Here is a 72089-nt window from a genome sequence, read left to right as displayed (position 1 = left end):
CGATTCTTTAATTTTATTATAACCTATTTTGATTGTAATGAGATCACTGGTGGAAACGGTTTAGAACCGAACCTCGTGTACATGTTTTCCGCTGCGTTCAGTTTGTTTGACAAATTGACTAAAATTATTTTCTAAAAGTTACACGAAATTTCCAACAGTGGTATCAGAGCCACCTTACAAATCAAAGTAGGTTTATTTTTGATAAAATAGTTTATAGGATTGCATGCTTAAAATCGAGTAGATTTGGCATAGGAACTTGTCGCGTACAATAGTTATAGGCAAGTTTGTATTAAGGCCAAAACTAACACTTGTCAAAGTCTTCTTTGAAATAATTTTTGGCCTTAACCTATTTCGTTTAGCTTAATGATCGTACTATGCAAATCCGGGTTTAGAAATTTTTTTATGACACGCGTACTAAATTAGTTTTTTAGCTACGCGGTTAAATAAATTAAAAAGTTGGAAATATTGAAATAATGATTTAAATATAAAAGCAATATATTTTTTTTTATAAAAAATCAGAACTCATTAAATTTTTCCTTATCGGAAATTTTAAACAAACAAAAAAAAGGAAGTTTTTTTTTTAGGATTGGATCCAAGATTAAGTGGGAGCACAAAAGGGTTTGTGCTACGCTTAATGGGCTCGGTTCACGTTCTTGGGCTCGAACGAACCGAACATATTATGAACCCGGAATTGCATATTTATTTATTTATTTTGCGTTTTGCCATGAGATGTTTATTACGCCATAAAATTAATAACTAATACACGATCATTAAAACGACAATTTTAATAAAAGGTTTATTAAGTATTGGATAGGTAATTAAAATAAACAGTTTATTTTAAAATACAAAAATCAAAATTGGTTTTTCAAAAAATTAAAAGTTAATTTGAAAACCGTAATTAATAAACGTTATTAATTAAAATAAATTTGCGACACGACCAACTGAGATTAAATAGGGTATTTAAAATTAATCGGTCGAGTGATTGAAAGGTGTTTCAAGTCGTCACAAATTAAAACGTAAAATTGATTTTTACAAAGGAATTGTATAGCCTATGTTCATGCCATAGGCCGTACAAGTATTTTAAAACGACCCGAACTGGTAATTTTAAAATATAACCCAAATTAAAATCGATATTCTACGCCACCCTAAATTAAGAACACCCGAACTGATCTATCCGAACCCCTGGTGCTAGTGTTTACCCTGCATCCAGGCCTACGGTTTTGGTTAGGGGTAGTTCCGCGATTTCCATGCTTACATGGGCCGGGCTACAGTTCTGATTTGAGGACAAATATCACTTTTGCGACACGAGAGTGAATGTTAGTGTTTACCCTGCATTCGTCTTCTACGGTTGTGAAAGTGGGCGTAGTTGGGGTTAACGTACCAATGCTTGACAACACTCGTCATGCGACCCCAAACCGAGAATTGTGTAGCTGACACAATTGGTGATCGTCACCTACCCTTCAATCTATGTCAGTGAAGAGTGCTAAGTCCATTCACTGAGTTATGGGGAGATGGGATCTCATCCTAATTCCTAAAATTTTGTAAATCTTGGGTCAAAATTGAATTAGGTTAATGCATGAAAATTACTAATAAAATTTTCTTCTAAATTCTACAGATGTCTACAAATAATTCTGATAACACCAAATTCTCGCTTAAGTCCATCCTTGAAAATGCTAAACTTGATAATTCTAACTTCATGGATTGGTACCGCAACCTGAAAATTGTTCTCAGGGCGGAGAAAAAGGCTTATGTCCTTGAAGGACCAATTCCCGAAGCACCTGCTGCTAATGCGGGTGCAGCCCGTAGGACATGGGAAAAACATGTTGATGATTCCCAATATGTGACATGTCTTATGCTTGCTATGATGATTCCAGAACTTCAGAAGAATCTGGAAAACTTGGGAGCATATGAGATGAGTGAGCAGCTGAAAAACATGTTTCAGCAGCAAGTTCGTCATGAGCGTTTTGAGGTGATGAGATCTCTCATTACATGTCGCATGCAGGAAGGTACTTCGGTCAGTGCTCATGTACTGAAAATGAAGTCTTTCGTTGATCAACTGGAGCGTCTGAACGCACCCCTTAGTAATGAGTTAGCTACGGATGTGATCCTTAACTCGCTACCCAATTCATATCATCAGTTCGTAATGAACTATAACATGAATGGGTGGGAAAGAACGATCCCAGAGTTGCATCAGATGCTAAAAACTGCTGAGACAAACATCCCAACTAAGGGCAATCCAGTGCTGGCGATCAGGGAAGGAAGAATTACCAAGAAGAAGCAATCCAAGGGAAAAGGCAAGGCGAGTAAGCAAGACAAGGGCAAAGGCAAAAAGGTTGCCACTCCGAAGGCAAAGCCTCATAAAGATGCCAAGTGTTTTCACCGTGATGAGATCGGTCATTGGAAGAGGAATTGTCCCAAGTACCTGGCTGAGTTGAAGCTTAAGAAGCTGCAGATTGGAGAATCCTCAGGTATACATGTTATTGATCTATTTTCCTTTTCGAGCAAATCTTGGGTGTTTGACACTGGATGTGGTTTTCACATTTGTAATGATTTGCAGGGACTAAAAAGGATTAGGAAGCTGAAGCAGGGTGACTTAGAGCTGCATGTTGGGAACGGGCAGAATGTTGCTGTGAAGGCAGTTGGAGAATTTATTCTTGAATTACCTTCTGGATTGTTTATTACTTTAGACAATGTTTTTTATGTTCCTAGTTTGACTAAGAATATTATTTCTGTTTCTGCTTTAAGAGAATAAGGTTTTAATTATGCTTTTGATATTGTTAATGGTAGCATTTCTGCATTTTTAAATGGTGTGTTCTATTTTGAGGCTAAGCCTCACAATGGTGTCTATGAAATAGATACTTCTAACAGTAGATCAAATAATATAGTATGCTCTCTTTCCTTTAAACGTGTTAAAACTAGCTTTAATCAAACATATCGTTGGCATTGTCGTCTTGGCCATATTAACATCAATCGCATGAGGAAGCTCCAGACCGCAGGGATTCTAGAATCCACGGGTCAAGAGACTTATGATTTATGCGAATGTTGTCTAAGTGGCAAGATGACTAAGGCCCCTTTTACCGGAACTAGTGAAAGGGCCAAAGACCTGTTAGGACTCATACATACTGATGTATGTGGTCCATTCAGGACTATGTCAAGGAACGGGGAAAGATACTTCGTTACATTTACTGATGATTATAGTAGATATGGATATGTTTATCTTATGAAGTTTAAACATGAAACCTTTGAAAAGTTCAAAGAATTCCAAAATGAAGTACGGAATCAACTAGGGAAAACGATTAAGGCACTTCGATCTGATCGAGGTGGTGAATACATTAATCAAGAGTTTGATAAACATCTCAAGAAGTGTGGGATTATATCCCAACTAACTCCACCCGGAACACCACAACTCAATGGTGTGTCTGAGAGGAGAAATCGAACCTTATTAGATATGGTTCGATCAATGATGTGTCGTACAAACTTACCGCACTCCTTTTGGAGTTATGCTCTTGAAACTGCTACACGTCTTGTAAATATTGCTCCTACTAAAAAGGTAGAAAAGACACTATATGAGATATGGCATGGTAAACGACCTAAAGTCTCTTACCTTCGCATATGGGGATGTAACGCTTATGTTACCAGTGAGTCTTCGGACAAACTTGATCCTCGGGGTGAAAAAGTTGTTTTCATTGGATATGCATACCTGGTTGGTTATTATTTCTATAATCCTACTGAAAATAGAGTTTTCACTAAGCGTCGAGGAACATTCCTAGAGGATGAGCTTATGGCGCGAGGAATTGGAGATAATCTTGTGGATCTTGAGAAAATTCGAGAACTACAAATTGATCAACCAATAGTCGAATCTGCCTCTCAACAAAATATTGTTGAACCTGAACCTAAGAGGATTCAGGAATCTGATGTAACACTAGGCATCCGCAGAAGTACGAGGGATTGTCATGAACCTAATCGTTATTCACCTGATAGGTACGTCTTGATAATAGATCAAGAAGAGCCCTCAACCTACAAAGCTGCGATTTCAGGTAACGAATCTGAAAAATGGCTCGAAGCCATGGGCGTCGAGATGCAATCCATGTATGACAACCAAGTCTGGGATTTGGTTGAACTTCCTCCCGAATGTCGGATTGTAGGAAGTAAATGGGTTTTCAAGTTGAAAACAGACATGGATGGAAATGTGCAAACCTATAAGGCTCGGTTGGTTGCTAAAGGATTTACTCAGACTCAAGGAGTTGATTATGAGGAAACCTTCTCGCCAGTAGCCATGCTTAAGTCTATTAGGATTCTACTTGCCATAGCCGCGTATTATGACTACGAGATATGGCAAATGGATGTCAAAACCGCGTTCCTAAATGGACACCTAACAGAAGATGTCTATATGGAGCAGCCTGAAGGTTTTGTAGATCCTAAGAATCCTCATAAAGTTTGCAAGTTGAATAAATCCATTTATGGATTGAAACAAGCATCTTGAAGCTGGAATCTTCGTTTTGATCAGAAAATCAAATAGTTTGGTTTCATAAAAAACGAAGATGAGCCGTGTGTTTACAAGAAGGCAAGTGGGAGTTCTATTACTTTTCTAATCCTGTATGTAGATGACATACTTCTCATTGGAAACGATATCCCAATGCTGCAGGATGTTAAATCCTGGCTTAGTAAATGTTTCTCAATGAAGGATCTTGGAGAAGCTGCTTATATTCTAGGAATAAAGATTTATAGAGATAGATCTAAGCGGCTACTTGGACTTAGTCAAAGTACATATATTGATAAGGTCATTCGACGTTTTTCAATGCAAGATTCCAAGAAGGATCTCTTGCCAATGGCAACTGGAACCGTACTGAATAGTCATCAGTGTCCCAAATTGGACAAAGATAAAGAGGATATGAAAAAGGTTCCATATGCCTCTGCTATCGGTTCCATCATGTATGCCATGTTATGTACTAGACCGGACGTATCGTTTGCTCTGAGCTTGACTAGCAGATATCAACAGAATCCTGGTAAAAGTCACTGGATTGCTGTGAAAAATATCCTAACGTACTTAAAAAGAACTAAGGATATGTTTATGATATTTGGCGGTTTGGAAGAAGAGATGAGAGTAAAGTGGTACACTGATGCAAGCTTCCAAACGGATCGTGATGATTCACGATCTCAGACAGGCTATGTTTTTACTTTAAATGGTGGTGCTATAACTTGGAAGAGTTCTAAGCAAAGCGTGGTGGCCCAGTCGACCACTGAATCAGAATATATAGCGGCTTCAGAAGCTGCTAAGGAGGCTGTTTGGATGAAAAAGTTCATTGCTGATCTCGAAGTTATACCAAGCATACAGAAGCCTATCGAGATATTTTGCGACAATACAGGTGCAATTGCTCAGGCAAAGGAACCAAGGTCGCATCACAGCACGAAGCATATTCTCAGAAAATTCCATTACATACGGGAAGTTTTGGAAAGAGGAGACATCGTAGTAGAGAAAATTGATACTGATCAGAATCTAGCGGACCCGTTTACTAAGCCTATACCTCAAGTGAGACACGAGAAGCATGTTGATTGTATAGGTCTTAGATATGCTAGACAGTGGGTCTGATTTTGTAATTTAGTAATTTGGTGCATATTGAACTGTAAACAGTATTTTATGTTTATTTGAATTTAATGGTTGAATGTCTTTTAAACTATTATATCTGTGTTCAAATATTAGTACGTTAAGTATCTATGAATATTGTATTCTAAAATGTCCGTAGTCTATCAGATTCGTGAGAACCAATCTGGTAAATGACTATTGTGAATTAGATGGTTGATCCATATAATGGATACTCAAAGTGTTGAGAACCATATTCACTGATATGATTAGTTGAATCATATTGGGCGTAACTCGTTTCAAAATGATCATCATGGATCTTAGTCATAAGACATTTTGAATAGGTACGATCATTGTATCCTTAGACCTGCGGTACATACTAGAACTAACTTAAATGAATGGTTGCTCTTTGATTCTATCTAACGCTGTACGTAACTGGCAGTAATAAGGATAGTTTTGGGAATGATCTGAAGTTTAGTGGGAGTTGTTTGTAGCCAAAGGGATCTGTACTTCTATACTTAGAAGAAGAACACTCTGGCGCCTTTCGTTGATTTGAACTGGTGTTGAACGCATGGCCACGCTCGAACTAGTAATAGTTTGATAAACCACTTCAAATCAAGAACGAAATTAGAAATGGTTGAATAATATATGAGAATGAATTGGATCCATGTCTCATGTTCAACAAGTGTTCAATACAGAGGGATAAATGAGTCGATAACCAGGGCTATAGTATTTGCATAACCAAAGGTTTGATTAGTGCAAAGAATTAGTTGACATAAATATGTCATACCTTGCCGGGGGCAATATGATGCAGCTAGGCACCCACTATTGTCTACATTGAAACTGAATCGGCCAATCGACCAAGTGGGAGATTGTTGGATATAATGTTCAATTGTCGATTAAGATTCAACGTTACCGTCAAGGTACGACCCAAAGAGTTACACTTTGGGCAACGAACATTTAACGATGTTTTAATCGTTAATCACCGGATCACGAAATAATAAGCGTAATAAAAGAAACGGGTAATTATTTAGAATAATTACTGAGAGCCGGATTAATATTATAATTAATTTGTTAATTATAATTAATGTTAGATAATTAAAAGTAAAGAGATCATTGTTATAATTATGAGATAATTATATGGAGTTGTGATTAGATTATAATTCTTATCTAAGTTTAAAACTTAAAGATATATGTATATCTTTAATTATAAGAATTTAGCACTAATTTTCATATAGTTATAAACCATATCTTATAATTTGAGATATACCCCAAAAATAGCCTTCTGGACGTTGGTAAAAAGAAAAAAAGGAATCCTAAACAAAAGAGGTTTTCTATTAGTTAATATATATGAATTGAAGCTATACAAGAAAGATGTGATTACGATTGTCGTTCAAGAAAAAAGGGGTTTCTTCATTCTTTGGCGTCGCAAACAGAATAGCAAAGAGGACCAGATTCCTTTTGTTTTTTTTGGCTAGTAACAAACTCTTTTGTTTCTTCGATTGCGCATAAGGTAAGGTTTTGAACTTTATTTTCTTTAGATTTAGTTTTCGTTTGAAATCGTTTCAAACGAACAAATATGATATCGTGGTCAACGATCATCTAGCGAGATCGTTCGTTGAACCAAGGTGTCTTTCTTGGATGTCACGATTCTTTAATTTTATTATAACCTATTTTGATTGTAATGAGATCACTGGTGGAAACGGTTTAGAACCGAACCTCGTGTACATGTTTTCCGCTGCGTTCAGTTTGTTTGACAAATTGACTAAAATTATTTTCTAAAAGTTACACGAAATTTCCAACATAGATGGCCGACTAGCGATTCATCAACGACTAGTCGTCGATTAATCGTGATTTTTACAACACTGTCTTTTTTCATCACCTATCATGAATACTTGTAGCTAAAGCAGAATACAAGTGGTATCTTCATTTTTAGATAGGTTGAGATGTGCAACGCCCACATAAATATTTGTTTCATACGTTACGAACGACGATTTGATATTTTAATTTTGTTGAAAACTTCAATATATGTGAATCTATTTCGCTTATGTTGAATTTTATCACGTAACTATCATTGAAGGTACGTACTTTTGCTGGTGATACACGATCAAAAGTCTCATACCGTCATACGCATTTACTCGTTTACTTACGACTTTATTTTAGGCCCACATTGACTAGAAAAAGTTACACGTGGGGAGATGGATACTTTCGTTTAATAAAATTACCTATTACCTTTACCTATATATTCAAAATACAATTGAATGAATAGTAATTTCATTAAGAGATTAGCAAATGAGATTGGGTACTGGTATCGGTATCAAATTTACCAAGCCGAGTGTGTTTTCGATACCCGTTCGACACCGGTATTTACCGTTTTTTACCCTCAAATACCGGTGTCGTACCAGTACCGACCGGTACCGAACCGTAACGTACCAGGTATATTCGGTACCGTTACCCACTTTTGGGGATTTCGGTAACGGTTGGTACCGAGCTCATCAAATCCTGTAGCAACGTAGAAATGCAATTAATTGCACCGTTCAGTTTACTTTACATACACACAGTAAGTAAACTATATTTCGTTTGAATGAGATTTTATATACACAACAACTTATTTTGCTTTCTTTTTTGTCTTTTTCTGTAAAATTAACTTAGATATTTATATTATTGATGAGCAAATCGTATCAAATCTTGTAATCAAACCGATATCGTATCGGTGCCAAATTTACTATACCAAATCATTTTCGATACCAATTTGGTACCCACCTTTTGGCGTTTTCAGAATTGTTATTTTCGGTTTGACACCGGTCTGGCACCATACCTGTATTTATTGATTTTTACCTTCAAATACCATACCGTATTGTACCGAGCATTTTCGGTGCCGGTACCTAATTTCGATGATTTTCCGGATCGGTACTTTCAGTGCCGTTACCGGTACCGAGCTCATCCATATTTTAACGTGTTAGCACCGTAATAACTAAAGTGAAAACAACCGAATTTCCAACGTGTAGGACGTGTGGGTCCTATTATTATATATAAGGTTATTTAAAATCGTTTTTTTAGGACGAAGTGATTATCTTTGCCACGTCATTTTTATTTATGTTTTGATATTCGTATCTGCTTGCAGTTCGCGTTTTGCAGTCATTGGAAAATCAACTAGTTATTTTTTAATTTATCAAGCATTGATTTACTCCTTTCACCTAAGGAGGGGCCAAAACACTTTATTATTTTGTTAGATATTTTCTTTTTATACAACCAACGAATCATTCAAATAGTCTAGTGACAAAATTTACCATATCCGGATACACTCGTCTTCAAACATGGGGAAACCCTCACCTAGTGTCGAAGCCCGTGAACACTCACTCAAAGGCACGACAGTGCGGTGAGGTAAAACCTGCCCAGTTCAAGGATCGAAGTAGCGTTCGCCGCCTACTCGCCCGGTCTCACATCATCACCAGGTGCCGCCAAAACTAAATAGTGGGGTTAGGAAACCAGGAATCGAACCTGTGTCATTTGGAACACTAGGTCTCTCATTCACCATTCCACCATCAGGTGCTGCCAAAACTAAATAGTGGGTGTAGGAAACCAGGAATCTAACCTGTGTCATTTGGAACACCAGATCTCTCCTTTACCGTTCCACCACCACCTCATTACCTATCCTGTTAGATATTCCATAAAAAAAGTAGGTAAGATAAAATCAATCTTAACATTTTTTTAACTTTAGCTATTGAACTTATCAACCAACTAGATCACATACTCACATGTTTATCTGTGTAATTCCCTCAATTGAACTTCAAGATGCAAGTTTATATTGTGAAACCAAACATAACAACAAACCATACATATAATACATTGATTGAAATAAATAGATAACTACACAAATCACACAATTGCACTAATACATGGAATCTAGAGATAACCAAAATGCAATTCAAAAACACTTCATGCTAAACAAAAAACACAAAGAATAGATTCATAACTTAACTACAAGCCATATTGGCATCATAGAACCGTTGCGCATGTATCGCCGCGGCCTCATCAGACACTAACCCTTGAATCACGGCGGTCTTCACCTCCCAAGCGCTGTACGGATACCCAGTCCTAGTGTAGGAGTTGATCAGCGCCGCGGTAGATTCCTTCACCAGCCGAGCAAACACGTTTTCTCCATCGTCGTTCCTTGAGGTCGCCTCCAACAATGTTAGATCGTATCGGTAGCGTTCGTAAGCCCTAGATCCGAACACCTTCGACACTGTTGATCCCTGTGGTATCATCCTCGGCCACGCCTCTCGCCTACTGCTCCAATACCTACAAATTCATCGTCAACACTTAATGTTCGTATCGGTTATTTCAATTGTCAAAAAGGGTTAGTGGCCAGCTTCTTTGTTGCCCGTTTTCCTTCTATTTCGATGCATTAGACTTATTTTAGTGATGAAAAAAATGCTTTTTGTATTAAATTTTAGGTTAGATTTCGTTTTGATAGTGAGTTGACTTGGACATACATACGATTTAACTCAGTATCCGAACTTTTTTTATTTAAACTGATACTGAGTTAACTCGGACAAACACGAATGATTTAACTCATTTTCTAGGATAGTGTTCACAAATAGCAACAGATTCGTTGATTTGACTAGAAACAAGATCATGTTCAACCTGTTGTAAAAATCGGGATTAATCGATAATCACTAATCAGTAGTTTACTGATTAAATTTCACCTAGACAGACCGTTAATTAGTAATTGGTCAAAAGTTATTCAAAATTTTTAAAGTATTTGAAAAATTATACTTATTAATCCAATCCGATTAATAAGTTTGAAAATTTGCATATAAAATTCCAATCCGGTTAATCCTCGTAAATCTCGATTAATCGCTAGTAGATATCACATTGCTCAACAAACACCTAGCAACTTTTACAACCATGTCTGAACGACAATGAGATTCAAGTTACAAGTAACATCAATATATCAAAGATTAAAATTTCATCAGTTTTTTTTTTTTTTTGGTAATCGGTACACATTTTAGCTTATCAACAACTCAACATCAATAATTGTAAATTTGAACTTACTGGGGAGTGCATCTTCCTCTGTTTCGAGTGTAAACGAAGCCGGGCCGGGTGGCCGATAGAGTTTGAATGGGTATTAGAAGCAATAGAACAAGGGTTACCGGAAACATAAGGGAAAGTGAAGGGTGATTGTAGTTCATTTTGTTTGAAAAAAGTGGTGGTGCTAACAAAAGGTTAACAAGGGTAAGTGAGATTTGGGATCTGAGTTTGGGTACATGTTTGGGCAATAACAGTAGTAGCAGGTAACGTGGGTTTTGCTTGCTCCTCGTGACTTGTGTGTATTCTTTTGTGTTTTTGAATTTAGCTGGTATTGGTGGGTTGCTTTTCTTGATACGCTCGTCCTTTAGCTTCAAAAGGAATCTTAGCACCTTTTTAGACAATGTTACCCTCGTGTATGTGGATATTTACTTACTACCCTTTTGTTGGTTTGTACAAGGGTGGGTCTATTCGCACACGCCTTTTGTCTTTTTGCACATCCAAAGTGCCGCGCTATGGCCAAAGCGGGGCGCTTTGGTCTTAGTCAACAGACAAGGACTGACTTCTGTCAGCCCTTGTCTGTTGACCAAGACCAAAGCGCCCCGCTTTGGCCATAACGCGGCGCTTTGGATGTTTTTTTAAACAGATAGGATGTGGGTTGATGTGGGTTAGTTTGGTAGGGATTTTTGGTTAGATTAGTTTGGTAGGGATTGTTGGAGGAAAAATTTTTATTTGAGTTTTATTACATATAATTCATAGTTGTTTTATAATTACGTCATTACGTCATTATTTTTATAGAATGTATATAATATAAGTTCTTAACGTTGTTTATTTTGTTAAATTAAACGAACACGTTAAATAAAATGTACAGAAAGCCATAAGAATTAAACGTAAACAATCCAAAACCAACGTGATGTAAATAGAAGATTAACTGCAATATGTATATCAGTTTGTACATACAATACAAAACAAAAAGGTACAACTGAGTACATAATACATAACAAAACACTAAACAAACAAAGTAAGGTACTAATCCTCGTGCGGTGGGGACGGCGGGAGGGGAAGTGGAGACAACCCAGCGAGCTCTCGTAGATCAACGAGCGTCTCGACGATCCAGTCAATGCGTGCGCCCTGACGTTTGAGGCGCCGGTCGAAGTCCCGAGCCACCTCACGCGCTGCCGGAGGCAGGTCAGCGTAAACGTGTTGCGGGTACAATGGCGGCTCAGGAGCTGGCTGAACTCGTGGTACCGGGATCTCCTCGACCTGCTCCTCCTGAGCCGGATCCTCGAATACAGGCTGAGCCTGAGGCTGAGCCTGAGGCTCGTCGTGAGGCTGGTCGAGGCCCAGAGCCTATAGCTGAGCCTGCCGAGCGGCCTCCTGAACATGAGGAGGGGCTAACACTCCAGGCCTCACCTCAATAACAACCGGGATGACCTCCGGCAACACCTCCGGCTGCCAAATCAGCCCGTCACGACCCTTGAACCTCAGACCAACATCAAAGGTACGGGTGATCTGCATGCTAGATACTGACGCGCGGCCCAACCTGGATGACGGGATCGGATCAGACAGCAGCGGATCATGCTCGGGCACAATCCCTAGCGAGCGTGCAATGGCGGTGATGTATGAGCCAGTGTGCAGCTGCCCGCGGAGCTGCCGGTGGTATGCTGTGGCAAAGTAATCTGCCAGGCAGGCTGCTAGATCGCAGGGCTGGCGGCGAAATAGGCAGTATAGAAAGAAAAGGTCACTGAGGTTGACCTTCTCCTTGCTGGAACCCCGCGGCACGATAGTTGACGCAATAACATGGTGCAGGTATCGGTACAAGGGGTCTCTAATGGTGGTAGCCTTTTGCCAGGATTTCCCAAAGGGAACCCTGGAAATGGCCCTCCAGAAACTGATAAGCGTCTGCCTGTCCATAATCCTAATCGCCTACGTATATAAATCAGTATCAAGCTCAGGCTCTGTGTACAAACCTGTAAGGACAGCAAACTCCCGCACACTCATCTGAAACTCCTGACCGGCGAGACGGAATGTAACCTCGTGGACTGGAAAATCCGGGTCCTCCACGTAATCTGCCGGATGCGGCGCGTATGTAAACGTAGAAAGAAACTCGACCGTAAGCTCAGGGTACGAGTCCTCCATCGCTAACTCAAATAGGCGCGACCAAGGAGTATCTAGTCCAATTATATCACGCGCCCGCGCGACCTCTCCCACGGTATCCAGCAGCTCCCAGTCTATCCCTACATGCTCCCCAATCTCTATGGTGCGCAACCTAGCGCATCTCCCCCTCGCCCGTGACCCATGCGGAAACTGCAGGTACGGACATGCCGGCTCTCCCTCGTCCCCCACCTCTCCCTCAGCCTCCATATGCTCAATCTCGTCATCAGAGGAATCCATCCCTGCACGTTGAAAATATAATAAATAAATAATATTATTTAAACAATTTAAATTATAAACAAATAATATTAAATATAAAACAATAAACAAATAATATTATTAAACAATTTAAATAATAAACAAATAATAATATTAAACAAATAATATTAAACAAACAAATAATAATATTAAATAAACAAATAATATTAAACAAATAATATTAAACAATTAATAATATTAAATAAACAAATAATAATATTAAATAAACAAATAATAATGTTAAACGAATAATAATAAACAAATAATATTAAATAAACAAATAATATTAAACAAATAATAATATTAAACAAATAATAATAATTAAACAACTAATAAATAAAAAAAATAAAATAAACATGAACCAAAGCGCCCCGCTTTGGCCTCGGCGCGGCGCTTTGGTTCTTCATTTTGAAGAACATAACCCAGATCGATCAAAACCCGCCCCAATCAACACAAATTTCAACATGTACATTTAACCAAAACGATTAAGGGTGGTCGATCTTACCTTTTAGCGGTTTGAAAGCTTGAAAACGAAGATCGGCTCAAGTGTGTGAAATCGCACCGTTGTGTGTGTTTTTTGTGTTTGTGGTTGAAATGGGGGAGAAGTTGCCCCGCTTTACCTTAAACGATGGACCGAAGCGCCCCGCTATGGCCATAGCGCGGCGCTTTGTTGTCCAAAGCGCCTCGTTTAGCTCAAAGCGCAGCGCTTAGGCCCTTTTTTTTATTTTTTGAAAATTGTTTTTAATTCACAAACGCGTCGATAATAGTCTAAAATTTACGCTTTTTACATTAAACATCATTTTTTAATATATATGGACTATACGGCAAGTTCCGGATCAAATCGGTTACGTGTGATGTCATATTCCATTATATCGTATCATTTTGGTTTGAAAGCACAAGGACTCCTATGAGTAGTTTTATGTGTATCAGCCGCCTACCGTACATGAACATGACGTATTTTTTTCATTAATTGTAGTATTATGATGTATATTGTCATTTTGGGTCGTACAAGTGCGTATTGAATCTGATTGGGTCGTGTCGGTGACATTCGGTTTTTAACGTGATGTAACGCATATATTGAACAAACACAAACGTGATTATTATTAAACACATTTAAGATACATCGTGAACATATGGGGTTACATTAAGGTCAGGGGGACGACACGTAAGCATTTCGTATGCGTTGATCTGATCCCTGTATAATGTATGCCAGGCTGCTGCGCGCTCTGTTCTGTTCGCTCTCCAGAGTAGGTTTGGGGGAGGCATTGGATAACAACCTCCAAGCTCTACATGTATGAAATGCCCATCGTCGAAGAACACAACCGCAACCACCAGGGGGAGGTTACTCAGCTTCGTTTGGCCCGCCCAGCAGAGGGAACATTGTATCGCTCCCACGAATGTCGATGGTGTGAACAATCACACCGTATCGTTGGGCAATAAGAAACCCCGTCTCAGGCATCGTCATGTAATTTTCGATACCTGCTCGTCCCACCCCCTTGAAATCGATCCGTGTAACCAGCGCATCATAATGTCCTATGTTTTCCGGATCGAAAACCTGCCTCCAAAGCGATTCGTTCATACGTAACTCCTTTAGAAGTTGTTTCCGGATCATCAAATATGAATTTTGTTTCACTCCTAACCCAACAGCCACCGATCGAAACCCACAATGACCATCTGGTTTCACGTCCTTTATTCTAACGATGTATGGATGGATCACTTTGGGAATCTGAGATGCGTAGTTGCGGATCGCTATATCCGTCTTAGGACCGAGCTTGATCATCGGGAAATCAGGGTGTAGGTTGAGCGGTTTGGTATTCTTTTCTCTTCTAGAATCTTCGGGTGATATGTACGAGCTGTGACGGGGAAGATCGTCTGAGGCCTCGACCCAAGTTTCTTCTGACGGAATGTAAGAGCTTTTTCTAGCGGTTTCAACCTTTCTTTCTTCCTGCGTTTTCAATGTTGGGCGACCACGAGTTTTCTTCAGAACAGCAGGAGGTTTTTTGTTATTGTTCCCTGGATTGAGGATTTGCTGAAACTTTTCAAAGAAGCTCCTTTTTACTTGAGGGGGTGTTGGATCGATCTGTTGTTTAAATTTTTCAAATTCCGCGTCTACATCGATATCCTCTATGTTATTCCTTGCAGGCTTGAAGTCAAGCTTCTTCCAGAACACGTCTATGTGTGTGATCCGGATTTGCTGACCTGTGGATGAAAACAAATTAGGTGGCAAAATCATACTGAGAAAGGTCAAAAATATTAATTACCGTTATTTTCCATCTTTTCCAAACGACAGGCACATGGCAAACCACAGCTAGTAAAAAGTTGGCAACCACAGCTTGCACCGTAGGCTCTCAACCCGTCTTCCTTACGTTTTAGTTCCATACTCAAAAGCTCAATCGCATATATTGAAACCTTTCTGAGAATATATGCAAGCATGGGCTGATTCTTGTGGTGCGTCATCACTTTTCGGAGGCTTGTTTCAAAGCTACTTTTAATCTCGGCGTATTGTCTATCAACAACATGATCAACATACAGTACAAGTTTATCCAGTGTGTTGCGATGACTTGGAAAGTGACTTTTTAATGTTGCATGCATGCCCTCAACCCTGTTGGTCGTAGTTTGGTGAAAGTTGATAGTTTTGTTAATCCAGCAAGATACAAACTTTTCACGGTACGGATCCAACCAGGATTTCTTCAAATAAACAAAAACCTCTAAAATTAAAAAACGTAAATAGTCAGTTTTTGTTATTATATAAAATTTGAACATAATTATGTAAGAGATACCCACGTTCACGGTCATCTTCTTTCAGCTGTGCTTCAAGGTTTTCCAAGTTATACCTGTATATTTCCTCGGTCGTAGACTCGCACAATGTCCAAAATGTACGTACGAATTCTTTACACTCCTTGTCAGAGAATTTCTTCTTGCTGTTCTTATTAATATTTTGTTGAATATGGAACCGACAAAGATACTTATGCGCTTTTGGAAAAACTTGTTCACACGAGTTCATTAGCGCAAAATCCCTGTCTGTTAAAATCACGCGCGGTTCCATACATCCTACCAGCATAGACTTGATCCTCTGCAACACCCATAGGTAGTTCTCTGACTTCTCAGCGGAAATTACCGCACAAGCAGCCGTAAACGATTTGTTTGTCGACGTCATGCCTACGACCTGAACAAATGGCAGGTTGTACATGTTCGTTTTGTAGGTGGCGTCAATCATTAGCACATGCGGGAAGGCACACCACATAGTGAATGATTTTTCGTGAACAAAGAAGACATCTTCAACTTCGTTCGATATCTCATTCGTGCGCATGTAATAAGTGTAATTTTTTTCGATAAGAATGTTTTCAAGTTTTTGCATCGGAGACTTACCGACATTTTTTTCGGCGTTGATCTTCTGAACAGCGTTGTGTATATCTTTCGGAATAAGCTTTCTAGCCGGATTGTTTTTTGTCAGCGTTCGCCAGATACTTTGGTTGGGAATATCTTGCTCTGCCAACTCCTTAACCAGTTTTTTATCCTCCGAAGAAAGCCTTCTCGCATACGCGTGACTCTCGAAGTTTTCAATAGGAGTGTGGTTATGCTTTGCCTTCGTCACCTCGATCCTCCAAACACTTCCGGATGATTCCGAAAACCCGATCATCTCGAACGGGCAGCCTATTTTCTTGCTACCCGTTTTCCTCTGTGTAGCTATACTCTTATGCTCCCCACCAAAAGTACATTGAAACCAAATCTTGTAATTCTCACCTCTTTTATTCGACCTCTTAATCACAATGAGGTAACCGTTGTCTTTTGCCGTGTCTTGTACCCAACGCACCAACTCTTTACATGACGAAAAGGTCTGCGTTGTATCAAACGAAAATGTAACTGGGTAACAACCTTCCTCGTCAACAGACACATCCTCCGGCTCACCATCGTCACCGAGGTTCGAATAGACTTGATGTTCAAAGCTCTGTTCATAACCGTAACTCTGGTTTGGATAACACTCCTGCTGTACAAAGCTTTGCTCGCCACCGTAACCGAAATTCGAATAACCTTGTAAGCTCTATTGACAACCGTAACTGTCGTTTGGATAACACTCCTGCTGTACAAAGCTATACTCGCCACCGTAACCGAAATTCGAATAACCTTGTTGTGCGTAAGGGTCCTCCACAGGGGTATTCAAATCCAGCTTCACCGTGTTATCACGATAACGAATGCCAGATACAACCTCTGTCTCCCTCAAGTTGGACGAGACCGGTTTCTCATACGAGTCAGAAATAGCGGTCCCCTCGTGAGAATCAGGAACAACTGACTCGTCAGAATATTGACCGAAAAGATAGTTGCTTAACCACGGCATCGTTTTTTCAAGACATGTAACTAGTAGAGCAAAGAAAATCGACAAAAAACAAATCACCGAATGATGAATGTTGAGTCTGAGCAGGGTTTTAAAGTGAACATTTGGGGTCGAAGCGCCGCGCTTTGGCCATAGCGCGGCGCTTAGGGTTCACGAGACAACTGAAACCTCGTATCACCTTTATGTCTTTGCAATGTCTGTCAGTCAGTCAAACCTCGTATCACCTTTTGTCGACCTAAGCGCCCCGCTTTGGCCATAGCGCGGCGCTTAGGGGTGTGAAAATTATTTTCTGCGTGTGTAATTAGCATGACCCTTGTACAATTTGTAATGTGGGTTTATGAGGTATATAAAGTTAGGCTGTTAGGTGTGAAGAAGGGTAGTCCTCATCGGATAATCTATCACGTAGGTGTTCACATCACCATCTTTTCTATACATATATTTTATTTAACTCCTTTCATTTTCACATCACCATCTGTTCTATACATATATTTTAATTTCTAAACTATATGAAAATATAATATTTTGAGTAAACTGCCATTTTGGTCCCTGAGGTTTGGTCACTTTTGTCACTTTAGTCTAAAACTTAAACCTTTTGCATCTAGATCCTTTTGGTTTCAGTTTTATGTCCATTTTGGTCCAAAAGTGAAATCAGATCAAATTTGTCTTATCAAATCCTGCTAATGTGTCCTTTTCCTCAGGGGCAACATGGTCATATTAAAAAAAAATATCTTTTATAACTTCCGTTTCATCTTCACCAAATCTCCACAACTTCACAACAATGGCGACCAATACACTCTTCACTTCTTCTCCGTCACACTCCTCCTCATTCTCACCCTTTCCGTCACACTTCCACCATCACCGTTACCGCAATCAGCTTCCGACGACTCAGTCTCACTGACGTCATCTCATCTGTCTTCGATCGGATCTCCGTCGTCAGATCTGGAGCATTCTTCACCTCCGTCTTCTTCTCCGTCTCCGCCACAAAAATGGCAGTTTACTCTAAATCTTGCAATGGTAAGTGATAATTGTTTTAAATAAATAAGACGATTGGGCCCCTCACATATTCTTGAATATGCCCCTTTGTAAAAGTCAGTCATATTTCATCAATGTAAAAGGTTTTCGAGGTCAGCCCTAAAGAAAATACCCATATAGCATGGTAAATCATACATGAATTGTGAGACCCCGAATGCAATTGCCTGTTCAGTTTCCAGTGGTGAATCAGCTCAAAATTCATGATCAATGCAGGCCACAAAATCGCTGGTTTGTTCGAGTTTCTTGAAAGCAGTTGACGAGACGCCTTGGAGCGATTCTAAAAATCTCCAATTGCAGGCTTCAAATATATTCTAGTTTTGAATTTTTTTATGTTCCATGATTGTAATAAAACTTCTATCTGATTGCGGTGGCGGTGAGGGCGGAACAGTGGCGGACCCAGGATTTTTTCTCATTGGGGTCCATTTTATGTGTAATGATTTTTCACAACCAAACATTAAAATTTTTGGGTCGGTCATCGTAGTCGGGTCGGGGCTAGGAAATGATGTAGAAGCATTTAGTGGACATGAAACCACTAGATGATGGTAATCAAGTGTTAAAGGGTCAATGGGTGGTTGTGCTATTTTAAAACACTAGTTTAATTTTGATGGGAAAAAATAAACTAAAAAAACAAGAATTGTAAGACTTGAACTTGTGATCTATTTGTTGGAACACAAGGGTATTTACCACCACACCATCTTTGCTTTTAATACTATGGGGTCCAATTAATTTATTTTATGGGGTCCTTGAAAAATTTAACATACCGATTCTACTATTTTCTAAAAAAAGACTGGGGTCCGTGGACCCCGACCCGGACCATGAGGGTCCGCCCCTGGGCGGAAGTGTGACGGAAAGGGTGAGAGTGAGGAGGAGTGTGAAGGAGAAGAAGTGAAGAGTATGTTGGTCGCCATTGTTGTGAAGTTGCGGAGATTTGGTGAAGATGAAATGGAGGTTATAAAAGATATTTATTTAAAATGATTATTTTGCCCCTGAGGAAAAGGACAAAATAGCAGGATTTGATAAGAAAATTTGATCTTACTTCACTTTTGGACCAAATGGCAATAAAACTGAAACCACAGGGACCCAGATGCAAAAAGTTTGAGTTTTGTACTAAATTGGCAAAAGTGACCAAACCTCAAGGACCAAAATGGCAGTTTACTCTAATATTTTTTGGAAATCATGTCCTAAATTAAAAAAGAGTAAACTGCCATTTTTGGTCCCTGATGTTTGGTCACTTTTGTCACTTTAGTCCAAAACTCAAACCTTTTAAATCTGGGTTCATATGGTTTCACTTTTATTGTCATTTTGGTCCAAGAATGAAATCACCAATGCCAATCATTTGCTGATAAGGACAGTATAATGTGTTATAATAAATTGATATTGACTATTTTGCCCTTGAGGAAAAAGACAAAATAACATGATTATATTAGCCAAATATCAGGTGATTTCACTTTTGGACCAAAACGCCAAAAACATGAAACAACAGAGAATCAGATTTAAAAGGTTTAAATTTTAGACTAAAGTGATCAAACCTCGGGAACCAAAATGACAATTTACTCTAAAAAAAATACATAAGCTTTAAATTAAGACTTACATGATAAAAAAAGCTTGAAATTCAAAATTACCACAATTTAAAAATTAAAATTACTTAATATTAAAATATAATATTAGATTTATGTATAATATATACACACATGTATCTTGAAAAAGTGGTTTGAAATTTCTTCGGATGAAAGAGATGGTCAACATGTTAAATGTTTTAAACTTGTTGTATTTTTTAAGTGTTTATTTTTTGGTGTTTAATCTAAATATATATCACCATTACTTTTGATTTTCTTGTCTGTATATCTCTTAAATATCAACATATACACGTGTGATTTAGTTTACGAAGATTTTTCAATGCCGAGAACATCGATCAGACAGTAAAAAAGGCGTAAGGTTCACAATGGTGTAAAACTCGGATATACCGGGCTAGGATTCGAGTTACAGGAACAAGGGCCAAACCAACCACCCAAGAATGGAATCGTCGAGCGAAAACACTTGACAACCTCCTGGAAGCAGTTTTTCTTGCCACCAGATCTTTCTCCATCAACGAGGAATCTGATGCCGTCACTAAACACATTCCTTAAATTGTAGCCATTTTTTAAGTGTTTATTATTTGGTATCTAATCCGCATATATATCACCACTACTCTTGATTTTCTTGACTGCAAATCTCTTAAATGTCAACGTATACACGTGTGATTTAATTTACGAAGATTTTTCAATGCCGAGAACCTCGATCAGAGAGTAAAAAAGGCGTAAGGTTCACAATGATGTAAAATTAAATGGGATATACCGGGCTAGGATTTGAGTTACAGGAACAGGGGCCAAACCAACCACCTAAGTATGGAATCGTCGAGCGAAAACACTTGACAACCTCCTGGAAGCAGCTTTTCTTGCCACCAGACCTTTCTCCATCAATTAGGAATCTGATGCCGTCACTAAACACATTCCTTAAATTGTAGCCATTTTTTGAGTGTTTATTTTTTGGTGTCTAATCCGCATATATATCACCATTGCTCTTGATTTTCTTGACTGTATATCTCTTAAATGTCAACATATACACGTGTGATTTAGTTTACGAAGATTTTTCAATGCCGAGAACCTTGATCAGAGGGTAAAAAAGCTGTAAGGTTCACGACGGTGTAAAACTGAAATGGGATATACCGGGCTAGGATTCGAGTTACAGGAACAAGGGCCAAACCAACCACCCAAGAATAGAATCGTCGAGCGAAAATACTTGACAACCTCCTGGAAGCAGCTTTTCTTGCCACCAGACCTTTCTCCATCAATTAGGAATCTGATGCCGTCACTAAACACATTCCTTAAATTGTAGCCATTTTTTGAGTGTCTATTTTTTGGTGTCTAATCCGCATATATATCACCATTGCTCTTGATTTTCATGACTGTATATCTCTAAAATGTCAATATATACACGTGTGATTTAGTTTACAAAGATTTTTCACTTCCTAGAACGTCGATCATTGAGTAAAAAAGGCGTAAGATTCACAATGGTGTAAAACTAAAATGGAATATACCGGGCTAGGATTCGAGTTACATGAAGAAGGGTCAAACCAACCACCCAAGATTGGAATCGTCGAGCGAAAACACTTGACAACCTTCTCGAAGCAGCTTTTCTTGCCACCAAACATTTCCCCATAAATTAGGAATCTCATGCCGTCAGTAAAATCATTCCTTAAATTGTAGCCAATTTTTTAGTGTTTATTTTTTGGTGTCTAATCGCCATATATATCACCATTGATCTTGATTTTCTTGATTGTATATCTCTTAAATGTCAACATATACACGTGTGATTTAGTTTACGAAGATTTTTCAATGCCGAGAACCTCGATCAGAGAGTAAAAAAGGCGTAAGGTTCACAATGGTGTAACACTAAAATTGGATATACTGGGCTAGGATTCGAGCTACAGGTACAAGGGCCAAACCAACCACCCAAGAATGGAATCGTCGAGCAAAAAAACACTTGACAACCTCCTGGAAGCAGCTTTTCTTAGCACGAGAACTTTCTCCATCAATTAGGAATCTGATGCCTTCACTAAACACATTCCTTAAATTGTAGCCTTTTTTTAAGTGTTTATTTTTTGTTGTCTAATCCGCATATATATCACCATTGCTCTTGATTTTCTTGACTATATATCTCTTAAATGTCAACATATACACGTGTGATTTAGTTTACGAAGATTTTTCAATGCCGAGAACCTCTATCAGAGAGTAAAAAAGGCATAAGGTTCATAATGGTGTAAAACTAAAATGGGATATATCGTGCTAGGATTCGAGTTACAGGAACAAAGGCAAACCACCCACCCAAGAATGGAATCGTCGAGCGAAAACACTTGACAACCTCCTGGAAGCAACTTTTCTTGCTACTGACCTTTCTCCATCAATTAGGAATCTGATGTCGTCACTAAACACATTCCTAAAATTGTAGCCATTTTTTGAGTGTTTTTTTTTTGTGTGTCTAATCCGCATATATATCACCATTGCTCTTGATTTTCTTGACTGTATATCTCTTAAATGTCAACATATACACGTGTGATTTAGTTTACGAAGATTTTTCAATGCCGAGAACCTCGATCAGAGAGTAAAAAAGGCGTAAGGTTCACAATGTTGTAAAACTAAAATGGGATATACCGGGCTAGGATTCGAGTTACAGGAACAAAGGCCAAACCAACCACCCAAGAATGGAATCGTCGAGCGAAAACACTTGACAACCTCCTGGAAGCAGCTTTTCTTACCACCAGACCTTTCTCCATCAATTAGGAATCTGAGGCAGTCACTAAACACATTCCTTAAATTGTAGCCATTTTTTGAGTGTCTATTTTTGGTTTCTAATCCGCCTATATATATATATATATATATATATATATATATATATCACCATTGCTCTTGATTTTCTTGACTCTATATCTCTTAAATGTCAACATATACATGTGTGATTTAGTTTACAAAGATTTTTCATTGCCGAGAACCTCGATCATTGAGTTAAAAAAGCGTAAGGTTCACAATGGTGTAAAACTAAAATGGGATATACCGGGCTAGGATTCGAGTTATAGGAACTAGGGCCAAACCATCCACCCATGATTGGAATCGTCGAGAGAAAACACTTGACAACCTCCTGTAAGCAGCTTTTCTTGCGACCAGACCTGTCTCCATCAATTAGGAATCTGATGCCGTCAGTAAACACATTCCTTAAAATGTAGCCATTTTTTGAGTGTTTATTTTCTGGTGTCTAATCGTCATATATATCACCATTGCTCTTGATTTTCTTAACTGTATATCCCTTAAATGTCAACATATACAAGTGTGATTTAGTTTATGAAGATTTTTCAATGCCGAGAACCTCGATCAGAGAGTAAAAAAAGCGTAAGGTTAACAATGGTGTAAAACTAAAATTGGATATACCGGGCTAGGATTTGAGTTACAGGAACAAGGGCCAAACCAACCACCCAAGAATGGAATCGTCGAGCGAAAACACTTGACAACCTCCTGCAAGCAACTTTTCTTACCACCAGACCTTTCTCCATCAATTAGGAATCTGATGCCTTCACTAAACACATTCCTTAAATTGTATCCAGTTTTTGAGTGTTTATTTTTTGGTGTCTAATCCGCATATATATCACCATTACTCTTGATTTTCTTGACTGTATATCTCTTAAATGTCAACATATACACGTGTGATTTAGTTTACTAAGATTTGTCAATGCCGAGAACCTCGATCAGAGAGTAAAAAAGGCCTAAGGTTCATAATGGTGTAAAACTAAAATGGGATATACCGATCTAGGATTCGAGTTACAGGAACAAGGGCCAAACCAACCACCCAAGAATGGAATCGTCGAGCGAAAACACTTGACAACCTCCTAGAAGCAGCTTTTCTTGCCACCAGACCTTTCTCCATCAATTAGGAATCTGATGCCGTCACTAAACACATTCCTTAAATTGTAGCCATTTTTTGAATGTTTATTTTTTGGTGTCTAATCCGCATATATATCACCATTGCTATTGATTTTCTTGACTGTATATCTCTTAAATGTCAACATATACACGTGTGAGTTAGTTTACGAAGATTTTTCAATGCCGAGAACCTCGAACAGAGAGTAAAAATGGCGTAAGGTTCACAATGGTGTAAAACTAAAATGGGATATACCGGGCTAGGATTCGAGTTACAGGAACAAGGGCTAAACCAACCAGCCAAGAATGGAATCGTCGAGCGAAAACACTTGACAACCTCCTGGAAGCAACTTTTCTTGCCACCAGACCTTTCTCCAATAATTAGGAATCTGATGCCGTCACTACACACATTCCTTAAATTGTAGCCATTTTTTGAGTGTTTATTTTTTGGTGTCTAATCCGCGTATATATCACCATTGCTCTTGATTTTCTTGACTGTATATCTCTTAAAGGTCAACATATATACGTGTGATTTAGTTTACGAAGATTTTTCAATGTCGTAAACCTCGATTAGAGAGTAAAAAAGGCGTAAGGAGCATTGTTGTTGTTTGATTTGTTTTAGAAACTTGTATTAGACAAAGTATTTTGTATGCAAGTTTAAGCATTCAATTCAACAAATCTTTCATCTTTCTTCTTGTTCTTGTGATTTCTTGAAGATCTTCAAGCTTGGATTCCGCCCATCCTTAGTGGTTGTTTGATATCGTTGTTCGATCCAGATTTTCGGGACTTACAGTGCGGTAAAAGCCTACAACCATCATAGGTGGACTAACTCTTATTTAATTATCTAAAAGATAAATAGTGCAAATTATGGACACATTCAATTTACCTGTCTAATTTTAATTGTTTGGACTCTTTATATGATTATTTTCTAAATATACTTCGGTTAGTTATATATTATATATAAAATATCATATATATGGCTAGAAATTTATTGCATTCTTTATATATAAAAACAAATAAATATATAAAACATAAAAAATAATGTAGTACATACTCATAAGTATATAGTATTCATAAAGGTATGTGTATTGTGATTAATTTGACCTGATGTGAACTGTTAAACTGACTCGAAAATTTTATATCTGGCTCTAACTCAATTGGAATAAATTCCTGGAGTTGCCTCCGTTGGAGTGTTTTTTCGCCACGCTGAATAGTAGATTTTTCAACCTGACCCGAACCGAAACAAAAATTATTATATAAGTGATAGACAAAATACCTCTACAAATTTCCGCCCCCATGAAAAAGAATCATGGGTCCACCACAGGCCACATCAACAATTTGCTTATGCTTGAGATGCTCTCATAACCAGTCTAAATCTAAGTTGGCCGAACCCCTCCAAATCTAAGTTGGCCGAACCCCTCCAAACCAAAGGTGCTTTTACCTGATCAACAACATTTCCCACATTATCCATTTCAACCCATCTGGACACCATGATAGCAACCGAACCACTCCAACTGCCATCACTATCGTCGGAGCACCCTTCACCTTGCCGGAAAGTTTCTAAACCGGACTCGTGGGTCACAGATCTGACTAAGGAACGGGCTCAAGTGTACTGGATACTCATATTTGAGGCCGACGTCGGATGTGATGATGAGGAACAGGCTGCATATGTTTGGGGTTAGGGTTCCGTCGATCTGTAATGGTGAGATGTATAGAAATTGGTACTCAGAGTTTTTATTCATTTGGCATATGCCTTTTTCTGATGATCAAATACAAAGAAGAATATGCCTTAAATAGGCAATACAATAGACCAAATGAAGGAAACTAATAAAAGAGAATTAAAAAAATGGCTGGAGATATGCATGGATCTTTGATTAAGAGGGAAACAAGGAGAGATAATTATGCACAATATAATGCATTCTCAATACTCCCCCTCAAGTTGGAGCATGTAGATATTTCGAATGCCCAACTTGCTCAGTAGAGAGTTGAGGTGCTGAGCTCCAAGGGCCTTGGTTAACAAATCTGCAATTTGATTTTTGGAGCTAATATAAACCGGTTCAACTTCTCTGCTTTCAACTCTTTCACGGACAAAGTAACAATCCATCTCTACGTGCTTTGTTCTCTCATGGAAGACTGAGTTGTTCGCTATATGCCTAGCCGCCTGGTTATCACAGAACAAAACAGTTGGTTCTCCTTGTTTAGCATCTAATTCACTCAACATCCACCTTGCCCAAATCACCTCGCTGACAGTAGTAGCCATGGCTCTGTACTCTGCTTCTGCAGATGATCTTGAAACTACTGATTGCTTCTTTAACTTCCATGATATGGGCGCTCCTCCGAGAGACAAGAAGTAACCAGTTCGAGACTTTCTTGACAAAGGGCATCCTAACCAATCTGCATCACAATATGACAATAAGTTCATGCCACCTTCTTTTGGTAACAATATACCTTGCCCTGGAGTTGATTTCAAGTACCGCAGAACTCTAGTTGCTTCAACCATGTGGTTCTGGCGAGGGTCTGTCACGAATTGGCTGAGGACATTCACTGCGTAGGTGATGTCCGGTCTAGTGGCCTGCAGGTAAAGGAGACGACCAACTAACCTCCTGTATTGACTGCTATCCACTTTATCTTCTCCTTCTCCCTTCCCAAGCTTAAGGTTTTCTTCCATGGGAAAGGAACTAGGTTTACACCCTTCCAGGCCGCTATCCCTCAGGATATCTAGCGTGTATTTTCTTTGACTCAAGACCAAACCTTCCTTAATACGAGAGACTTCGATTCCAAGAAAATATTTCAACGGACCCATGTCTTTGATGCTAAACATCTCGTCGAGCTGATCTTTAGTGTGTTGTATTTTTACAGAGTCGTTTCCAACTATGACAACATCATCAACATATATAAGCGCAACTACATAGGACCTTTCTAACTTATAAATGAACAGAGAATAATCTGCCTTTGACTGTCTGAACCCGAGCTCAACGAGAGATTTTGTGAATTTTTTATACCAATTACGTGACGCCTGTTTCAAACCATAGATCGATTTTCTTAATCTACAAACACGAGCCTCCCCCTGTTTAGCAAAACCCTCTGGAATCTTCATGTAGACTTCTTCCTCTAAATCCCCATGCAAGAAGGCATTATTCACGTCAAGTTGGTGAATCATCCAATTTCTTTTCACAGCCACGGCCAACAAGGTACGAATAGTAACCAACTTTGCAACTGGTGCAAATGTATCATGATAATCAACCCCTTCGAGTTGAGTGAAACCCTTCGCCACCAATCTCGCCTTATATCTATCCACCTCTCCGTTTGGTTTGTACTTGATTTTGTAAACCCACTTTGAGTCAATCGCCCTTTTGTTTTTGGGCAACGCCTCAAGAATCCAGGTACCATTTTGTTCAAGGGCCTTAATTTCTTTCTTCATGATTCTCGCCATTCATGGTTCAATGATGCTTGACGAAAAGTCTTGGGCTCATCGCATGAGTCGATAGCTGACAGAAAAGCTTTATGGGTGGGAGAAAAATTATCATAAGAGATGTAACAAGCTAAAGGATGTAGCATGGATGAACTTTGATTAGCTGTGGGTCGAGTATGGTCTATTGATGGGGGAAGCTTGACATTGTAATCGTTGAAGCGTCCTGGTTGGGTTCGAACTCTGGATGGTCGAACTTGGGCATTTTCTTCCTCTCGAACCGAAGTGTTTTGTTCAGAAGGACCTGCACTGTTTTGCATTTCATGTTCTGCAATTTGTGCATTGTTAAGATCTTGATCATGAATGTTTGAGGTGTTCAACGATGCCTCAACTAAAACTTCATGGCTGATGGTCTCGACATCATCCTCGTGACCGTGTGCATTCTCTCCATTTTGATTTTCTTCGTTCCCATTAACATGAGGGGTGACTAAGGGTTCGCCTTCATTAGTCTCATTGTAATACCAGGGCGGAAAATCAAAAAGTTTCTCATTTTCGCTTTTGTCGATACGATCCATGCTCTTGAAAGGAAAAACATTTTCAACAAATTTCACATCTCTTGACACCACCATTTTGCTATCGGTAATGTCATATATTTTGTACCCTTTTATCCCGGTGGATAACCTAAAAATACCCCGGGTTTCCCTTTCCATTCAAATTTGTCTCCATCTGTGTCGGTATTTCGAAAGTAAGCGAGGCAACCAAAAATCTTCATATGTTCATAATCAGGTTCTTCTTCATGTAAAATTTCAAATGGGGTTTTGTTGTTAATGGTGTTTGATGGGAGACGATTGATTATGTAGGCCGCTGTCATGACACACTCGGCCCAAAACTTCTTTGGCAAATTTGCCTCAAATCTAAGTGCCCGTGCAGTCTCGAGCAAATGTCTGTGCTTACGTTCTACAACACCATTCTGTTGTGGTGTGTGTGGGCAAGTGGTCTCAAGAATTATGCCCTCTTGAGCATAAAAGTTGTGCATTAGGTTTGAAATAAACTCCCCCCCCCCCCGTTATCACAACGAATCCTTTTAATTGATTTTCCAAATTGCGTTTTGATCATTTTGTGGAAAAATATCAGATGGTCACCCGCATCAAATTTGTGTCTTAGAAGGAAAACCCAAACAGATCGACTATAGTCATCCACGATCGTTAAAAAATAGTTTGCTCTTGAAAGCGAAGGAATTATATACCTTCCCCAAAGATCACAATGCAACAATTCGAAACATTCGTTGGTTTTGATAGAACTTATGGGAAAAGGTAACCGGGGGTGCTTGGCTTTAGCACACGAATCACAATCAATAGTTTTAAAAGACACATTCTTGACAAAATCAGAACGAGAAAGTTTACCGCTAGAAGCATGACCAAGTCTTTTATGCCATACCTCTACCTACGCCAACATGGCCTTCCTTTCTCGTTCGACTATCTTCATCCGGTATAAGCCATGTTGACATTTACCCGTTCCGATCAGTTTCTTCGAATTCAAGTCTTGCATTACGAAGAAGTCTGGAAAGAAGGTTACAGCGCAATGAAGGTCTCGAGTCAGCCGACTAACCGACAATAGGTTGCAAGTAAAATCTGGAACGTATAGGACATCTCGGATTTCAGTCCCATTTGGTAAGGTGGACGACCCTTTCCCTTTAACAGGTATAGAGTCTCCATTTGGAATTCTTACGGGTAATTCGCGTGTTGTTTTTAGGTTGCCATGAAATAGATTGAGAAGGTAGGTTATGTGTTTGGTACACTCTGAATCAACGATCCAGTTGCCATCATTGCCTAATCTAGCCCCCATGTTTGCCATCCATTGGATTATCTCGTCATTAGTGAACGAGTTGATGAACTGTTCGTACTTCTCACGGTTTAATCCCGGGATTGGACTCGATTGATTTAGGTTGTCGGCAACGGAATTGGATTTAGTTCGGCTCTGGTCATCACTGGCCATGGCGGTGAGCAAGAGTCGATTGAATGAGAGGCGAAGAAGAAGCCGAAGTGTATATTTTTTTAGGGTTCAGGAACGCGCTCTGATACCATATAGAAATTGGTACCCAGAGTTTTTATTCATTTGGCATATGCCTTTTTTCTGATAATCAAATACAAAGAAGAATAGGCCTTAAATAGGCAATACAATAGACCAAATGAAGGAAACTAATAAAAGAGAATTAAAAAAATGGCTGGAGATACGCATGGATCTTTGATTGAGAGGAAAACAAGGAGAGATAATTATGCACAAAATAATGCATTCTCAATAAGATGAAGGCGGCGGCGCAGCTAGGGTTTCAGCGAGGAGAATCGTGGTGTGATGGTGATATTGGAGAATGGTGGAGGGTAGTGGCTAAGGGTGGTTGTTCGTGGTTAATGGTGGCGGTGGGAGAGGTAGTGAGAGAGATCTAGAGAGAAAGAGAGTTATAGAGAGAGAGGCAGACAAGATTTTTCTTTATACATATAATATATTCTATTAATTTTGTATATTTGTAAATTTTTTGATAAAAAGACTAAACTAGCCTTGTGTGATATAATTTAACAGAAAAATTTAACTAGGTTAGGACTAAAGGACATAACGTGCAGGATTTTGAAACATTAAGTACAAAACTCATCAATTATAAAGGCAAAGAACACCGTCTGCAATTTGGTACAAACATAAAGGATAAAACTTGTAATTTACTCTTGGAAAAAAATACAAGATTTGGTATAAAGTAGTCCTTTTCATACCATTTTGAAATATAATGTCATAGGTGATGGGATTCACTGAAAAAAGTTGTGTGCCCATTCATGATGTTAGGCCAAATATATCTTAGTGGATTTAAAGGCGCTTTTCTCACTCTTTTTGGTCATAATTTCAATCTTAAATCCATAAAAATTTTAAACGTAAATGTGGTGGATGATGATGGTGGTTGTGGTGGATGAAATTAGGGTTTTAATGAAGTGTAGGGGTAGATGAGAGATTGACACGTAAGGATGTGAGAATAGAAAATTTGAGCCAAGTTGCTGCATGCATGCATGCTTGACTTGTATGCAAGTTGATTTACACATATTCAGAAGTTTTGTAAAGTTGGTGACTTGGTGTAGTGCCAGTGCTGGGTTTGGTTTGGTTTTGAAAAGTAGCATTAGGGATGTTCTTTTTTATTTGTAGACATTTAGGCTTATGTTCAATTGCCAGTGTTATGCATGTGTCTATCGAGCCGGGTCTTACTGGAAGCAGTCTCTCTATTCCTACGGGGTAGAGGTAAGACTGTCTATATCTTACCCTCCTCATACCCTATCTTAGCTTTGCTATTAGTGGGATTTACTGAGTATGGCGATGATGATTTGTTGACATTTAGGGTTTAGTCGAGTTTAAATTGGAACTTATGTATCAATGTAAAAATTAGAGAGTTCTTGTGTGAACGGTATTTGTCAATTTCCATACATATACATATAGGAGATTTTTGAGAGGTTATGTGTGATGGAGTTCTTTTGCAAGAACTATCAAAAACGGCTTTATGAAAAGGAGGGAGGAGAGAGATAGAAGAAAGAGAGTAGGTTTGGATAGCTGCCAATAAACGTTACAGGTGTTCAGTATTCGAATGTGACTCGAATAACCGAAAATACTAGCTGCGAATACAAAAGCGTGAAATACAGAGGTCCAAGTAATCAGGGGCGGACCCACATAGAGCGGGTCATGGTCCCCGGACCTCAATGTTTTTAAAAAAAAAATAGTAGATCCAGTATATTAAATTTTATAAGAACCCTATAAATACAATTAGGTGGACACCATAAAAAAAGGAAAACTGGTATAGTGGTAAACCCTACCTCTTTACCAACAAGAAGTCATGGGTTCAATCCTTGTATAGTTTGTTTTTTCTGTTTTTTTTTTTTTTTTAATCCCATTCAAACCTCACTCTAACTCGACGCGGACGAGGACCGACCCGAAAATTTTAACGTTTTGTTATGAAAATTTTAAAAGTCCGAAAAAATGGACACCATAAAAAAAATTCTGGGTCAACCAAGTAAAAGTAATTAGTATTTGAGCTTTAAAATGTGAAAAAATTAAACCACCCAAAATAACCAGGACAAATCGCATCATGCTATACCCAAATTCTCTTGGCCCAAGTTTTGTGGGCCTAGAATAGGCACATACACATGGATCATTAAAAAAACCTTAGGCACACTAGGCCCAGATTCACTTGGGCCATGTTCAGTCGTCCAAGAAAAGACACCTGTTTTATTAAAACCTCTTATTTCTTTTCACATAGGTTACAACTTACAACTTTACGTTACACATAACCTAACCATCTTATTCCTTACATCCATGCTCGAAACCTAGTACCTAGAACGTGGGTTGAACATCATTGTCTCCATTCTATTATTCTTCAAGCTCCGCGCCTGCTCGGGGGACATCTGGTACGCGTTCATGAGCACGCTCACAGGCATCGCCTTTATAGCCGATGTTCTACCCGCCAATGTGCTCATCATGGCGTTGTCGTTGGTCCTGAAAGATATCCACCGGCACCCTTGTTCTTGAGCCTGTTTTATTACCGCGAAATTTTGTGGCACCACCACCACCTGCCCTTCCTGGATCATGTCGTCAAAGACGGCTTGTCCCTCGTTGTTCACTATCTGCATCCTCATGTTTCCGCGTGTCACGTGGATGATCTCGTGTGCGTTCGTCATCCAGTATGGCGACATTACAGCATTCTGCACCCGTCACAAGCAAAAATCATACATCATGTTATATGATCATATGTTGTTATTAGTAATTACCATGCAATTACTTACATTGTAAAGAACTCCTCTTTCGGCACTAAGTTGGACCATTTGAAGAATAGGCAGTTTGAAGCTGTTAAGATAAGTGGTCCAACCAGCTTCCGGGTTGAAGAAATCGGGACGCGAAACATCGTTGATGTTGGCTGTGAATCTAGCTGAGCAAAAGGTTTCTTCTAAACCATTAGCAGGACCTTGAATTCGGATTGGCGGTCGGACAACTTGAAGGCCTCTTTCCACCATCACAATGTGACCCCTTGTGTCATCTGGGCTTTGAAGCTTTGAAGCTGTTTCTTGGTCAACGTGGAACACTTCAGAAAGCATTTGGAGATCGAATCCCCGGAAAATGTTGCCGGAACCTTCTTCTGGTGTCTCTTGACCGCTTCGTTTCGGGTTTCCGGCCAGGAAGAATCTCTGCAATTACCAAAGAATGATTATAACTTTTAGGGATCAGCAATTGAGGCAAGCTATGTAAACAAGGCTCAGCTCAACATGTTTCAAGATCTATTTCTAATCTACAGCTCGACTCATAAGTAGTTTTTCAAGTTTAAGGTTGTTAAATCTTTTGTTTGTTAATCAATATAAATTCATAATTATATATATAATATATATATATATATATATATATATATATATAAGTTTAATTATATAATTTTTATATATTATAACACATATTATTTTATATAGTTTCTATATAACATAATGTAAATAATGGGTTCGTTGAGGCTCATTTAGCTCGCTATCTTACTTCAGCTCGATAAGTAAAGGTCGAACTAGTTTATTATAAAGTTTAAATTAGACTCGCGAGTTTGACTCGTTTATTAAACAAGTTTATTTTTAGGTTCAGCTCATTTAAGCTAAACCAGATTCGAGATTTTAGTAAGCCGATCTTGAATAGATCACGATTCACGAAGCGTTTAGGCCCTGTCTACATGGTAATCTTTTAGGGTTTTCAAGATAAAAATAGTTAAATAACACATACCCTATGGAATTGGTCGAGCTGGTTAACTTCGTTAGTGGAGTCAAGCATAACAATAGCAACTATCTCTTCTTGTCCATCGTTGTACATCCAGTGAGCAGCTCCAGCAGGGATGATAATCATATCACCTTCCCGGAAATGACGGATCTTCTGGTGGCGATCTTGGAACCCGCGTTCTTCGGCTTGTTGCGAAGACTGAAACGTTTCCGGACACCCGGGTAACATTATTCCTTGATAACCCCTCCCTGAAACATAATACAAAACATTAACTCCCCAAAATCAATGTTACAGTTACGGAATCAGAACTTTTTAGTCTCACAGTCACATTGACATATAATAAAAACTTTTTAGTCAGAACTTTTTGTCTCAAGTCACATTGACGGGATCAGAACTTTTTAGTCAGAGGTCACATTGACGGAAACATAACTTTTTAGTCACCTTCTCAATGACGGAATCAGAACTTTTTAGTTGAGTGACAGGACACGAACTTTTTACTAAGTTATAACTCATGTTTCTAGTGAAGGTTTTATTATCTACCGGTTATAACTAAAGGGTCTCAAATTATAATTAATGTATTTTAAGGAAAAAAAAAAACTCTTAATTTATATATAAAAATCAAGTAAACTTTAGTGACGGGTCAACGAACCCTCTGGACCCATGGTTGTAATTAATAAACTACCTTGGAGAATGTAGACCATGAGGGGAGTGTTTATGTAAGAAGGCAACATAAGTCCTTGTGGCTGGATGTGGTGGCGGATGACCTCCACTCCAGCACACTGGAACTGCTGGTCACCGGAATCGAAGAACTCGGTAAAACCGGCTTCGGCTTCGACGCGTTCATTCGGTTCAAGGGCATTGATTCTTTGGATCTGACACTGGTTTTGGGTTTGTTGGAAGGGTCGGAGAGCAAGGCAAGTGCCATGGAAGAGTAAGAGGAAGGCTAGTGAAAGAGAGAGGATAGACATGGTGGTAATGTGGTGGATGATGATGGTGATTGTGGTGGTTGTAGTGGTGGATGAAATGAGGGTTTTATAGAAGTGCAGGGTGGATGAGAGATTGACACATAAGGAGTTGGTAATAGAAAGATTGAGCCAAGTTGCTGCATGCATGCATGACTTGTATGGCTAGTTGCTTTACACATATTAACAAGTTTTGTAAAGTTGGTGACTTGGTGTTGGGTTTGGGTTTGGTTTGGTTTGGTTTTGGAAAGTAGCATGAGGAATATTTTTGGTTTTTATTTGTGGACATTTAGGGTTTTATTTTCCCAATATACAAAAAAAAAAATTGAGTTTAAATCGGAACTTGTATATCTTTGTAAAAACTAGAGAGTGATTGTATGAATACTATTTGTGAATTTCCATACATATGATTATGTGATTAGAAAAGGAGATTATATATAGAAGATTTTTTAGCCCTTTTGTTTTTTTAGATTATGTGTGGTGGAGTTCTTTCAATCTTTTGCAACAACTATTGAATACGGCTTTGTGAAGAGGAGGGAAGAGAGAGAAATGAGAGAAGAGAGGAGTTTTTGAGAGGCGAAAGAGTGTCGGTTTGGGTAGATGCAAAGTAAACAACGCTTATAGAAAGAAAAAAAACTTATCGCACCCCTTGAAAGTTTAGTCTTCATTTTCCTAAAACTTAACGTTATTAGTGTCCTAAAACTTATTTTTATAAACACAGGAAACTACAAATAAAAAGTAAAAGATGTTGGAAAATTAGAATAATGTGAATGGAAATTAATTTAGTGATAATTTATGGGACTCTTCATGGTGACAAACTCTTGAGTAGAGTTTTTATGTCACTTGATTAGCTTTTATTAGAGTTTTTATTTCTCTAATTAAATACCTAATTAAGTGAAACTTTACTAGAGTTTTATGTCTCTAATAAATCACCATTTAAGAGAAACTTTTCATAACCCACATCTCTTGTAAAAATAGTAGGCTTTGTGCCTCATTTTGAGATAGAGAAAAATGCTAGAAAAATACAAGAGAAGGGATACAAGAAATATACATGAATATATGGAGAGTTCTTGGAAAGAAGAAATACTTGGAGACCCATGTGATGGGTACTTAGAGAAATATGTTTTCTCTATACGATTTCATCACCTTTGTATCATAATTTTCCACAAGTTCTAACACTACAATTACCGGATGTAACCTTGGGCCCGTGAGCCATCTCCGGCAGTACAGACTGCTTCGGCTGTTGTACCCTGGGAGACAGACGCGTCATCTTTAGTAGAGGCGCGCAATCTGTTTTAAGGGAAGCATGTTGAACACGTGCCTCAACCAAACTCGTGAACGTTTTAGTGTGTTCTTTGTTGCAGTCAAGGAGTATTTTTCAAGACTCAAGATGATGAATACTCGAGTCTAGGATGTTGTCAAGTGCGCGTGAAGGACCCACCAGAGATGCGGCTTGAATTAAGATTGGTATATATAATTATATTTATATTCTTTTATTTAGTTATTGCAACCAGTATTGTACCATGATATTTCCTAAGAATAACGAGAGTCTCGTTACGATATATTTTGTAATTATATTTTACAAAAGGTGAACCTATTTCATACAAACTTAAAACTGATTTCATGAGATTGTTGCTACAATCTTAAAACCTTATTTATAAGGATTTTGGGTTCACAAAAGGATTTATAATAATAAAAAAAATATATATATTTTAAAGATTATGATCTTGTAAATATTTGCTTTTGGGAAATATGTATGTGGTACAACTTGTTGTGTTTGGATTTCTTGAGATTGAGATACAATCTTAAATCCTATACCGCGGTACAAAACGAATGGTTTTGGTTCAATCGTTTGGTTTTTAAACGATTTTGGGAATCGTTAATTTTTCTAACTTTTATGTTAGATCGGGTTTATTAGTGTAAACCATACGTTTTTTGTAAACGTTAAATTCTCTAACATGTGTGTTAGACCGGAATTATTGGTGTCAACCATACGTTTTTTGTAAACGTTAAATTCTCTAACATGTGTGTTAGACCGGAATTATTGGTGTAAACCATATGTTTTTTGTAAACGTTAAACTCTCATAAGTAGAGTTTTTTTTATTACTTTAAATAAGAGTTTTATGTTAGTTGATTAGAGTTTTATGTCTCTAATTAAGTCTCTATTTAAAGTAGACTATTCATCCACCCATGGATTGATATGAACAAATAAGTCTTATAATGATTTTTGTAATCATTTGTCTTCTAACATGTGTGTTAGAAACGTTCATGAAACGCGTTAGTTTGAAGCAATTTTTTAATTGTTTAGTTTCTAACGGTGTATTAGAAATGACTTATTTATTTGAACCATATATGTGTTTTAGCAAGTCGAATTAACATTTTGTGGAAATGTTAATATTTCTAACGTGCGCGTTAGAATTTCTTTCATTTTAACATGATTGTTGAAAATGGTTAAAATACAAATGCTTTGAAATGTTTTATGTTGACATTTTATATAAGCAATTTGTTATAGCATTGTTTTAATGCTTTGTATGATTTAGAAATAAAATGTTATACATTGAAGTTAATGGTTGATTGGCTTCAAGGAAATAAATCACCATAAAGTGATGGTGTGGTAGTTATATGAATTTAATGAAATTAAAATCATTTACTAGACTCTTCATATGGAAGATAAACTCTTAAGGAGAGTTTCAAGTCAATTTATTAGTTTTTATTAGAGTTTATTTCTCTAATAAAATCTCTAATAAAGTGAGACTTTTACTAGAGTTTTAATGATGACATTTGATGAGTTTTATTAGAGTTTAAATATATAATTATTGAGACTCTTAACTCTTCATATGTGAAACTCTTGAGTAGAGTTTTAATGGTGACATTTGATGAGTTTTATTAGAGTTTAAATATATAATTATTGAGACTCCTAACTCTTCATATGTGAAACTCTTGAGTAGAGTTTTAATGGTGACATTTGATGAGTTTTATTAGAGTTTAAATATATAATTATTGAGACTCTTAACTCTTCATATGTGAAACTCTTGAGTAGAGTTTTAATGATAACATTTGATGAGTTTTATTAGAGTTTAAGTCTATAATTATTGAGACTCTTAACTCTTCATATGGTGAAACTCTTGAGTAGAGTTTTAGTGATGAAATTTGATGCTTTAATTTGGTCATGTTATATATATAATGACTTAAAGTTTTCTAACATGTGTGTTAGAAAATGTGTATCACGAATACGAGGTTAGAGATTGTTCATAATGGACATAAATGTTTTATGTAAACATTTAATTGCCTATGTGTGCATTAAAACTGATGAGAAACAGTTTATTTTATAAACTATATCTTTGGAAAACGTTTTATGTAAACGTTCGAGTCTATAATGTGCTTGTTATAACATTTTTTTTAACATGTGTGTTAAAAAAATGTTATTTGGTGAAAACAACTTGGTGTTGTTGTGAACAAATTTAATTGTTCAAGTTTACTACTTAAATGTAGTATTTGTAACAACTTGGTGTTGTTTTAAGCATAATTGTCCAAGTTTAAAGTTTCAAGATGAAATGGGAAACTTGTACTTACAAATGCATGGAGTCTTATTGAGGGAGTACCTCAAGACACGCCATGGGACAATATTATTGAGAAGATTTCGGTCAGATTATAAAGTGTTGAAGATAAAAGCACTTTGCTATTTGATGTCTACATATTGTCTATGCTTCCGTTTAAATTTCAAAAGTGATTGCCACTTATGATTTAGTTTCCAATGTATTAATTTTATTGTTTTGTGTTCAATATCTTCGGATAACACATGCAATTTTTTACAAAGAAATAAATCACTAATGGTTGTGACGTATAAATTATTTTTGTGGAAAATAATTATATCGTCGGTTATACATTGTTTAAAAGAATATGATTTTAAACGGATAGCACATGAAAAATACTTGGACATAAACAACTTGAGAGTTGTTACATTGACTAAAAGTCAAAGATGAAACATCAAATGTATAACCACATCATGAATGAGTAATGAAAGAACGTAGTGAGTGTATTGAGATGAAATACACTAACGACATTCATGTCGCATACTTCATTAGAAGTCATTGAAAAATTCACAAGTGTGAATTCTAACATATGAAAGTAAAAGTACTATATGTTATTGTATACCTTTAATAAATCTTGCGAGATTTATAAGTAGATGCGTCTACCACTTGATTATTGTTAGATCTATATGGAGATTTTACATTCATTAGGAGAGCATCCTAAATATACATATCTCCTAATGAATAACAATAGATGTGTGCAAATCACTTATGGCAAAATTATGAATGCCATGTTGTTGAGTGTCGATCTAGTTAACTCTATCTCACACATAATAGTGATTGTAGACAAGAAACATTCATCTTGTTGGTGATGAATGTGTTCAACAAGTGACTTGGATTAAGACTTATGTTTAAGTACTTACGAGTCAATGGTAGATTGTTGGAGATCAAAGGTAATCAAGTTATGTTCCTTAAATGAATGATGAAATTTAGCTTTGTGCTATATACAATAATTTGTGAGACCTTCCTAAATATTGATGTTTTAGGATTATGAATAAGTCTCATTATTTTGTCTTAACAAGGGATGAATGTTGCAAAGTGATATTATGATATCCTTAGGGCTGTGAAGAATCAGAATGATGCATCTTCTGTTCACATGCTAAAGTGTTGTAGTCTAAAGCATGCTAGACTAGTACTTGGTTAATTATGGGTCTTGACGGAGACTAATTAACTCTAAACATTCAAATGTGTATGAACACAAAAAGAATTTGTGTATGGACAAAGTTGAGAGAGAATTTTCATTCATTATAAGGAAATGACATGTAACTTTTAAAAGTTTGTTCGAAAGCTAATGAGGAGAACTCATTGTCTAAGCTTATTCTAGATGTTAAATTAGAATTATTCTAAGTTGGTGACAAACTTATGACAATGGCATGTGTTGCTTTGGTCAGCTCGGAAGCTTGTGTAAGCTAATGCAATATGAGTTGAATTCACTGATACAATAAGGTTGGTCTTGTTCAATCATATGTGTATAAATGTCGCCATAAGTGGTGTTACGGAAATGTTTATCAAATGGCAAGAAATGTGGGGGAGGAACCATTTAAGAAACAACCCTATAAGGGTATGTAGAAATGGTTCTCATTAACACATCTAAATGTTATCCAATAACACTTAAATGTGGGGGGTGTCTTGCATTTGTTTTTAGCAATAAGGATTTTGTAATCCAATCTAACATTGCAAATAGACGACTAAGTGGAGGACACAAAGGTCGTAGTGTATAATGGAGATGTGTTTGCCTTAAATGATACACGTATCTTACGAAGACATATGTTATAACCAGATTCAGATGGCCACTGAGGTTATAGTCTTAGAAGTTGACAATAGGCAAAATTAACTTATGAGTTAAGAACACATCATGACAACTGATCTCAAATACGCAAAGTTATTTGCTAATGTTATGGATCCAACAACCTGAGGGTTTATTAGAGATCAAGTTGTGGAATGGGACTGAAGCCCTTAAAAAATGAAGTTCATATGATGGAAACCTAACTCAGTAGACTGGAGATCCCAAGAATTGAGTTCAATAGGAAAACCTAATTGTATGAATAAGCGAGGTCACTGTGGGGGAATAACCCTACGCATTTAATAAGGTAGTTTATTATAAAGATTAATAAACTTCCTAGTCCATTCCTAAAAGTGACAAGTGTGAGGCTAAGCATAATATGTGGTAAATGATTTGGATAGATCACGGTAACCACAATGCTTTTAATGATCTAAGGAGAATCACCTATGTTAGAAAGAAGTGGGGTCGCTTCGAATGGAATTGAGGGCACAATTCCTAGAGCTCTCGCAGAACCAGGAAAGTGTTCCACGACCATTATTGGACACGACTATGAGGAGATGACCCGGCTAGGGAGAGTCTTGTGTGAAGTGTATTGTCGTCTACACAAACGGCAGACGAGTTCAAAGACATCGAGATCTACTCAGAGCTAGTGGGCTAAGTGCATTTCATGAGCGAAGGTTCAAAGGGTAACACCTACCTATCGTATGCAAAACTCAACTGTCGAGGTTCCATTGGATTTTTGTGTTTTTGATTAATCTCCATTCATGTGGGGGATTGTTGGAAAATTAGAATAATGTGAATGGAAATTAATTTAGTGATAATTTATGGGACTCTTCATGGTGACAAACTCTTGAGTAGAGTTTTTATGTCACTTGATTAGCTTTTATTAGAGTTTTTATTTCTCTAATTAAATACCTAATTAAGTGAAACTTTACTAGAGTTTTATGTCTCTAATAAATCACCATTTAAGAGAAACTTTTCATAACCCACATCTCTTGTAAAAATAGTAGGCTTTGTGCCTCATTTTGAGATAGAGAAAAATGCTCGAAAAATACAAGAGAAGGGATACAAGAAATATACATGAATATATGGAGAGTTCTTGGAAAGAAGAAATACTTGGAGACCCATGTGATGGGTACTTAGAGAAATATGTTTTCTCTATACGATTTCATCACCTTTGTATCATAATTTTCCACAAGTTCTAACACTACAATTACCGGATGTAACCTTGGGCCCGTGAGCCATCTCCGGCAGTACAGACTGCTTCGGCTGTTGTACCCTGGGAGACAGACACGTCATCTTTAGTAGAGGCGCGCAATCTGTTTTAAGGGAAGCGTGTTGAACACGTGCCTCAACCAAATTCGTGAACGTTTTAGTGTGCTCTTTGTTGCAGTCAAGGAGTATTTTTCAAGACTCAAGATGATAAATACTCAAGTCTAGGATGCTGTCAAGTGCGCGTGAAGGACCCACCAGAGATGCGGCTTGAATTAAGATTGGTATATATAATTATATTTATATTCTTTTATTTAGTTATTGCAACCAGTATTGTATCATGATATTTCCTAAGAATAACGAGAGTCTCGTTACGATATATTTTGTAATTATATTTTACAAAAGGTGAACCTATTTCATACAAAAGATACAAAATGTATTCAGTAAAAAACTCAAAAGAAAGTCTAAAAACTTGGTTTATAAAAATGGGAATGTGAGTTGGTTCCGTTTAGTTTCGAATCAGACACGCCCGAAAAAACAAAATTCTTGAAACTAACTACATGAGGACCGGACCATAGATTAATCGGGCTATCGCTCACATTTGTGACCCAATGCGTTTGGATAAAATTATTGAAACTAATTCCGTGAGGAGCGGACCATAGATTAATCGGGATAGTACGGTATTCGTTCGTTTTGATCGCTTCTAACTTTAATCACCCCTAAATATAAGAATTCTAAACAAAGCTGTCGGGCATCCAAGTTTTCAAGTTATTATTTATTAACATGCCTTTGTCAAAGGCCCATATACAAATCTTGTTGAGGCCCAATCAACAATATAGTTTATGTTCTTAACGAGTTGACGCTAACCCGCGTGTTGTAGCGGGGTGTTGAAAATGAATTATTTTAATATGACTATTCTATTCACAAATTGCATCCAAAGTGGGTTAATTTTCAATTCTTTTGAATATAATAACAAAATCCAACAACTAAATACCACAAAACTGAACTTGGTAGCAAATTTTATGCGATTGTCACCTAAAACAAATTTGTCATTTTTAAAACTTAAAAGGCATCATATCAAAAGATGGGGCATAACATGTGGTTAGTTGTTGATAAGAAAACCCATTTGACAATAATAGACATAGAGGTGTTTCTTGAAAAAAAAAATCAAACAAGGGAAAAGATCAAATAGGAAGTTAATTTTCGCTAGGAGGGATAGGAAGCCATAGGATTATGACATGTGGCAAATTTTAAAATAAAGAGAAAGGGTATTTTAGTCAATCCAACTACTTCTTCTTCCTTTTTCAAAACCAAGTAAATTCAAAAACCCAACATTTTCAAAACCCACCATCTTCAACTATTTCTTCACTTTCTATCTCAATAATCACTACATTATAGTGCGATTTTCATCACCAATCAATGATTCAGAACCCGATCAACGTGTTCTTCAGCTTTTTTTGAAGAAAACCCAGTTTAATTTCATAAAAAATCTCGTTTTTCTGGTGATTTTGGAGATAATCACTCGATTCGTTCGATTTGAGCGTTGATAAGTGTTTCTATCATTCAAATTTCGTCAATTGATGAAGAAATCGGCTTCAATCCATGTAAGAAATTCTTTAATTTCATTTTCATGATCTGGGTTTTTGATTTAGTTATTGCGTTTTACGATCTTTGCGGAGGTCCGGGGGCGGCAGCCCCCGGTAGCGGGGTCCCAGGGGCGGCAGCCCCTGGCGTGGTCCAAGGGGCAGAGCCCCTGGCTGGGGTTGAATTGCTGTACTAAAAACGCATCAGAAAAATTAATTTTCCAGAAATTGGCTCATTTCGAAGACAGTAATTCGTAGACAATTCAGACAGTTCACAGTGACAGACAGTTTTATGTGTCCATTGCGTTTTAGAAATAAGAGAGTTTTATGTGGTTTCTGGCTAATGCGTTTTAGAAAAAAACACATTTTTAAGTGTTTTTAGTCATTGCGTTTTAGGTAAAACACATTTTTAGGTGTTTTCAGTCCATTGCGTTTTAGAATGAGTCATTTTTAAGTGTTTTCTGGCCATTGCGTTTTACATATAAGGCATTTCTTTGTGTTTTTGGTGCATTGCGTTTTAGGTAAAACACTTTTTTATGTGTTTTCAGTCTATTGCGTTTTAGAAAACAGACATTTTTAAGTGTATTCTGGCCATTGCATTTTACAAATAAGTCATTTCTTTGTGTTTTTGGTGCATTGCGTTTTAGGTAAAACACTTTTTTATGTGTTTTCTGGCCATTGCGTTTTACAAATAAGACATTTCTATGTGTTTTCTGGCTATTGCGTTTTACAAATAAGTCATTTCTTTGTGTTTTTGGTGCATTGCGTTTTAGAAAAATGTCATTTTTTAGGTTTTCTTTTTCATTGCGTTTTACGTGGTTTTTCTATTGCGTTTTACGCAACTGGGTTTAATTTTTTTTTTTTTAATATAGCAATAGTATACTCGTTTTAAAGATAAAAAACGCTCGTTTTTTTGTGCAATTTTTGTAAAAAAATAATGTCGTATGAAAGAGTTATTAACGTTTAAAAAAATGAGGGGGGGGGGAATTGGAGGAGAGAGAAACTATTGGCTTGGATTGACTAGAATGCCCTTGAACAAACTCACGCGCCTCTTTTCTTCCTTTTAATTTCCCTGATTTAATCTTAGCCCTTGATTAACTTAATGGATGGTCAAGATCACTTCCTATCCTTCCTAGCCAAATAAACTTCCTGTTGTATCTCCACCCTTGCAAACAAATGTGTTTCTTGAATAAGTTTCATAATAGGCATAATTTCAAATGATCTCTTGGCCTAGTGGTCAAGTGGAAGGTGGGAAGTGTTACTTCTCTTTGAGGTCCTGGGTTGAAATCCAGGCAGTGGGGGAGTTTTAATACTAACTTGGTGATACTAACAAACTAACTACTAACCCGGTTAGCAACATCCTAACCATACGCCGTTCAAAAAAAATAGGCACAATTTCACATAACCTATATCATCGTCCATCTAAAATACAAATGTAGGCAAAAATAACATAGTTTATAGATTACATCTGTTGCACATTTCAACATATCTTCGTAACAAAATTCAATATCCCTAAATTATCTACCAAAAGTAAATTATTTCGCAATATCCCCCAATTATATAACAAAAGTAAATTTATTTTCAATTAAAATCTAACAATACAACATCAAAAATTCAACATGGGAAATAGTTGTGTATTCAACTTTTTTTTAAAAATTAACGAAAACATAGATTAATATCAAACTAATCTAGTTAAATGAGTTTAAAAGGTAAACTTTGTATACATAAAAAAACAATGATTGTAAAATTTATTATAATAATACTAACAGTAATCTCGTTTATATCATGGTTAACACTCTTTAAAACAAATCTAAAAACTGAAAAATAAAGCAAAAGAAAACCATAACGTGAAACCATATGCGTTGATGTGCAGGCTTGAACATAGTAATAAAGTGAGACTCGTTTTAGATTTTTTTATAATAGGCTTTGCAACATAAAATGATCATCTCATCCCAAACTTTTCACCATTTCACCGTCACTACAGTTTCGTGGTTGTAGCCGACAACCCCCCTCTGGTGCACAACCGCTAGCATGGCCTTCTCCCTCCTGGTGGTCAGCGAACCCCCTTCACATTCTCGGCACTTTGGTACACTCACTGCAAACAATCGAAATCTCCGTCAATCAATCGAATTGAATTGCAGCCTCATGAATCATGAACCAAGTGATGTGTTTGGATCTTTATTATCCAGCGAATGGAGAGATACGTTGTTGCCTTCATTTGTTATTGTGGCCGAGTTATTTTGAGGGCGGTTGTTATCCGGCTTATATCATATATAAATATGAAGGGATCTGACGGTTGTTGTTCAGAGAGGATGCGATGATATGTACAGATACGATACGACGGTTGCATGTTCGGAGAGATACCATAAGTGACTATAGTGGTTAATAATCTAGATTATTATATATATTAATAATGAAACGATACAACGATTCAGTGTTGATTTGTTTTTTTTTTTCAAACGGTGTGTCGGAACAATGCGTTAGTTACTTTCGGGTTCAAATGGTGCGTCGGTACTTTCCGGGTGTGTAGTAACTTAACTTGCAACTTTAAACGGTGCATCGGTTTCTTTCCAGTTCAAATGGTGCGTAGGGACGGTGCATCGGTATTTTCCGGTTGTGTAGTAACTTGAAAGGGTGTGACCCTTTGATTTTATGCCGTTTATTAGTGTGCCGGTGCGATAGTTCATGTGGACACCTTTGTTTAATTCCTTACAAATGGTGTGGGATGTAGGGCCGGCTCAAAATTTTCTAAGTATTTCTAGGCCTAAAGCGGATAGTAAAATTGGGGCAACCAAAAAAATTGCTATGGATCCTATTATGCATATATCATCTTTGTAAACGCATAATTATATATCATAAACCTCAATGTTAACAATCTCAAAGCTAAAATTACCAACATATAAAATATTTTCTTAGAATTTGAGGCCTTAGGAAAATGGAGGCCTAAAGCTCTTGCTTTATTTCACTCCCCCTTGAGCCGGCCCTGGTGGGATGTTCCATGCATGTTCTGCACATTGTGGTTACGTCAGTAATGGGTAGGTTTGAGTATTTGTATGTATATCATATATACATAATATAAGTGGAAGCGATGATTCCATATTCCATGCGAACAGATCGACAATGGAAGATTGAATAGGTGTGATGATTGGTTTCATGCAAAAATTGTAATGGGTATCATATATTTAAAAGTAGTTTGATGGGTTATGACTTTTGAAAGGGTGTGTTGTGTTTAAAAGTTGTGACATTTTTGTAAGGGTGTGTTATATTTAAAAATTGTTTGAAGAGTTGTAATCTAAACACCTGAATTGTTGATTCTTATGTCCATGCGTTGGTTCAAGTATGTCTCGGTTCATTTGAAGAGTTTAATCAAGTACATATGCGAGAGGCAGTTATGTATAAAATGAAAGGGTGTGAGTAAAATAAAGTAAAGGGTGTGACTTTTAAATAAATGGGACATAACCCAAATATATTTATTAAATGGGTATGTATATTGAGACATGTTGGTTTGGGTTATGTGTTTATTAAGGCAAGGGTATTAGTTAAGGGTTATGTGTAAAGAGACACAACTTTTAAGTTACCTTAAGGCACCCTAAGTTACTTTTTGTAGGGTTATATAATGGCTATTTAGAGGGTTAAATACAAAGCTGGAATAGCTCAGTTGGTTAGAGCGTGTGGCTGTTAACCACAAGGTCGGAGGTTCAAGCCCTCCTTCTAGCGATTCTATTCTTTTTTTTTTTCTCTAATTATCATCACTACGATGAACTAAAAATGAAAAAGAAAATTCAAAATTCTGAAATTGATATCCATAAGTAAAAGTTTCCTTTTGATGTGTAACTAAATGCAATTGCATATGTAAACTTTATTAATTTCATGTTACCTACTTACCTAACCCAAAATTTAAATTGTATATATATCCCCTCTCATAATTCAAATTTAATCATTTTTAATTTATTGTATATATATCCCCTCTCATAATTCAAATTTAATCATTTTTAATTTAAATTGTATATATATTCCATTTATTTTAGTATAATTTAGATTTTTCAGAAATTTTATATTTACCCATTTTTAACTAGTGTTTTTTTTTTCTTTTTCTGGTTAATTTATGTTTCGCTAATGATTTTTTTTATATTTATCGAGTTTTACATAAGTTTTTATATTTCGTTTATCATTATTTTCTTTCGTCTATGTTAATCTACTATTATTATGAGCTTTTTGAGTGTCACTCATAATAATTACGAGTTAGAATCATTAAAATAAAAAACATTGGAACAAAATAAAAACATGCAGTTAAAAAAATGTTGGGGCAGTTCACTTGATAGAGGCATATGCCTCTTTTAGGGGAGGTTATAGGTTTAAAACTAGGCAGAAGGGAGTAATATAGAATTATTGGTGTAAAGGAGGTAACATTAGCCGTTCGAAAAAAACATGCCTTAATCTTGCTATTGCATATAGATGAAAAATTGTATCTACCTAAATGAAAGACAGGTTGAGAGAGATTTCACATGAGAAAATCCAGCAAGCAACTTATATGGTGTCACCAACTGATTCAAAAAATAATTCCTTTTGTGCCATTGCTTCATGGTAATCACAACTTTCTTCAAGGGTTCTAGGTTTTCAAATGAAATGCATGTTTGATCAATTCTTTTTGAAATTTGTAGAGGGTTTAAGTCCTCAAGTATAATCTATGTCTAGAGATGGAATTCGATATGAACCAAATTGGGTTTGGGAAATTTTAGAAGAATAGGTAATAACCTTCGAACAATATAATGACAAATCATAAGAAAAGAGAGTTTGGGAGCAATTTCGATACTCATATCATATCCAAAAATATAAGAGCATCCATAATAGAGGTAATTTTGGTGTTTTTAAGGAGAGAGGGTGTGATGTGGAGAAGAGAGGGGGTGAGGTGGAGGAGAGATGGTATAGTGGTGTATATGAGAAAAAATGAGAAAAATGGAGAGAAGAAGGGTATGTGAGTGTGATGTAGGAGAGAGGAGAGAGAATATAAATATTTGATGGATATTTTGTTTGTGAGAGGGCAAGAGAGAGAAATTTATGGCAGGTACCATGTGGCACCTTAAAAACATCTCCTACAGTTGTTCATAAAAAAAAAAAAAAAAAAAAAAAAAACATCTCCTACATATTGCTTATTATGGTTGCTCTAAAGGATGACTACATTTATAACCTTATAATTAAGCAAATAACTACCGACTACTCATTAATTAGATAATGAATTAATGATCAACTAATATTTTTTAAGGGAATATTTCACAGAATAGTAATCAAGTTTTAAAAGTGTTCTAATTAGGTTACTGGTGTCGTTTTTGTCATAATTAGATAACTTAACATTCAAATCGAGCCATGACTTTTTTTCCACGTGTCAAGAAAAAAATGGAGCATAAGATGTTGGGGTCGAATTATTTTAATATATGAAATTATATTTATTAAAAATAAAAACCATTTAATTACATTAAAAATTTAAAAAACAAGTTACAATCCACGTCATCACTTGACGTTAGCATCAAATAAAAGAGAAAAAAGAAACAAAAATCCACATCACCACGGTTATCTATGAAATAGATGAAAAAACCCTTAATTTTAATGAAGAATGAATGTTGAGTGATCTGATTTGAACACTTTTGAAACTTGAGTGACCTAATTGAAACACTTTTGAAACTTGGTTACTATTCTACAAAGTTACCCCTTTTTTTAACAGCAAATTTGGATCACTGACGGACCACTGGAGTATCATCGTGGCACCAGCGGAACCACCCGATCATATCCACTAATATGGCTCAAATAACTATTGTGATTTGCATGGGCTGAATTGCATAGCCACCACCCACATTGCATGTGTGACTGGTGTCAGGGACGGATCCAGCACATACATTTGTGACCCAGTAGAGCCTTATAGAATTTAGAGAAAATTAGTGAGAATTAAAAAGATTTTACTAAAAGGAAGTCATTAGAATAAAATCATAGATCCGCCACTGAATGGTCTGCTTGTAGAGGTGTGACGTAGCACCAAAAAAAGGGCAGATAACAAATTGAAATCCACAAATACCTCCACCGCACCAACAAAATGCTTGTTCGAACTACTTATTCTACAGCTAGAAGACTTGAAAGGATCATGTAAGAATACGGTCCGGAAAGTTACTAATCATATCAACCCCATTTTTGCGTTTTCCTCATACTTATGTTAATTTGGTGGCCGGTGTTAATCTTTTCGGTTCTCTACATTTTTTTAGAAGGGTTTCTTTATTTTGGATTTTAAAAGGTTATTTTTGTCATTACATAATTTTTTAAATGAAAGAGGTGATAGATGCAACTTTGGTTTTGAATTGGATATATAAATATGTAATTAAGTTTACAAGGAGATATATGCAAGACTTTGAAAAGGCCTACGACTCTTTAAATTGGAAGTTCCTTTTCCAAGTTATGGAGTATATGTCATTCCCGGTGAAGTGGATAGATTGGATAAAAGGATGTCTCCGGTCAGGGAGAGGGTCAGTGCTTGTGAACGGGTCGCCTTCTAAAGAATTTACGTACAAAAGGGGGCTACGGCAAGGGGATCCCTTATCCCCTTTCTTGTTCATTTTGGCCATGCAAGTTTTAGATATGTTCATGAGAAGGGCGGTGAGTCTCGGGTTATTTCATGGAATCCAAACCCCCAATGGTGGTCCTACCATTTCTCATCTCTGCTTTGCAGATGATGTTTTGTTTATAGGTGAATGGTCGGAGCACAACTTCGTGTATCTCAAGCATTTCCTTAGATGCCTCTTCCTTGTCACCGGTCTAAAAGTAAATTACAATAAAAGCAAAATTTATGGAGTAGGGGTCGACGAGATTGAAGTCCGGGCTATGGCTGAGATTCTTAAATGCGGTATTAGATCTTTCCCTTTCACGTATTTGGGAGTCCCTATTAGAGCTAACATGAAAAGGGCGTCGCACTGGCAACCGGTGGTTGACAAATTTCACAAGAAGCTTTCTGCTCGGAAAGCTAGGACCCTGTCTTTTGCATGTAGAGTTATTCTTGCCAAAGCGGTCCTTGGTAGCCTGCCCTCCTATTATCTGTCGCTTTTCCTTTCCCCTAAAGTGATAGTGAAAAAGCTGGAAAGCATTAGAAGGTCCTTTATTTGGGGGAAAACAAACCTGAGAAACAAAATTAATGGGGTTCAATGGGAGAGGATGGTCAAACCAAAAAAGTTGGGAGGATTCGGGATTGGGGGCATTAGAGCTTTTAACATTGCCATGCTTGCCATGTAACACCCCAGTGTTTCGGAAGTCAAAGTCAAAGTCAAGATTGAAGTCAAAGGAAGAAAAGATTGCTAATTGCGATCTGTCTCTCCCGGCTCAATTCCCGTTTTGACTTCTTTGACCATAGTTAGTCTATTTTATGTTTTTACGTTAGTTGTATTATGTGGAGTAATTAATTATAATCGCAGTAATCGAGGTACGTTTATCATTATGAATCGCTTTATGACTGTGAATAATAGGAAGTAACAATGCGATAAAGTCAACTACACGCTGATCGAACTAATCAACATCGCGCTCGCAACTCGAATAACGCATTTTGGTGATTAATATACGTGTATGTGTGCCTTATGTGTTACTTGTGCATGTTTATTTATGTTATGTGTGGTAATCAATCGAATCGCAATCGAACTCAATCACAATCGAATCGCAATCGCAAACCGAATACGAAATAGGGATACTTGTATGTTGATATAGTAGTTGCGATTAAAAGTAATTTGAAAAGGAAAACTCTATCGCATTCGCATCGCTCGCAATCGCAATCAAAATATCAAAAATCGTCGCACCGCGCACTTGAACCAAATGCCAGCCGGCCGGATTGCCATCCGACCGGGCTGCCATCCGACCTGTCATCCGGGTGTGGTGTCATCCGACCGACCCACCCTTTCCACTTTTGGAATCCTATAAATACCCATGTCACTTTCATTCTTTCCACTTTTGGCAAGTGACGTCCGACCAGCTCGTGTTCCTCACCTTTTGCTCAATTTCTCTCAATTCCGGTAAGATCTCGTCCTAAATCTTGTACTTTCTTGATCTACACGCACTCCTACACCTTTCTATCTTTTAAATCTTAAATTTTAACCGTGAAATCACCAAGATTCAAGGTGTTCTGGGATGACGTCATCATGTGTTCTTGAAGAACTTCATGTTTTGGCCTCAATCCACCAAGAACAATTTAGATCTACTCGATTTCCACATAAACAAACAAAGATCTTGCATAGATCTGAACATATTCAAGGTGAAAAAGGATTGAAAGATGGTTTCTAACTTTCTTTCAACTCTTTTACACTCAATGCACTCAAACCGATAGAATCGGATCTCGTTCTAACCTCTACTCGTTCTTAGTAATGTGTTGGCTCAAGATCTGGATCCTATCCACGAGGCCACCGATTTCGGGTTAATCAAGAACGACCGACTTAAACCGGTTAACTGGTTGAACATTGGGTGATTCCTATTCGGTCAGGTTACCAGGGTTGAGATGGGGTTCTGTTGGTTACCACGTTGTCAAAAGCGTCTCGATAAAACTACAAGCAATCAAAACAGCCAAGTGAAAGACGAACGGAACGACCAGCACGGAGTGCTATCCGACCGGACTACTGTTCGAACGAATGGCCATCCGAGCGGCTGGCCATCCGAACGGCTGACACTTTAGGTCCCACACTTAACCAACTGAAGTTGAGTGTTGAACGAATTGCTATCCGACCGGACTACCGTCCGACCGGATTACTCTTCGGATCATGAGATACTTGACTTTAACACTTAAACAATTTTCAACATGTTCAATGCACTAGGAATGCCACCCGACCGGACTGCTGTCCGATCGAGTGACAACCTGCGGTGAACTTGTTCTCACTGAAGTGTCAACCTATCGGATTGCTGTCCGATCGGACAACCGTCTGATCGACCGACCTGAAGGGTAGAGATACTTCAATGTTTTCAAATGCTTCAACAAAAACTTCAAAAGTCAAACCATCGTACACAAACACATCCTTCTCAAAGGAGGAAACAATCCACTTGAACAGTCATCCGACCGGACTGCCGTCTGACCGAACCACTGTCCGAGCGGATTGCCATCCGAGCGACCGGCTGTCCGATCAGACTACCATCCGATCGAACTACCATTCGACCCATCAACACTTGCTTTCGTTTCACAAGTCACTTATCGCCATGCTATTGTTCTATTTAGGCTAACCCTACTCTCAAGCGCTCCCTTCAATCCATCAACCACTGTGAGTATACTCGAACCCTTTTTGCTTTATGCACTTTTGGGTGTTACATACGTTACTTATACAAAATCACATCAAACACACTACGCAATACTTTTAACGCTAACCGTTACCGCATGTATTACGTGACTTAATGAATGCTTGTTTGTTATGATTACACATGGAATGTTGTCTACCTGCCTTAGCAACGATAGTACTATAGTTTGGACTCAGCACCCGTTCACACGGGGGTTGTTAAGGACAATTATTTGCATGGATTACAGTGGTGATCATGTATTACGAACTGCCTTGGGCAGTCAACCCGCAGTCATTGGTATCGATAGGTCCATGTCGATAATTAACATGCTTCGTTTTCCTCTGTGTACGTGCTGGTTATGCGTAAATATTTCGAACTCTATATGCTATTATCAAACTTGTATGCTCGCCTTTACACTATATGTATTGACTTTTATTTTAACGTATGTGACAGGTGTTTAGGATGCTTATCTGCTAGGAAAGCGAGGCTAGAATAAGTTTCTAGAGGCCAACAAATAGTTGTCTGTACAAATGAAATCAAGAGTCTCTAGAAGCAGATAAAAAATTGGGCAATTTGTTAAATCTGAGTTGTCGGAATAGAACTATTTGCCTAGATTTTGTCTGTAATAATTTGTTTACCTTTTGAGACATGGTATGGGACATGTTACTTTAAATTGATTGGTAATGATAATTGTTATGGAAACTTCTGGACAATCTGTTTCGCTCAGTGCCATGTCCCGATGATTCCGTCATCGGTTGGGGTGTGACAGATTGGTATCAGAGCCATAACTATAGGGAATTAGGCAAGACTGGATCTAGTCCGGGTCGATGTCTTAGAGACCAAGTCTATAGTTAGGACCCAATAGACCGACTCGTGTATGAGCTTACTGCTATTCTTCGTCATTCTCGCCTACGCTACACTATCACTGCACTCGAATTTTCAATAATAAAGAAGCGATTAAGTCGAGATTAGGTGTGAAAACCGCAAACTCTCGACTAAAATTTGCTTGATCAACCCGCATTTTACTTACCAACGGGGAAAATTATACCAAACCAGGAGTGAAATCCATATTTTGATGAATAATCTCCTCTATTTTATTAAAAATAGGAATGAAGTTGTTAAGCCAGGGGTGAGACCTAACCTTGATGACTTGTTCCGACCTTTACTTGGTTTTACAAAACTCTCACCAAAGCCTCGACGGACTCCAACGACCTGAAGTCACAATATGATCAGAGGGATGTGCGCCGGAAGCCCAAGAATTGAGGCAGAGGCCTAGTCCTGAAAGTCAAAATGTGTACGACAAGATCTTGAGAATAGTCGAATTGCTTTGGATAGTCAATGTCTAATAGCCGCAGACAATCTATTTCTCGATTTTTTTATGTGTTTTGATTTTGAGACCGCAACTGCTGACTCTGATGATTCATCGTTTTTATGTGTTTATACGTGTATTTACCTATTTATGTGTTTAAATTTTGGAAACTTATTCGATTTTTGCTCTCACTACGATCGACACACACAACCCGCATTGCTCTTCTATCTCAAAACGTTAACAAATCGTTACTACTATAAGGAAACGTCGTACGCTATGATGCTCGTTATACTATACGCTTGTGCTATACTAATCGCTACGCTAAACGCGATCGCTATATTCGAACGCTCGCAGACTTTGAATGATAGGTTTCTGTATTCTGACTGCCTCTGTGATTATATGCGTATGTGTTTCTGTGATTCTGTGCCTTACGTGCTTTTGTGCTTCTGTGCTTATGTGAATCTGTGATTATGTGCCTACGCGATTATGTGATATATGTTACCCTGCGTTCCTAAGCTTTAGTAAGTATTAGACGTGTGAGGTGAGATCCGATTATGATGTGTCTGAGGCCTATGACGATGTTTGTTGCAAACAATGTCAACTGGACCGTCATCAGGGTCCCATCACCCACTTTCTCGCCAAGAAAAGAGAGACAGACGTCTTGCTGCTATCATCGCTAAACAAGTAGCAAAAGCGGTGAGTGACGTCTACGAGAACGTCAGCAAATCATCTGAGGAGTCGAGAACCGAAGCTCCTAAAGCTACCCCCAAAGCTACCTTCAGTTTCAAGCAGTTCAAGGCTTGTGGGCCAAAGGAATTCACTGGCGAGAAAGGCCCTACAGCGTTGTTCCAATGGTTTGATTCCATTGAAGTCACCCAACGACAGAGCGATTGCCCTGACGATCTCCGCACTCTCAATGCTAATGGCGTCTTCCAGTCCCGCGCACTAGACTGGTGGACGGCCGAGAGAAACAAACGAGGGAACGATGCAGCATGCGGTCTGTCGTCGGACGAGCTTAAGGAGGTCATGCTGGAAGAATTTTGCCCTCCTCATGAACGCCATAAGTTAGAAGACGAATTCTGGCACATAAAGCAGAAGGATGGCGAAAACGCTGCTCTAACCGCTCGATTCAAGCAGCTCAGTATCATCTGCCCTGATCAAGTGAAGACTTCTGACATGGCAATCAAGAAGTATATCCGAGCCCTGCCTGACTGTGTTGCAGATTTCGTGCAAGCGGCTAAGACTAAGACGATCAAGGAGACCTACTTACTGGCTGCTGAAATCAACGACAAGCGGGTTAAGGCTAGTGTCTGGGATAAAACTTCGTAGCACCTGCATCATGCTACCACCGCCGCTCCAACTACCGAATCGCCGCTGCTCAACCGTCAAAGTCCTCACGCCGAAAGAAGAAGAACAACAGCAGCTCCAGCAACAAGAATTGTGCTGTCATTACCACTGCTGCTCCTCTCCAGGCCGTACCGGCCCAACAGCAGCATCATCACCGACCAGCACCAACTACTTATGCACCACCAGCAAACCGTGCATACACAGGCCCCCACCTGGTTTGCCCAACATGCTCTTATCATCATCCGGTGGGTCTCGCCTATCGCTTCTGCGCCCACTGCAACATGTACGGCCACTTTACTGTCAACTGCCGTACTGGCCCCCGCAACACCGCAGCTCCTGCCCCTGCTCATCAAGCTCTGCTCCCAGCCCCGCAAGGCCATCACGCGGCTCAGGCACCCGCGATCAACGCCCGAGTCTGCTTCGCATGTGGCGATCCATCCACTTTGCGAACATGTGCCCGAACAGGGTTGTGAAGCAAGAACCCCAACAGCAGCAGCAGCAGCCTCATCAGCAGCAGCAGCCACAGCAACAGCAGCAAGCAGCACGCGCTAGAACGTTCAACATCAATACGCGCCAAGCCCAGGCTGACAACAACGTGGTCAATGGTGCGTTCCTTGTGAATGGTATTTTTGCATCGTGTTTGTTTGATACTGGAGCCGATAATTCCTTTGTGTCGTTTGAATTCGAGAAGCTCCTTAGTCGTAAGCGCTTCCACCTCCCCTCAACGTTCGATGTAGAAGTCGCTACTGGAAGGACTATCGTCGTTAATTCTGTTCTCCGTGATTGTACTCTTGAGCTCAACAATCACATCTTCCCAATCGACCTTATTCCGATGCAACTCGGAAGCTTCGACGTCATAGTAGGCATGGACTTTCTTCGCGAAAACCATGCTGAAGTTGTGTGTTTTGACAAGATGATTCGATTTTCGCTCGCGAATTGTGATTTATTGTGTGTTTATGGCGAAACTGCTTCGAAAGGCCTCAAGCTCATGTCGTGTGTCCAAGCTAGCAAGTATCTCCGCAAGGAATACAGAGCTTTCTTGGCTAACATCGTAGTAGCTGAGAAGGAAAAGAAAAGGAAGACAGAAGTAAAAGACATCCCTGTGGTCCGTGAATTTCCTCAGGTGTTCCCTGATAATCTTCCTGGACTTCCGCCAAGTCGTGATATCGACTTTCGTATCGACCTCATTCCTAGAGCCAACCCTATTGCCAAAGCCCCTTATCGACTCGCACCGTCCGAAATGCGTGAACTCTCGAATCAGCTTCAGGAACTACTTGACAAAGGCTTCGTTCGCCCGAGCACCTCTCCTTGGGGCGCGCCAGTCCTCTTCTTCAAAAAGAAGGATGAGTCATTCAGGATGTGCATCGACTATCGAGAATTGAATAAGCTAACTATCAAGAACCGCTATCCCCTACCTCGCATTGACGATTTGTTTGATCAGCTACAAGGTGCTACGTGTTTCTCAAAGATCGATCTACGCTCAGGCTATCATCAGCTACGCATTCAAGAGGAGGATATACCCAAAACCGCTTTTCGCACTCGCTACGGCCACTATGAGTTCGTTGTTATGCCTTTTGGTTAAACCAACGCACTCGCGGTTTTTATGGATCTGATGAATCGCGTGTGTAAACCATATCTTGACCGTTTTGTCATCGTGTTCATCGACGATGTCTTGATCTATTCCAAATCGAAGGCCGAACACGCGCAACATCTACGTTTGGTTCTCGAACTACTCCAGGGGAACCGACTCTATGCTAAGTTCTCCAAGTGTGAATTCTGGCTAGAGGAGATTCAGTTTCTGGGTCACATCGTAAATAGTCAAGGTATTCACATTGATCCCGCAAAGATTGAAGTAGTTAAGAGTTGGATTACACCTAAGAACCCGTCTGAAGTCCGTTCATTTCTCGGATTAGCAGGCTATTATCGACGATTTATCGAAGGATTCTCAAAGATCGTTGTGCCGCTTACCGCTCTCACGCATAAAGACAAGCCTTTTGTTTGGGGAACTGAACAAGAGTCTGCCTTTCAAACCCTCAAGCATATGCTCTACAATGCTCCTGTTCTCACATTTCCCGATGGAAAGGACGACTTCATTGTCTATTGTGATGCTTCCAACCTTGGTCTTGGTTGTGTCCTCATGCAACGGGACAAGGTTATAGCCTACGCGTCTCGACAGCTCAAGATCCACGAGAAGAACTATACAACCCATGATCTCGAGCTAGGCGCGGTTATTTTTGCGTTAGAGATTTGGTGACACTACCTATATGGTACAAAGTGTACGATCTTCACCGATCATAGGAGCCTACAACATATCTTTGATCAGAAAGAACTTAATATGCGTCAACGTCGATGGGTAGAACTTCTCAACGATTACGACTGTGAGATTCGTTATCACCCAGGCAAAGCAAATGTCGTTGCCGACGCTCTCAACAGACAGAGTTATTTGCTCAGCATTCGCGATACCCAAGCTCAATACGATCTCGAAACCCTCATCCGCGAAGCCCAGCATGTCTGTTTTAATGAACGCACCCTGAAGAAGGAACGAATCTATCACGATGGAGCTCAACTGGTGAATAAATCAAATGGGATATTCCATTTCCTGGACTGAATTTGGATCCCTAAGCGGACCAATTTGCGACAGATTTTGATGGACGAATCCCACAAATCCCGGTATTCTATTCATCCCGGAGCCAACAAAATGTACCAGGATCTTCGTTACAAGTACTGGTGGCCGGGTATGAAAAGGGATATTGCTCTCTACGTGGGGAAGTGCCTGACTTGTGTAAGGGTTAAGGCTGAACATCAAAGACCCTCTGGCTTACTTGAACAACCCCCAATCCCCATGTGGAAGTGGGATAGTATAGCTATGGACTTCATAACAAAGCTTCCACACACGTCATCAGGTCACGACAGCATTTGGGTTGTTGTTGATCATTTAACCAAATCAGCCCACTTTTTGCCAATACGGGAAGACTACAAGGTAAAACGATTAGCCCGAATCTACACCGACGAGATCATTTGTAATCACGGGACGCCTCGCGACATCATCTCTGACCGTGACGCTCGGTTTACCTTGCGACTGTGGGAAACATTTCAACCTGCTCTCGATACTACGCTTAATCTGAGCACCGCATTCCATCCTCAAACCGACGGTCAGACTGAAAGAAAGATTCGTACTCTTGAAGACATGCTCCGTTCGTGTGTTATAGACTTCGGTGGTAATTGGGACAAATACCTACCGTTAGTCGAATTCTCGTATAACAACAGCTATCATACCAGCATCCAAATGGCACCATTCGAGGCTTTATATGGAAGAAGATGTTGATCGCCTATTGTGTGGCACGAGATCGGTCACTCGCAACTAACCGGTCCCGAGCTATTGCAAGAAACGACTGACAAAGTCCTCCAAATTCGAGACAACTTGTTGAAAGCTCGAAGTCGACAGAAAAGTTACGCCGATAGACGACGCAAGCCCCTTGAATTTGACGTTGGCGACTACGTACTCCTAAAGGTATCACCTTGGAAGGGTGTGGTCAGATTCGGCAAGAAAGGGAAACTAGCACCTCGTTATGTTGGACCTTTTAAGATTCTGGAAAGGATCGGAAAAGTCGCCTACAGACTCGAGCTACCGGAGGAACTCAGTAATGTCCACCCGACTTTCCATGTGTCAAACCTCCGAAAGTGCCTGGCTGAGCATGATTTAATTGTACCTCTCGATGACCTCCAAATAAACGAAACACTACACTTTGTGGAGAAACCTGTCGAAATCATGGATCGCCAAAGCAAGCAGCTCAGACGCTCGCGCATTCCTATTGTGAAAGTCCGATGGGAAGGCAAACGAGGCGCAGAGTTCACTTGGGAACTCGAAAGCGACATAAAGACAAAGTACCCACAGTTGTTTGTTACGGCTTCAACCTAATTTCGGGACGAAATTCCCTCAACTAGGGGAAGCTGTAACACCCCAGTGTTTCGGAATTCAAAGTCAAAGTCAAGATTGAAGTCAAACGAAGAAAAGATTGCTAATTGCGATCTGTCTCTCCCGGCTCAATTCTTGTTTTGACTTCTTTGACCATAGTTAGTCTATTTTGTGTTTTTACGTTAGTTGTATTATGTGGAGTAATTAATTATAATCGCAGTAATCGAGGTATGTTTATCATTACAAATCGCTTTACGACTGTGAATAATAGGAAGTAACAATGCGATAAAGTCAACTAAACGCTGATCGAACTAATCAACATCGCGCTCGCAACTCGAATTACGCATTTTGGTGATTAATATACGTGTGTGTGTGCCTTATGTGTTACTTGTGCATGTTTTGTTATGTGTGGTAATCAATCGAATCGCAATCGAACTCAATCGCAATCGAATCGCAATCGCAAACCGAATACGAAATAGGGATACTTGTATGTTGATATAGTAGTTGGGATTAAAAGTAATTTGAAAATGAAAACTCTATCGCATTCGCATCGCTCGCAATCGCAATCGAAATATCAAAAATCGTTGCACCGCGCACTTGAACCAGATGCCAACCGGCCGGATTGCCATCCGACCGGGCTGCCATCCGGTCGGTGTGCCATCCGACCTGTCATCCGGGTGTGGTGTCATCCGACCGACCCACCGTTTCCACTTTTGGAATCCTATAAATACCCATGTCACTTTCATTCTTTCCACTTTCGGCAAGTGACGTCCGACCAGCTCGTGTTCCTTACCTTTTGCTCAATTTCTCTCAATTCCGGTAAGATCTCGTCCTAAATCTTGTACTTTCTTGATCTACACGCACTCCTACACCTTTCTATCTTTTAAATCTTAACTTTTAACCGTGAAATCACCAAGATTCAAGGTGTTCTAGGATGACGTCATCATGTGTTCTTGAATAACTTCATGTTTTGGCCTCAATCCACCAAGAACAACTTAGATCTACTCGATTTCCACATAAACAAACAAAGATCTTGCATAGATTTGAACATATTCAAGGTGAAAAAGGATTGAAAGATGGTTTCTAACTTTCTTTCAACTCTTTTACACTCAATGCACTCAAACCGATAGAATCGGATCTCTTTCTAACCTCTACTCGTTCTTAGTAATGTGTTGGCTCAAGATCTGGATCATATCCACGAGGCCACCGATTTCGGGTTAATCAAGAACGACCGACTTAAATCGGTTAACTGGTTGAACATTGGGTGATTCCTGTTCGGTCAGGTTACCAGGGTCGAGATGGGGTTCTGTTGGTTACCACGTTGTCAAAAGAGTCTCGATAAAACTACAAGCAATCAAAATGGCCAAGTGAATGACGAACGGAACGACCAGCACGGAGTGCTATCCGACCGGACTACTGTTCGAACCGGTCCCACACTTAACCAACTAAAGTTGAGTGTTGAACGAATTGCTATCCGACCGGACTACCGTCCGACCGGATTACTCTTCGGATCATGAGATAGTTGACTTTAACACTTAAAATATTTTCAACATGTTCAATGCACTAGGAATGCCACCCGACCGGACTGCTGTCCGATCGAGTGACAACCTGCGGTGAACTTGTTCTCACTGAAGTGTCAACCTATCGGATTGCTGTCTGATCGGACAACAGTCCGATCGACCGACCTGAAGGGTAGAGATACTTCAATGTTTTCAAATGCTACAACAAAAACGTCAAAAGTCAAACCATCATACACAAACACATCCTTCTCAAAGGAGGAAACAATCCACTCGAACAGCCATCCGACCGGACTGCCGTCCGACCGGACCACTGTCCGAGCGGATTGTCATCCGACCGACCGGCTGTCCGATCGGACTATCATCCGATCGAACCGCCATTCGACCCATCAACACTTGCTTTCGTTTCACGAGTCACTTATCGCTATGCTATCGTTCTATTCAGGCTAACCCTACTCTCAAGCGCTCCCTTCAATCCATCAACCGCTGTGAGTATACTCGAACCGTTTTTGCTTTATGCACTTTTGGGTGTTACATACGTTACTTATACAAATTCACATCAAACACACTACGCAATACTTTTAACGCTAACCGTTACCGCATGTATTACATGACTTAATGAATGCTTGTTTGTTATATTTACACATGGAATGTTGTCTACCTGCCTTAGCAACGATAGTACTATAGTTTGGACTCTGCACCCGTTCACACGGGGGTTGTTAAAGACAATTATTTGCATGGATTACAGTGGTGATCATGTATTACGAACTGCCTTGGGCAGTCAACCCGCAGTCATTGGTATCGATAGGTCCATGTCGATAATTAACATGCTTCGTTTTCCTCTGTGTACGTGCTGGTTATGCGTAAATATTTCGAACTCTGTATGCTATTATCAAACTTGTATGCTCGCCTTTACACTATGTGTATTGACTTTTATTTTAACGTATGTGACAGGTGTTTAGGATGCTTATCTGCTAGGAAAGCGAGGCTAGAATAAGTTTCTAGAGGTCAACAAATAGTTGTCTGTACAAATGAAATCAAGAGTCTCTAGAAGCAGATAAACAATTGGGCAATTTGTAAAACCTGAGTTGTCGGAATAGAACTATTTGCCTAGATTTTGTCTGTAATAATTTGTTTACCTTTTGAGACATGGTATGGGACATGTTACTTTAAATTGATTGGTAATGATAATTGTTATGGAAACTTCTGGACAATCTGTTTCGCTCAGTGCCAAGCCCCGATGATTCCGCCATCGGTTGGGGTGTGACATGCCAAGTGGTGGTTGAGGTATAAGGATGACCCGAGTCAACTGTGGGCTTCGGTTATATATGCTTATCACTCTTCAGGCCATGGTGAAAAGCTTATTTCGAACAAAAAGTCCATCCCGGGGGTTTGGAAGGATATTGATTCAGTGGACGGAATCCTCTCAAAGGATGGTATATTAATCAGCGAGAAACTCAAGGTGACGGTGGGAGACGGAAATAATACAAGGTTTTGGAAAGACGCATGGATAACTAATCAGCCGCTTAAGATGGTTTACCCGGATTTATTCCGTATCGCTAAGCATAAAGACGCTACTGTGGCAGCTAACTGGCAGGGGACCGAGGTAAATCCTATCTGGGCTTGGGAATGGAGCAAAAATCCGACGTCGACATCCGAATGGGAACATCTAGCTGACCTTACATCAGTGCTCGCTGAAAAGGGTTTAAAGGACGGTAAAGATTGCTGGAAATTGGATAACGAAGAAGGAGTCCCATTCTCGGTTAAGGCTATTCGGAAGGAGATAAACAAACAGGGACAGGATCTATTGGGTGGGCCGGAATTCAAGTAGAACGCTTGGGCCCCTTTAAAAGCAAACTATTTTATTTGGAGAACTCTCATGGGAAGGATTGCCACCAAAAACGAATTACAGAAACGTGGAATCGGCATTCCGGATATGTTTTGTGCTACTTGCGGTTTCGAAGAGGAGAACACCAATCATCTCTTTGCTAAGTGTGTGACGGCTCGTTGTATTCTTTATATATATATATATAAAGAGTTGGTTGCCGTTAAAAAAAAAAACCTAAAAGTTTGTTTTGTACTAGAAGGTCGTTTAATAAGGATATTTATTGATTTAACAATAATGCATGGCTGATTCTAAACACACCCCCTTCCTCCTGATTATACCTCTCTTGTGAGAGGAAAACTGCCGATCCCACGTGGGTCCCACCTATAAGTATGTGAGAGGAAGAGGGTGTAAAAAGTAATTAGAGGGGTGTAGAAAGTTGCACCCTAATGCATCCATGAGTTGATCGTGTGACTGCATAATCATATTCCGCTATATTTGACATGCACAAACTAGATTTATGAAACTGGAGGGTATGGAGAGCCCCATCCTCAAGAGGATGGGCCGTCACGTCGGCGCCACGTAGGAGTGGCTTGGAGGGGATGGACCTAGGGGGTGGGGGATGAACCCCTTTATGTATATATATGTATGTATGTATGTATGTATAGGTATATGTGAGAGGCAAGAGGAGAAAGGAGGCCCGGCTACCCCGGCTGTAGGGTGCCGGTTGTGCCGAGCCGAGCCCAGGGGGCGGTGTGGGGGACTGGCGCCGGTCCTAGCCGGGCCTCAGCCAGCCCCCATACCCTTTAGTCTGAAAATACAACAAAAGAGGCTAACCTCATTTATGGAATTGCGACCGCATTAAATTTAGTTATTGAATTGACTTGAAAAATCAATAATTTTGAAAAATCAATAATTTAAACTTATTGTTCCAAATTTCTTAGAAAAATGAGTTTTATATTTTATAGGTAACATGTGTATGGGTTCAGAGAGTGCCGAATTCCTAGTCAGTAATGTTAGTGCGGAGCTGGATCATATCGACACTATAAATGAAATGAAGGTTCTCAAATGGCTGCACTGGATTCCTAAAAAAGTAAATTGTTTTCTATGGCGGGTTGTACTCGATAGAATAGCAACTAAAGAAGCACTCTAGATTCGTCGCATTCAATTACCCTCCACGAACTGTGTTCTCTGTAATAATGCGACGGAATCGGTCAACCATCTTCTTGTGACTTGTGATACGGCTCAGCAGGTATGGATTATAATCTTTTCAATGGCTGAAAATACCTTTACCGCGTTATATATTGAGTGTGGTACAACTGCTGGAACTCATTGATTCTTACAAATGTCAAAAGAAAATAAAAAGGTCAGTGTATGCAGTAGTAGCGGCAACTTCTTGGAACATATGGATAATGAGGAATGATATCATCTTCAAACAAAAATCTCACACGATCGCAAAACTGATTGGAGACATCAAAGCAATCTCGTACACTTGGGTCAAGAATCGGGCGGGGCTCTCTGAAATAGTATGGGAGAAATGGAGGAGTTTTAGTTTTTCAACCTTCCCTTTGTAGTAGATTAGTCATGTTTCATTGTTCCATTTCTTTTCTTGTTTGTGTTGTTCTTGAGCACCGTGCTTACGTTTTATAAAATTTCCGCCCTTTTTCAAAAAAAAAAAAAACATGTCTGCAATATAAGTGGTAATATTTAAGTTCGAGGTTAATTAAATATAAAATATATTTTAAGACCATCTGTAATAGTTAATGACATCTAAGAGGCCTTTTTTACATCAGCCTTATAACACTCTTTCAAATACTATAGAATAGTTAATACCTTATACCTCCATTAATGCTCATTTCATTAATTATTTTCTAAAACGAGTTGTATATTTTATTGGCCATGAGTGTGTAATGTAGTAATATTAAAGTTGAGGGTTGTATATAGTTGTCAAAGCTATTACGAAAACTGGTAGGTGTCCTTTTCTCAATGTGTTATTGTGTATATTTTTTGACATTTTCGGTGTTACTTGTTAAACCACATAAATAAATAAATAAATAAATAATATCCCTTGGTCACCTCTAGACGCACAAGTTTTGGTCGCCATCAACCCTAAAACGATTGTTTATGTAAGGCACGGTTTTCATAGTAAAAATATGTTATTTAACTCGTAATTTTGGCTGTTCACTGATTTACAGTCTCATATTTATAAAGTGGATAATATCAATATTATTTTGATTTGAATAAAAAATGACATTTAAAAAAATTAAGTATATGATAGTTGAGGCTCCAATAAAAAGGACATTTTTTCGTGAGAAGTGTGAGAAGGTATAGGAATTAACATGTGGGTATCATGTTTTAGACTTAGTCATGATGTTTTGGGTTGTTGTGTCAAGAAAAACACCAAACATAACAATTTAAAATATAATGCAACGTATTATGGGAGTGAAATTTAACCGACAATACAATTCATCAGTTTCACCCGAGTTTGATATAAGTGACCGGTTCAAGCATGAATAACAATATTTACCAAACCCGTGTTTTATAAGGTTTTCCATATTCATATTCAGTTCTTAAAACATTGTTAGTAGATTTCTCCCATTACTCATTATTATATATATAATTAAACAAGTTGTTAGCTACAATAAAAATAAATTGATTTATTAGTGACTCACAAACATAATAAAATCAATCTATGTGGAATACACATAATATATGATGCTTTTGATGTATGGATAATATGTATAAAATACATTAAGTGTTTAATGACCTTCACATATTTTATCCATCTATTTGTCAAATATCACTGTTATATTAAAGAAACTACGAATAAATTTTTATTTTTTATATTCCGACATTATTATTACTTATATTAATTTGCATACAGTAGCGTTTTCTTTAATTTTTATTTTCTTTAAATAGGTAAATAAAATCGTTGAAAATGGAGTAATTTTTTTTTGTATAGCCATGACGAACCGAAGCAATTTTGACCGAACAACAACCGCTACTGCTATTGTTATTACCGGAACCGATAAAAGAACATGGCTATTTCAAAGTAAATTAAAGTTTTCGACCGATGTAAAGCACGTCAATATTCATTTGGGTCGAGTACTATGTTGAAGAGAATCAATGATGTCTGGACAACATCAGTATTGATGCCGGTGATCATTTGTATCTTTTTCAATTACTATACCAAATCCTGGTATTTAAATACTATAAATTAGCAACTTACTTATGCATATATGTATTGTACATGATGCTTTGGGAGTTTTTCAAAAATAATTTTGAAATTTTCATTTCTAACTCTAAAGTTTACATATTTGGCAAATTAGGTTTAAAGTTTCAATCTTAGGTAATTTAACCCTTTGATTAATTTGATATTTCACTTTTAATTCTAAAGTTTCCATCTTTTGCAATTAACCCCTTTGATTTTTTTTGCTTTTAACACAAAGTTTTTCATCTTTTTCAGTTTAACCCCAACACGTTTTTACTTTCAATTTTGATCCCTTAGACTTTTCATCTTTCGTAAATTTTCCGTTTAACGTTTCGTTCTAAATTTCCCGAGTTAACACCTCGCAATGTGCATGTGGGGTTCAATGTTTTTTCATCTACTTTTCCCGTTTGACAGGCCCATCGCAGCGCGTCTATTTTTCCTGCTTGACGCTGGTCAGAAATCGACTTAGTTATTCTTTTTTATGTTTTACACACAGGCTCGTGATTATGTAAGAAACATTTGTATTTCATCTAATACGATTATAACTAAAGAATCTCCGCGGGTGGTAATTCTAGTTGTAACAATATTGTAACTCACCAAAACTGATATCGATCGGAAGCCTTTCACGAGACGTGGGATATCCCACTAGTTACTATTTTAACAAACAATGATTCAATTTGGATATTCTATAAAATAAACGTACACACATATATAACCCTGAATAAACAAATAAAAAATAAAATAATATATAGGACTGAAAAGCTATTAAGCAAATAAAAAAATAAAATAATATATAGGACTGAAAAGCTATTATTTGGATTCTAATAAAGCGACCGGAGACTTCAACTCCGGCGAACACATCCTCGGCAAAATATGAAGACCCAAAACATCATGTCCCGGCGGCGTTTCCACCACCCACAACCGCGGTGGTTCCACTACCACATCCACCACCACAATCCCCACCCCCTTTTCACCCACAACACACACTCTACCACCACCGGCGGCAATATACTCCGCCCCTTTCAACCTCTCATCCACCACTACCTCCGACCACTTATCCCCATCTTCATTGTACCTTCTCAACACCCCTCTTGACTCATCCACCACATACATGGTTTCTTCATCCATCGCCGCCGTTGGTCCCCTCCAACCACCCAACATCCCCACCGGCATCTCCGCCCACTCGTCGGAATCAAGATTGTATACAAACCCTTCTTTTGCATAGTCACCTTTCACATTTACCATACAAAGCTTCCCTTTCCATCCTACTGCGTCAATGGCTTCTCTACATAGCTTTGACTGCTTCAAAGATTGCATTTTTTCCCATTTCCCATATGGGTTTTCATCTAAAGATTCACTTTTTTGCTTCAAATTGTTCAAAGATTGAATCTTTTCACAATTCCCATATGGGGTTTCATCTAAAGATTCGGTTTTTAGCTTTGAATGGTTCAAAGACTGAATCTTTTCACAATACCCATCTGTTTTTTCATCTAAAGATTGAATCTTTTCACAATACCCATCTGGGTTTTCATCTAAAGATTCACTTTTTAGCTTCAAATGGTTCAAAGATTGAATCTTTTCATCAAAAGATTCATTTTCTAGCTTCAAATGTGTTAAAGATTGAATCTTTTCATCAAAAGATTCACTTTTTCGAACCACCCATTTCTCAACGGAGCGAGCCACCGTCTCTGTGTAGTGAGAACCAATTCCGCTAGCAACAACCACCGTATCTTGCAAAGCTCCGGCGGCGCACCACCGTCGTGGGGTGGAGAGTGGAGGACAAGATGACCAAGTGTTGGATAATGGGTTAAATATTAAAGGGTGTGGAAAGGCCGGAACCGGTAAACTCTGGTGAACGGCGGTGGCGGCGATGAGAACAAGGTTGCCGGAGACAGAAACCGATTGAATGGAAAAATTCCGGGACATGAACGACGGATGCCGGAGGGACAGGTGGCGGAGATAGGGCGGTAGCAGCGGAGATTTGACGGTGATCCATTTGGAAGAAATAGGGTCAAAGGAGAAAAGTTTGACCATTTGACCGCCGTCAACGGCGGAGTTGGTGGGTAGAGAGAGAGTGTAAAGTGACCGGAAAGGTGGGAAGGTGACGGTGTAGATGAGGCGGCGCCATGACCGGCAAACGGAGTATAGGGCGGAGGGAGAGATGAGAGAGAGACAAAGTTGGGCTATGTGATCCGGCAGCCCTGGTAGTAGAGAGTGGTGGTCGTCGGAGAGTTTACGGTGTTTGGCGGTGGGGGTAGTGGTGGCGCGTGTTTGATTGGCCATATAATATTTTTTTAGGTGGGTGCAAAAGGTTTGTGGTTGATGAAGCTTAAAAAGGAGTGGTTGTTTAATGTTTAGATAAAATGATGACAAAAAGTGTTATAAATTTTTTTAATAGATTATCTTAAAAAAAAAACAATAAAAAAAAACATTATATAGCCGGTTCGTATATTTAATTTAATTTAATTATTACGAGATGTATAATATCCAAACTGTTTTTTATTGCATGTTTATATTGAAAATTTATAATAGACACGTGAATAAATGCTTTAAAATTATATTAGTAAATGAAAAATATATGGAACTGGATGCCCTTACAAAAAGTTATTTTGATTTAGTAATACTAAAAGGCTAAAAAAGAAGTACAATTTGTAAAAGGAACTATTTAAAGAAAAAAAGCTAAAAGGCAGGAGATCAAGAATAAAAGGCAAAAGTTGGATCTTGAGACTTGAATATGAACAAAACCTAGCCCCCCTAGATTTTTTTTCTATAAAAGAGTAAATTGCAAGCATAGTCCCTCTAGTATGTAAAAAATAGGAAAAGTCCTTATAGTTTACTTAAAAGCTCCAAGATTAGGAAGGCTTCCACGATGTGTATTGGTGACTCTCAATCACACAAACACACACATAGGTAGTTTTTTTTGGTTTATGATAGCCTCCAGTTTGGAGTGTGTGTTGAGTTGGGGAGCGTGCTTTTGTAGTTCTGTGGTATTTGGAGAGATCCGCTAAAATTTAGTTGATACCCTCCGCCCTTAGGGTGTAAGGAGTGGTTAAATACTTTGGAGTGGTAAACTAAAAAACCGACCAATCAGAGCGCGTCATGTCAATCAGTGAAAAGTGTTTAAACTTTGGTGAAAAGTGTTGGCAATGGTTTAGACATTTGATAAAGTGGTAAACTTTTTTTTAAAAAAAAAAGGAAAAAATGTGATTGGTTGAGAGATGGAATGGACCCCACCCACACACCCCCTCTCTCTTTCCTTCCTCCCCTTACCGATTCGGCATGCCCCCACCGATTTGGCAAACTTTGGTGATTAAACACTTGTTGGCGGTGGTGTTTACCACTCGGTAAAGGGGTTTGCCACCCTTTACCGATCACCACACCGTACACCCTTAGTCTATGCGGGTATGGAGGTGGTGGTGAGGTGCATGGAAGGCCATGTGCAGGGGCGGATCTACCTTAAAACATCGGGTTCTCAGGATCCCAATCGGTTTGTAACTTTTAGCGAAAACCTATATATAAAATATCGAAGGAACCTATAAATAAATTATGAGTGAACCCATTACAAAATCTCTCTAGTGTTCCACTAGTATAATCCACGCTTTTCAATCATAAGATCCTGAGTTCGATCAACGCATTCTGTGTATTATCTGTTTTTTATTCTTTTTTTTTGTTGTAAAACCAATAACTAAATATTAGTTAGGGTTAAAACAAACACACATCCCACCTCCACAGCTACACCCTATTCAGCCCTCTACTGGTTTTTTCTTTGTGAAAGAACAACTATCTCCTCTACAGCTCAGCTACTCCTGCTGGTCACATTTTTTCCATATGGATATTCTCTAATGTCAACTGAGATGTAAGTATTAACATTTAAAAAAATCTTTTTGCCATTGTGTGATTATGTTTGCTTGTTGCAGGTTTACCTATTCAAATTTTGAGGTCTCTCAAAAGGGTATGACGAATCTTGTGAGACCTGCAAATACTTTGTATTCACTTTTAAAAGTTTTCTCTTGATCATTCATTTATAAAATATGTTTATGATTCATTTGACCCACATTCTTATTGGTTTATTGATGTTATTCTCAATCCTTATCTTATATTAAAGCCTGTTTCAATGGTCAGGTATTTTTTTAGACATATAAGTTACATAAACAGTAGCCAACAAGTTCTACATATCCCTATTTGCTTGATTAGATGATAGCACAACATTTGTCAAGATCCAAGAACTACTCATTCAGTTTTATATGCACCAACAATTTATAGAAAAGTAACCAACACGTTGTGATATAAGTCCACAATTGGTGGCAGAGAGATGAACCTCACGCTGACCTTGAATCTGTCACAACGCATCCTCGGGTTATTTGGGATAGGAAAGCCAAGAAGCATCACTGAATAAATATGTGATAAAGCCCTACCCGACCCGAAAATTATAACGTCGAGTTGACCGAAATTCGAGCACCTGAAAAGTGAACCCAGTGGGAAAAAATCCTGGATCCGCCACTGGCCATGTGGGGCGTGGAACCCATGGTACACCATCCCCCTCAATCACCATGCATGATGATTGTGGATTCTGTTAATGATGTAGGCTTCGTAGGGTTAGGGCCCGTTAATCAGCTTAAGCCCAGTTTTGGGTTGCCCTAATTTTAGTCTATATATTGATCTCTTGTACTTGTAATCTTTATCACTTAATAAAATATCTCCTAGTTTGCCCCCGTGGACGTAGGTTGTACTCCGCAACCGAACCACGTAAATCTCCGTGTCATCTTTCATTGTGTGTGTGATTTAAGACCTAACAACTGGTATCAGAGCCAAGGCTCTCGATCAAAATCACACATCCCCAGCCGTAGGACAGCCACAACAGAAACAGCCGCCAGCCGCCGCTCGCTGCTAGGGTTCCGATCAGAAGCCGCCGCCGTCAACCAGATTAGGGTTTTCTCGCCGCCGCCGTCGTTCTGTTGCTGATTCTTGTTCCAGAAGCCAATTAGGGTTCCGATTGAACCCAATTGCCGTCTCGTTCCCAGAAATCGATTAGGGTTCCAATTGAACCTTAATTACTGCTGCCGTCGCCTTTTTTTTCAACCAGATTAGGGTTCAGGAGGAAGATTAGAACCTGTCCCTGCGTTGATTTGACTCACGACTGCCGACGGGAAGAGTTTGGGGTTTTGGACCATTGTTCAGTTTGTATCAATGGCTGAAGACGGAAAATACAGGATTGAGAAGTTTGATGGGCAAGATTTTGGGTGGTGGAAGATGCAAATCGAGGATTTGCTTTGTCAGAAGGATTTAGAGCTTGCGTTGAAAGAGAACAAGCCGACAGGTATGAAGGATGAAGATTGGCACAGTCTAGACAGAAAGGCCCTCGCAGTGATCAGGTTTACTTTAGCCAAGAATGTGGCTTTCAATATTGTGAAGGAGACGACCTCGTTTGGTTTGATGAAAGCCCTGTCAAACATGTACGAGAAACCTTCAGCATCCAACAAGGTATTCCTGATCAGACAGCTGGTTAACACCAAGATGAAGGAAGGTGCATCTGTTACGTCTCATGTTAATGATTTTAACACTATTCTCTCAAGATTGTTATCTGTTGATATTAAGTTCGATGACGAGATTCAGGCATTGTTATTACTGTCTTCCTTACCTGACAGCTGGTCAGGCTCAGTTACTGCCATTAGTGGTTCTTGTGGAACTGCGAAACTCACTTTTGAAGGCATTAGAGACTTCATTCTAAATGAAGATATGAGGAGACGTAATTCTGGAGGAGAATCATCAGGTAACTTACTGAATACAGAAGGGAGAGGTAGAAGGAAAGACAGAGGTAACAACAGGGGAAGATCCAAGTCTAGAAATAGGGGTCGATCAAAGCCGAGAAAGGATATTAACTGCTGGAATTGCAAGGAAAATGGGCACTTTAGAAGTCAATGCCCAAATCCACCTATTGTTCGTGATCAGAAGCAGGTGAACATTACCTCAGAAGACTCTGATGATGCTCTTATCTGCTGCATAGAGGATACAGCCGAGTCTCGTGTTATGGACTCAGGAGCTTCATTCCACGCCACACCGACTTCTAAGAACATGAAGAATTTCCGAACAGGTAACTTTGGTAAAGTTCGGTTGGCTAACAATCATACTTTGGCTATCACAGGAATAGGAGACATAGAACTGAGGACCTCGCTGGGTACTACTTGGATCCTGAAGGATGTCAGGGTTATACCAGGTCTCAAGAAGATGTTAATTTCTGTTGGTCAGCTTGACGACCAAGGGTATGATGTCGTGTTTGGTGGAGGACAATGGAAGGTTGTGAAAGGGAGTCTTGTTATTGCAAAGGGCAAGAAAAGAGGTACACTATACATGGTGGAGGTTCCTGCTGAAGAAGCAAATGCAGTTACAGCTAAGCCGAGTCTCTCAAAGTTATGGCACCAAAGACTCGGGCATATGGGTGATAAGGGAATGAAGATGCTTGTGGCAAAGGGTAAACTTCCAGATCTGAAAAAGGTAGAGCCAGAATTTTGTGAATCGTGTGTATTCGGAAAGAAGAAGAAAGTCTCATTTGTGAAGACTGGAAAGCCACCGAAGGCTCAGAAGTTGGAGCTAGTTCACACTGACGTTTATGGGCCTACATCAGTCTCTTCTCTGGGTGGATCAAACTATTATGTGACTTTCATTGATGACTCAACTCGTAAGGTATGGGTCTACTTTCTTAAAAACAAATATGATGTATTTGATGCCTTTAAGAAATGGAAAGTTGCTGTTGAGAAGGATACTAACCTGCAGGTTAAGAGTATCAAGTCCGACAATGGTGGAGAGTATGTGAGCACAGAGTTCATTGACTTTTGTGCTAACAATGGCATCAAGATGATTAAGACGGTCCCGGGCACTCCTGAACATAATGGAGTCGCAGAAAGGATGAACAGGACGCTGAATGAGAGAGCCAGGAGCATGAGAATCAATGCAGGGCTCCCCAAGATGTTCTGGGCAGACGCAGTCAGCACTGCTGCCTACTTAATCAATCGTGGTATATCAGCACCATTGGGATTCAAGGTACCAGAGGAAGAGTGGAGGGGGGAAGCTGTCAAGTATGAGCATCTGAAGATATTTGGGTGCAGTGCTTATGATCTTATCAAGGATCGTGACAAGTTGGATGCTAAAGCCATAAAGTGTACTTTTATTGGCTATGGGTCAGAAAAGATGGGTTTCCGACTGTGGGATTATCAGAACAAGAAAGTAATCCGGAGCAAGCATGCCACGTTTAATGAAGCTGAGTTATATAAAGACAGAAACACTGATTCTTCAAAGGTTCAAAAGGACCAGGTTGAAATTGAAGAAACCATCAAAACCAGCAGGTCAGAGGAAACTCCAGATAGTGGGAGTACTGAAGTTGAAGAACAACATGAATCAACTAATCCTGCAGACGAAAATGATGAAAGCAGTGATAGCTCAGGGGATGAAAAAGGACCATCTTCATCAGAGCCTCAGCAAGATGAATCGCATTGGGTCAGAAGATCTTCAAGGATTACAAAGCCTCCTGCCAGATTCGATCCGTC

The 72089-nt window shown here is 38.8% G+C and overlaps 3 protein-coding genes and 1 non-coding gene across 4 annotated transcripts; 1 reads left to right on the top strand and 3 right to left on the bottom strand.

Annotated features, from left to right (window-relative positions):
• Window positions 1–9404: 9404 nt before the first annotated feature.
• Window positions 9405–10948, bottom strand: LOC110884001. Its single transcript, XM_022131673.2, has 2 exons — window positions 10640–10948; window positions 9405–9883 (listed from the first exon to the last, which is right to left on the bottom strand). The coding sequence occupies exons 1-2, from the start codon at window positions 10774–10776 to the stop codon at window positions 9559–9561; spliced, it is 462 nt and encodes a 153-aa protein (XP_021987365.1). The 5' UTR covers window positions 10777–10948; the 3' UTR covers window positions 9405–9558.
• A 20549-nt stretch (window positions 10949–31497) lies between these two features.
• LOC110884000 (11S globulin seed storage protein 1) lies at window positions 31498–34026 on the bottom strand. The gene is made up of 4 exons (XM_022131671.2): window positions 33697–34026; window positions 33021–33262; window positions 32054–32452; window positions 31498–31972 (listed from the first exon to the last, which is right to left on the bottom strand). Exons 1-4 carry the CDS (start codon window positions 33980–33982, stop codon window positions 31598–31600), a joined length of 1302 nt encoding a protein of 433 aa, XP_021987363.1. The 5' UTR covers window positions 33983–34026; the 3' UTR covers window positions 31498–31597.
• An 11761-nt stretch (window positions 34027–45787) lies between these two features.
• TRNAN-GUU lies at window positions 45788–45861 on the top strand. Its single transcript has one exon. It is a non-coding gene; the product is annotated as a tRNA-Asn (tRNA).
• A 19355-nt stretch (window positions 45862–65216) lies between these two features.
• On the bottom strand, window positions 65217–66958 carry LOC110883999 (F-box/kelch-repeat protein SKIP25-like). Its single transcript, XM_035979098.1, has 2 exons — window positions 66069–66958; window positions 65217–66026 (listed from the first exon to the last, which is right to left on the bottom strand). Exons 1-2 carry the CDS (start codon window positions 66829–66831, stop codon window positions 65359–65361), a joined length of 1431 nt encoding a protein of 476 aa, XP_035834991.1. The 5' UTR covers window positions 66832–66958; the 3' UTR covers window positions 65217–65358.
• Between the last annotated feature and the right edge of the window lie 5131 nt (window positions 66959–72089).

This window comes from Helianthus annuus, chromosome 10, assembly GCF_002127325.2.
Source record: "Helianthus annuus cultivar XRQ/B chromosome 10, HanXRQr2.0-SUNRISE, whole genome shotgun sequence".
Taxonomy (NCBI): Eukaryota; Viridiplantae; Streptophyta; class Magnoliopsida; order Asterales; family Asteraceae; genus Helianthus; species Helianthus annuus.
This window is presented reverse-complemented; position numbering and strand designations above follow the sequence as displayed.

What these genes read in the sequence shown, in the direction of transcription:
- LOC110884001 (XM_022131673.2), bottom strand. Translation starts at nt 10,776, where the DNA reads ATGAACTACAATCACCCTTCACTTTCCCTTATGTTTCCGGTAACCCTT. An exon ending in AGAGGAAGATGCACTCCCCA is followed by an intron (nt 9,884 to 10,639) that starts GTAAGTTCAAAT and finishes ATGAATTTGTAG; the next exon opens with GTATTGGAGCAGTAGGCGAG.
- LOC110884000 (XM_022131671.2), bottom strand. Translation starts at nt 33,982, where the DNA reads ATGTCTATCCTCTCTCTTTCACTAGCCTTCCTCTTACTCTTCCATGGC. An exon ending in CATGGTCTACATTCTCCAAG is followed by an intron (nt 33,263 to 33,696) that starts GTAGTTTATTAA and finishes ATTATGTTTCAG; the next exon opens with GGAGGGGTTATCAAGGAATA. An exon ending in AAAGAGGAGTTCTTTACAAT is followed by an intron (nt 31,973 to 32,053) that starts GTAAGTAATTGC and finishes TGACGGGTGCAG; the next exon opens with AATGCTGTAATGTCGCCATA.
- LOC110883999 (XM_035979098.1), bottom strand. Translation starts at nt 66,831, where the DNA reads ATGGCCAATCAAACACGCGCCACCACTACCCCCACCGCCAAACACCGT. An exon ending in ATCTTTAGATGAAAACCCAG is followed by an intron (nt 66,027 to 66,068) that starts ATGGGTATTGTG and finishes ATGAAAAAACAG; the next exon opens with ATGGGTATTGTGAAAAGATT.